This window comes from Mesocricetus auratus, unplaced genomic scaffold, assembly GCF_017639785.1.
Source record: "Mesocricetus auratus isolate SY011 unplaced genomic scaffold, BCM_Maur_2.0 Super-Scaffold_100013, whole genome shotgun sequence".
NCBI lineage: Eukaryota > Metazoa > Chordata > Mammalia > Rodentia > Cricetidae > Mesocricetus > Mesocricetus auratus.
Window position 1 is genome coordinate 74524158 of NW_024429196.1, and position 69044 is coordinate 74593201.

Here is a 69044-nt window from a genome sequence, read left to right on the forward strand (position 1 = left end):
AACGCGGGTTCTAGTGCCTTCTGCCACCCCACTGGCGTATGATTCTATGTGAATCGCTTCTCTTTGTTGTTCTGAGAGATAGCCAAGGGATATCGGCTTAGTTTTGAATGTAAAATTAGAACATTGTACTGCGGCGCGGCCTCAGCACCTCCTAAATCTGTGTTCCTTTCTCTGAAGTTCTGAGGGGGCTCAACAGACCCGCACAGCCTCGCGGCTCCCACGCTGGCCACGGGAGCGGAATACGCACCGCAGGCCGAGCCCACTAACCGAAACTTCAGACCATGCCCCCTAGCCGGAAGGCCCGCCCACCCGAGCCCCCCATCCCCGCCTCGAGGCGCACGCCGCCGTCGCGGGAAGCGGTGCATTGTGGGGCTTGTAGTGTGGCGGGGTCGCGCGGGTGGGCGCGGCCACAGCACCATCTTCCGCGGCTGGCTGGTCGGCTTTGCGCGGGCCTGAGCGACTCTCCCTGGCCAGATGGCGCCGCGGCCGCTGGGCCCATTGGTGCTGGCTCTGGGTGGCGCCGCGGCCGTGCTGGGCTCGGTGCTGTTTATCCTCTGGAAAGCGTACTTTGGCCGCGGCCGGGAGCGGCGCTGGGACCGAGGCGAGGCCTGGTGGGGCGCGGAGACCGCCCGCTTCCCTCAGTGGGACGAATGGGAGGTGAGTGTGGAAAGCGGCCGAGGGCTGGGCGGCCTACGCTTGCTGGCAGCGCCGAGTGCTCGTGCGGGGGCCTGGACCACGCAAGACGGTCCTCGGGGTTCGGGAGCCCTGAGGGCGCCGCAGGAGCCAGCCTGGCACCTGCGCGGTGAGCGAGCGCAGTGGCACCGCCCCGGGGGATGCCGGGTAGATCCCTCAGGCCGGGGGCGGCTGACCCTGAGGTCTTGGGAATGGCTCGGGGTTACAGTCTGATCTGCGATAGGGAAGAGTGTGTCCGAGACCACTGGGAGCGAAAACAGAAAAGTGAGGGCTGTTTTTCAGTTCAGGACTCGAAAGGCAACTCCTGCCCTGCTACTCCAGGGATGCGTGCGTGGGCACCGCCGTGCCTTCGTTGTCCCTAGGAAAGGAAGGGTCAGGAGGGATTGCAGACCAGCCCTCATCTCTGTCCCGCAGCCCGAGGACGAGGAGGACGAGCCGGCATTGGAGGAACTGGAGCAGCGCGAAGTGCTAGTGCTGGGCTTAGACGGCTCTGGGAAAAGCACGTTCCTGCGCATGCTGTCTGGGAAGCCACCGCTGGAAGGCCACGTCCCCACCTGGGGCTTCAACTCCGTGCGGCTGCCCACCAAGAATTTCGAGGTGGACCTGTTAGAGAGTGAGCAAGGGACCCCGCCTCCCCATCATCACTGCTGGCGGGGCTTAGATTCTTTGGAGGAGTCTGTAAAATGTGTGTCTAAGCAGGGGAGGTTCCTTACCACGTTGCTTTCTCTCTCAGACACATGGAACTTGTTCTGTGCTTTGAAATGCTTGCTTTTTCTTCGTTCATGGCTGGCTCCTCCTCAGCCTCTCTTCAGCTCACATCTAGCTGACATTCGAAGACACGCCCCCACCCCCTATCCAAGACCAACCACAACCTCTAGCCACATTCCTGTGTTCTGCTGCCTTGCTTTCTGTGTCTTATCTGATTGCCTGGCCCGTTCTGGTAAGGGAGGGAGTTCTCAGAGCAGAGCTCCAGGCTCCTCGTTTCTGTATCCCCAGCACCCAGATCAGTGCTTGGCACCTGGTAAGCACTCAGTAAATCCTTGATGAGTGCCTGCTACGTGCCTAGGCATTGTGTTGAGGCTCTGGGGGATTTAGAGTGGACAGGTAATAGACGCAGAACCAGAATGGGCTGCAGGGGAACCAAGGGAAACTGAGCAGAGGGCAAAAAGGAACAGAAAGGCCGCCCCAGGTGCAGACACTATCTCTGTAGATAACCTTGCTTAGTGTGACCCTGCACAGTGTTTCCAAGGGAAGAGAAAGGGATAAGAAGAATGAATGGGAATGAGTCATCAGTACACTGGCAAGGCAAGGGAGTCTGACTTTTCCAGGCATCCCGACCCCAGACTTTTGATCGTAGTTGTCACTGATCAGGAAGGAAGCTAGAAACTGGTAAGAGGCAAGGCAGCTGCAGACAGACAGCTGATGCTACCACTTGTAGCATACCATGTGCCAGTCCCAGGAAGGGACTGTCACAGAGGGTACCTTTGGGTCTGCTGGGACCTCTGCTCAGTAAGAGGAGACCGGCTCGCAAAGGCAGCTCGTAAGAGGGCTGACTGGCTCTGGCCCATGTGCTTTCTTTGTCCCTGGGTAGTAGAACCTTGGGAGCTGGAAGTGGGGTGGAGCCAGGTCACAGGGAGCCCTGGGCTCTGACCTGGCCCTCGGCCTCTCTTCAGTTGGAGGCAGCCAGAATCTGCGCTTCTACTGGAAGGAATTTGTCAATGAGGTAGATGTGCTGGTGTTCATGGTGGACTCGTCTGATCGGCGACGGTTGCCCCGGGCTCGGCAGGAGCTGCAGAAACTGCTGGACAAGGACCCTGATCTGCCTGTTGTTATAGTGGCCAACAAGCAGGTGAGACACGGGAGGTAGGCTGAGGGGAGCATGGGAGGGCTAGAGCTTGAGCTCTGTGTCCAGAGAGTGCCTGAAATACTGTCTCTACCCCTTCGCCTGTCATCTTTCCCGTACTAACTGTGTCTTTTCTCTTGTCTGCCTCTTCTGTAACCAGGGGAGATGCAAGAAGTAGCTACTAATTGCTTTCTATATGCCAGGTGTAGTTTTGGAATGCTTTGGTTTTCTGGAGTTTTGAGACAGGATCTCGAGCACTTATGTGCACTATGCAGCCCAGACAAGAAGTGGGGTACATTAATAATGAGTGAGTGCACAGTATTGAGGCGCAGTGTGAACACCTGAGAGCCATCACCCCACTTCAGTCTGACTACTCCCATGAAAGGCCTGCAGTCTCTAAATGCCTGAAGTTATTAGAGATCTTCCTCAGAGTTTCTGTTGTTGAGCTGGAGTAGAACTCAGTAGTAAGTTGCTTGTTTAATATGCGTGAGGCCCTAGGTTCTGAACTCCCAACCCCAACAACTCCCCTGCAAAGAAAGATATGTCCTCTCAGGACCAGAGACAGACTTCATGTGCAATCCTCAACTACAGTGGACCGCCACTGTCAAGAGTGCCTTGAGCCGGGCGTTGGTGGCGCACGCCTTTAATCCCAGCACTTGGGAGGCAGAGGCAGGCGGATCTCTGTGAGTTCGAGGCCAGCCTGGTCTACAGAGTGAGTTCCAGGACAGCCTCCAAAGCCACAGAGAAACCCTGTCTCGAAAAACCAAAAAAAAAAAGAGTGCCTTGAGGCTTGCACCAGCGTTTCTCACTTGTCTCTTTGATCTCAGATTTGCCCTGCCTGTCAGGGAACACTTGATAAGTATTTATAAATACAGCCACCATTTGTCTACCTGGAACAGTTCCCATTTATGCCTGTTCTGATTTAACTTTTTTTTTTTTTTTTTTTTTTGAGACAGCCCTGGCTGTCCTGGAGCTCAATATGTAGACCAGGTTGGTCTCAAATCTATGGAGATCCACCTGCCTCTGTCTCCCAAGTGCTGGGATTAAAGACGTGCCACTAAGCCCAGCCCTAGTGCCACTATTAATGGTGTCTTGGAGCCTTTTGTTGTCTTTAAAAAAAGTTTTATAGCATTTTAGTTACTTTTCTGTTTCTATGAAGAGACACCATGATCAAGGTGACTTGAGTATATTGGTGGCTTGCTTACAGTCACTGTTGAAACCTTGAAGACTCCCACCACCATACTTCCTCCTACAAAGCCACAATCCCTAACCCATTTTAAACAGTTCTACTAACCTTGAGCCAAGCATTCAAATACATGAGCCTGAGAGAGTCATTTTCATTCAAACCACCACAGTAGGCAACAAGCGAGGGCCTGCCATGTACGAATTGCTTCAAGAATCTTGAGGCAGTGATAAAACTTGAAGGTATCATTGCCAACTACAGTATCTAGTAGCCTTTTCCCTCACCCCCATCCAAGCTAGATTGTCTGGAAGTTACCTCACTATATGATCTTACATAGTAGGTATAAGAAATGGGTACTGAGCCTGGTGTTGGTGGTGCACGCCTTTAATCCCAGCCCTCAGGAGGCATAGGCAGGGGTATCTCTGTGAGTTCGAGGCCAGCCTGGTCTACAGAGTGAGTTCCAGGACAGCCTCCAAAGCCACAGAGAAACCTTGTCTCGAAAAACCAAAAAAAAAAAAAAAAAAAAAAAAGAAAGAATTGGGTACTGGTGATACACGCTTTTAGTTCCCACACTCAGGAGGCAGAGGCAGGCAGATCATTGAGTTCAAGGCTAGCCTGGTCTACAGCGTGAGTTCCAGGACACTCAGAGCTATACAGAGAACCTGTCTCAAAAAAAGGAAAAAAAAAATGGAGTAGGGATTCCAAAAGGTTCAAAAGACAAGTTTGGTTATCAATATTAATTGGGAACCTAGCTCTGCCATCTATCACTGTTACTGGAGCTAAATGACTTCATTGAACCAACTTTGTCATCACTTACATGGGCTGAGAATCAGAGACTTGGAAGGCAGATGCCCATCGTGGTGCCTGACAGTAGGAAGGGCAGAAGAAATGTTTCTTACCACACTGGTGAGTGTTCCATGAAAAGAGGGTGCCACAAAGGAGAGTCAGGATGGAGGAGGACACGGTTTATTCAGTAAGATCTACAGGTACCTCCTGCCATGTAGGGTTCTGCTTTTCCCAGAGTACTAGCTGAACACTTATGTCCCTCATGGATGACAAGGGTGGGGTCACACTGCTAGCATTGTCTGACAGCCATGCTTGTGTTCCTTGCAGGACCTGAGTGGAGCCATGAGTATGGTGGAGCTGCAGCGGGAGCTGGGCTTGCTTGCTAGTCACAACCAGAGGGAGGTTTTCCTCCTGGGGGCCAGCATTGCCCCTGAAGGATCTAACTTCGAGGAACCTGGCACCGTGCGCATCTGGAAACTGCTCTTGGAGCTTCTCTCCTAACTGGGGCCACCCGCTTGCTGCCCAGCCTTGGAGGCCACAATTCTGCTTCCTCCTGCATCTTCATTGCCAGCCTAGGCCTTGGGCAGGAGCACTGTAGCAACACCTCCTTTGTCCGCTCAGGAGCATGGCCAGAATCATGTAGAAGCCTTCCTGATGAGCGGACTTGGGGCAGGTGTCAGGCAGAGGAGATGGTGACTGCTTCACATAGTGTAGCTCCAGCTCCGCTCGCCTTTCCACACAGGTAATGCTCAGCGGGCTTAGTGCTCCTTCCCCGCAGGCCCTACTGGCTGACCAACCAGTGTGGGTGTCATAGGTACTCCTGAGCCCCCCTTTTCACTGTTCCCTCCTGGTGACATCAGACACTGTCCATGTGGGAAGGTTCTGGGTGGAGCACAGTAAATCCTTGCTCCCAGGCCCTCATCACCCTCTAGCCCCTGCTTTGTCTGTGGCCTTGTGTTTCTGCCTTTCTGGCCCCACGGCCATCATTTTTAAAAGGAGGTGATTTCCTAGGTTTTTTTCTAAATGCCAGTCCTGGCAATGCCAAATAAGGACCAACTTGAAGACTTTAGCAGAGAATACTCTGAACACCTCCCTGCTGTTAAGGCCTGGCCTGCCAGCCTTTATTGACCACAAAGTGCAGTTCACCACACAGGGTGAAGGAGATGACCTGATGCTTTTGTACTAACTTTGCCAATGCCCATGTTTACACAAGTGTAGAGAAAGAAGGAACCTGAGTACTGGAACGAGACTGGATTGGGGGGGGGAGGGGGCATCTTATTTATTTATTTATCAAAGGAATAGGCCAAAGTTCAAGGTTGTGTTTATAGGTGCTGTAATCAAAACCCTAGATTGTCACAGAAAACTTGAAGCTTTGAGAATTGTCTGGAATCATGATGGACACTGAGGTAACCTACAGGTATCAATGGAGACAGAACTATAGCTCCCTCTCCCCGCCCCAGCCTTGAGACCATAACTGGAGACAAGCACTTCAAGGGAACTTAGTACATTGATTCTACTATACGGCCCAGGACATAGGACAGGACTAGTAGAAGAGCCATCAGTGTGGCTTTGGGTACATCATCCAGCCTTCTGGGATCATTTATTTGCCAGAAAACAACGAAATTCTGTGTTCTCTGCAATGAACATTCCGTGACTGTGGCAATCAATGCAAAAACGGTCTTTGTGCTGACACTGATGCAAGCAAAGAAACTTTGGTCTGCCAAGGCTGCTGAATGAGAGAACACCTACGGACTGCTTTTCTTTAAGGCTTTACTCCCTCCCCCCTTTTTTTGAGACAAGCTGTTACTCTAGCCCAGGCTGGCCTTGAGTTCATGGAAGTCGTCCTTCCTCAACCTCCCATGTGCTGATTTCAGGAAGCATTGAGCCATCATGCCTGGCTTTGTTTGCATTTTGAGAATACGTTGTTTACCAATTGCCCAACATATAGCCTGGGAAGTGGAAAGCTTACAAGTTGAAGTGAGCAGAGTTATCAGAAGAGGGACCCACTGTGCCCTTAGACTCCTGCCCATAAGAATGGAATTATCACAAGACAAATCAGTCTCACTAGAAGTGATTTTTCTGCTTTTGTATTAAATATTTAAGGAATGACTTGGATTTTAGAGTATTTGCAGTTTTGTTGGCTACTTCTCATCTTGCCATTAGGAAGTTTGTATCATTGTTCTCAGGATTCCACCTTATTCTCCAGTGCTTAAAGCTTACCTTGGAACCAGACTTGTTGAGAAGAACCCTTTTTTATGGTTTAAAGTCCCTTGTCTAATGAGTATCATTGTGTATAACTGTCATAGTCCCCCAGGTGGAGGGATGAATTTCAGAATAAAGAGTTTCACTGTGTCTACTGAAGCAGCTTTACCAGAGGCCAGGCCTAGTGGTCTGTGATCCTAGCTACCTGGGAGAAGGCACAGTTGAGGTCTGCCTGGTTTACAGAGTGAGTTCGAGGACTGTCTGGACAATTAATTAGGTGAGACCTTGACTCAGTAAAAAGCCAGGCAGGCTTGTGAGGTGACTCAGCAGGCAGCTTGCCACGAAAGCCTGGTGATCTGAGTTTGGTGGAGTGCTTGCCCAGCATGTGCTAGGTTCAAATCCCAAGCACTAGGAAAAAAGCAACAAACCCAGTAACCACTTTCTGGGCACTCTGCACTTAATTGTCTGGGAGGAACTGCCAACATTACAAGCTGGCTTTGGACTGTCTATGGCATCACCTGTCATGGGTCCAGACCTCAGACCAAATTGAGGCTGAGCAGACACTTTTACCTCCCAGCCTCAGAGGGCAGTCCTTTCTAGTTGCTATACCTGGAAGATGAGCATCAGAGGGCCAGGGGTAGAGTTCCTCAATGTGTGGAAAGTGTCTTTCTGTCCACTACATGTGCCCAGATGCATAGGGCCACCAAGGACAACTGTGTGAGCTGGACTGTCAGCAGGTTCTGAGGCACACAATGCCAAAATGGGTATGTCTAGTGAATCTTCATCCTGAGGGAGGAGTGTGCCTTGTGTTTATAGGTCCTGTCAGGGCAGCTCTGGAAAGTGAGTTATCAGACAGCAAGTTCCAGTCCTTAACCCCCTTGACCTTCGAGACAGTGACCTAACACTTTCTAACTCCTGGAAAGGGATCTACTGGATAGTACCAGAGTGAGGGGAACAGAAACCAGCTCAGAAGTCTTCTGCCAACTGGGCATAATGGCGCACACCATTAAAGGCAACACTAGGGAGGCAGAGGCCGATGGATCCCTATGAGCTGGATGCCAGCCTGGTCTATATAGAGTTTCAAGACAGCCAAAGCTAAAAAACACTTCTCCCTCCACACTCAGGGCCAGAAGGCCACACGCATGTCCTGAGTACATGCCTTGGGCAGACACTAGAGCCCAGGCAGAGTCCTTGCGAGCAGCTCAGTTTGGCAAGGGGCATCAGGCAAGGTTAAGGGCAACATGAGTGAGAGTGCAGCTCACACCGCTTGCACAGTGGCCTCGTCTTCAGTTAAAAGGACACAGAAAACTTACATGCTCGAGGGCTGGAGAGATGGCTCAGAGGTTAAGAGCACTGACTGCTCTTCCAGAGGTCTTGAGTTCAATTCCCAGCAACCACATGGTACCTCAAAGCCATCTATAATGATATCTGATGCCGTCTTCTGGCATGCAGATCACTCATACATAAAATATAAATATAACTTTTAAAATGTACATTTTTAACAGGGCGTTGGTGGCACACGCCTTTAATCCTAACTCTTGGGAGGCAGAGGCAGGCGGATCTCTGTGAGTTCAAGGTAAGCCTGGTCTACAGAGTGAGTTCCAGGACAACCTCCAAAACAATACAAAGAAACCCTGTCTCGAAAACACAAAAAGTACATCTTTCCAAATGACACAGGCAATGTATAAAGACGTGCTTTTCAAGTATACTGGAGACTATAGGTGCTCCCAAGAGGAATTTCTGGCAATTCAAGAGGCTTTTACATGATTCATAGTTGGGGACAGTTAGGTCTTAAAATGCCCACCTCACCCCTTGCCTATGATCCTGTTGCAAAACAGACATCACCTTTTCATGCTAATGCACGCAGCAGGCCTTGCCCCAGACATGGCCACATCATGGAGCACAGTGGGCGACACACAGTGGAGCAGTACCTAGTGGTCTGCCAGTCTCAGAGGGCAGTTTTAGGTCCCTGATGTTTTGTCTTTTGCGTTTTTGTGGTGTTTTTCAAGACAGGGTTTCTCTGTATTGTTTTGGAGGCTGTCCTGGAACTCACTCTGTAGACCAGGCTGGCTTCGAACTCAGAGATCCACCTGCCTCTGCCTCCCGAGTGCTGGGATTAAAGGCGTACGCCACCAACGCCCAGCTCCCTGATGTTTTCTTTACGCCATGGCCAACAAAAGTAATCAAAAGTGAGCAAATAGGGCCTGAGTCCTTACCCTCCCACAGGCAGCCCAGGCTTCCTGGCAAGGTTCCGGAGGAAACCGAGGCTGAGAGCACTCGAGGAAGAAGGTGGTACCTACAAATGCCCATGACTGCAGTACTTGTCAAGCTTGATGATCCGTCTGCCCTAATAAAGTTAGTTTTCCCTGGGAAAGAGCTTAGCTGGGCATAGTAAACACAAAACCCTTACACAACTGGTGGCACATGACTTTAATCCCAGTCAGGGCTACAGAGAAACCCTGTCTCAAAATAGCAGAAACCCCATTACACAGGTAAAATGCTCTTTACATGTACAGATCACAATCAAAGCATCACCTCTGGACACTGAGCAGCAAGCCCTGGCCTTTCTGAGCCCAAGAGAGCATAAGCCATGGCCCCTAAAGAGTTCCTTCTCCAGCTAGGTGTAGGGGCACAACTTTCCCCTTAATCCCAGCACTAGGAGCAAATGCAGGTTGATCTCTGGGTTTGAGGCCAGCCCAGCCTACAAAGTTGAGTTCCAGGTCATCTACAGCTATTAGAAAGACCCTCTTTCTCTCAAAAAGAAAAAAAGAAAAAAGAAAAAAAGTTTCTTCTCACGAGTGTATATATGTGTGTGTGTATATAAAGCCTGATTCTATAGGACTTTGCCAGCATCGTCTGAAACAATATACTCCTTGCCATAAAACCTGGCTTTGGTTTCTTTGGTCCAGTAGACCTAAGTATGGGGGTGCCCACCACTCAGTCAACCTCCATCTTCTTATTTTGCAAAGAATCGATGAAGGTTTGCCACTCTGTTGGATAAAAGCGCTTATAAACATTGATCTTATTCCGAATCTGCTTTGGTGTATCTTGATAGTAATTCTTCTCATCCCGGGCCATAGCCTATATTACGAAAGAAAGACAACATGAAGAAAGTCAAATCTAAATCCTAGCTTTGCCTAAATTAAGCATGCCACTTCCTACCCTGGAGGTCCAGATTTCCCACCTCAGAAGTCATTAGAGGGCTGGAGAGCTGGTTCAGAGATTACGAGCACTGGCTGTTCTTAGAGGACCCAGCATGGCTCACAACTCCAGTCCTAAGGTGTCTGATGCCCTCTTCTGACCTCAGGCACCAGACACACACGTGATGTACATACATACATGCAGGCACTACACACAAAATAATAAAGGAAAAAAAAAAGAAGGGAGACAGGCAGACGGATCTCTGAGTTTGAGGTCAGCCTGGTCTACAGAGTGAGTTCCAGACAGAAAGGGCTACAACCAAACAAAAAATGTGTGCCAGCAGATCTTTATAAAAAGCCAGGGAAATACCTAACACTGCCTTTGTACAGGAGGCTGGAATTCAATGAGGTGAATTTGCAAAATGAAGCAACAGTTAACATTAAAGAAATCAACAGGGAAACCGCTTGCAGGATAAAGCACTTGCTACAGTGTCTTGGTTATGGTTTCTGTGGCTGTAACAAAACATCATGACCAAAAGCAACTTAGGAAGGAAAGAGTTCACTTGGCTCATATATCCTGAGTCATGGTCCTTGGAAGCAGGAACTGATGCTTTCCTGTAGAACCCAGGGCCACAGTGGGCTGGGCCCTCCCCCATCCCAATCACTAACAAAATTCGAGCTGGGCATGGTGGCACATTACCTTAAGCCTAGCACTTGGGAGTCAGTGGCAGGTAGATCTCTGTGAGTTCAAGGCCAGTCTGGTCTGTTCCAGGACAGCTAGAGCTACACAGAAAAACCCTGTCTCGAAAAACCGAAGGGGAAAAAAAAAGAAGAAAATGCCCCATCCTGGTGCCTGGTGTGGTGGCACATGGCTTTAATCCCAGCACTCAGGAGACAGAAGCAGGTGGAGCTCTGTGAGTTCAAGGCTAGCCTAGTCTACATAGCAAGTTTTAGGACAGCCAGGGCTACACAGAGAAACCCTGCCTAAAACAAACAAACAAACAAACAAAAAAAAAAAAACAAGGAGAGAGAGAGAGAGAGAGAGATGCCCTAAAGGCTTGCCTACAGCCTAATCATATGGAGACATTTTCTCAATTGAGGCTCCCTCTCCAATGACTCCAGCTAGCCAGCACATTATATAAGCCTGATGTTCTGAGTTCACTCCCCAGAACCTATATAAGAAGTTAAATGCAGCGGTGTGCATCTTTAATCCCAGTACGTTCTTAGTGTGATGGGAGGCTAACAGAGAAGAACCCACTACAAGACCAGCTAAACTGGGTTACGGAGCACAGCAGCAAAAAAGGAAACCTGCCTCAATAAGGCGGATGTCAAGAATTACCCTGAAAACTGTCTCTTCTCTCTCTCCTTCCCCCCACCTCTCCCTCCCTCCCTCCCTCCCTCCCTCCCTCACACACACACACACACACACACACACACACACACACACACACACACACACACATACACACTTCAAAGAAAGCCCAAAGGGCTGGAGAGATAGCTCAGCAGTTAGAGTTCTCATTCACATGGCATCTCATGTTTATAACTGTAGTTACCACCACCACCCCTTCCCAGGAATACACATACAGGCAGGGAAAGCAATTATGAACTTAAGAATCTTGAAACAATGGGATGCTTTCTTAGACCTCTTTCATTCTATTCAGTCGAAGATCAGGCTGAAACAGTGCAGTGTATTTTCCCAATAAGCCCAAGTGGCTCCTCACAGTAGGCCTCACCTTATAGTCCTCCCCATGATTCTCCACCATGTAATGAACATATTCAATGAGGTCCCGAGATAAGGTATTTCCTTTCTTCTCTGGGAGGCTGGCCTCTGCTTCCAGGTCTGGAGTAAAAGAAGCCAGAAATGGAATAAGGCATCACCTTCTGCATTATTTGAGCTGCCCAAACACCCCTCCATCCAATCCCATGACACAAGAATTCTTGTACTAACAGCACATCCCCATATTCAAAGTCAGAACTCTCTTTTTCAGGTTCTAGAATCCCAAAGTCTGCCTCCCTGAAAAGCAATTCTCAAGCTGTGGTTTAAAGTGAAACACACTAAGCTTACCAGGCTTAATCACTACCAGCCCCAGGGCAGAAAGATGCAAAGCTGGGCTCCCTTTGAGCTCCACTACCACCAGAACAGCTCTTCTTGGGTACTATTGCAGTATTTGACATGGGAAGGTCTGAATTGCTCAACATTAGAGCTGCAGGGCTAGACCCAGATTCTTACTGCTCCATATGAAGGGGGCTATATAACAAGACTCTGTCCAAACAAACAAAACCCACAAATAAAAGCCAGACACACTGTCAGCAGACAGTAGCAAAGCATGCTTTCCCAGCAAGAACAAGACCATGAAATCAATCTCATCTTAGCCAGGTAAGAAAAGCTAGGTAAATGGGGCAAAATATAGAAATGATGTAGTCAACTCAGATCCAAGTGTGAGGCACTAAAATCTCTTACAGTGAAAATTGTCTACGACCTGGTTGTCAAAGGCAGCCTCAGCTTTGCAAAACCAAAGTTCAGGAGAGCTGGTATACAGCAGTATGAATATATTCAACATGACTGAACTGTACATTTTATTTGTTTGGTTTTTGAAGACAGGGTTTCCTGTGTAGCTCTGGCTGTCCTGGAACTCACTCTGTAAATCAGGCTGGCTTCAAACTCAGAGATCTGCCTGCTTCTGCCTCCCAAGTACAGGGATTTAAAGCATTCATCACCACTGCCTGGCTGAACTGCACATTTTTAAAAGGCCAAGAAGGTAAGTTATATGTAAATTTTTAGCTACAGTTTATAAAAACTTAAAAAAATTCTTACAGGACATAATGGCATACACCTTTAATTCCAGAACTTAGGAAACAGAGGCAGGTGGATCCCTGTGAGTTCAAGGCCAGCCAGAGTAACACAGACACTGTCTAGAGAAAAAAACCAAAAAAAAATTATATGACTACAGTAAGTATATGTATTTTTGTATATACAATCAGCTGTAATAATTCTTTCCCCCCACACTGAACTCTGTAAATTTTTTAATGAACTATTTTTTTTAAGATTTATTATTTATATATGTGTTTTATCTGCATGTATGCCTGCAGGCCAGAAGAGGCCACCAGATCTTATTATAGAAGGTTATGAACCACCATATAGTTGTTGGGAATTGAACTCAGGACCTCTGGAAGAGCAGTCAGTGCTCTTAACCTCTAAGCCATCTCTCCAGCCCCTAAATTGTAAGATAAGCTAAAGACAGGACTCAAGTAATTTCGTATCAAACAGGTGTCTATGTGCCTGATAGTAGTGGTTCACACCTTTAATCCTGGCACTCGAGAAAACAACAACAACAAAAAGAAAAGAAAAGCAAAAAACACCGAATGAAGGTGTAACTTTAGCATTCATGAGGCCCTGGGTTCAATTCCCAGCTCACAAATACAGAAATAACAATAAACCTACAGTAGGCTAGGAAAGGGTAGGTGAGAATTCCAGAATATTCTCTTCCTTTCCTGAAAGTCACTGGAAAGATTAATGACAGCAGAATCTCTACAAAGCAGTTCACCTTTAAGTACATGAGAAACTGGAATAAACCTGAGACTTAATGCTCTTTTTCACCCTTGCAGACACCTGATTTTATCTTCTGTGAATGTCTCTGTCTTACCTTAGTTCATACATTTAAATCTCATCAATTTTAGCCGGAAATTGTTTCAGCTATGACACAGTACTACTTCTGAGCCTTAGATCAGATTGCTTCTCCTCTGAATCTTGGTCTCTCCCGCTGTAGTGAAGAGACTGGGTGCCTTTCCTGCCTTGTCAGGGCAGGCTGGTGGCCTAGAGCTCAGCCCACACTCACCATTCAGCACATAGGGCTTCCGCACAAGGTCCTTGGGTCTCCCCTCCGTGTCTACCTCCATGGCCTTTACCTGTAAAGAAAGAACGAAGCCTATGAGACCAGCAGACAAGCTCCTTTGATCACAGATATTACACCCATATTATGTTTTTCAACAAGCAATTCATCTTCTTGTGACTACCTACACCTCTCCTAATCTGCTGTGTGGTAACACAGTGAAACACTGTACATGAAAAGTGATGTCAGATATCTTCTCCATGTCAGTTACCTAACAGTGCTTAGTTAGAGCGTTACATTAAAAAAAAAAAATGTTGCTGGGCGATGGTGCACACCTGTAATCCCAGCAGTGCTCAGGAGTCAGAAGCAGGTGGATCTCTGTGAGTTCAAGGTCAGCCTGGTCTACAGAGCAAGTTCCAGGACAGTCAGAACTGTTACACAGAGAAACCTTGTCTCAAAAAACCAAAAACACCTTCATTCCTTGCATGAAGGAATAGAGAGAGAAACTTGCCTAGAGTCAACGGGCAAATTCACCCAGCAAGCCCATTTGTTGGGTTAATTAACCTGTCACATCTTACACTTCCTGGGAATTTAGTAGAGAACAAAACACAAGATATGCTAAGGGATTAAGAGGCACATTCAATATACAGATGTGCAAACAAATAATATGCCATCATGTACTTAAAATTGCTATGAATTGCCGGGCGTTGGTGGCACACGCCTTTAATCCCAGTACTCGGGAGGCAGAGGCAGGTGGATCTCTGTGAGTTCGAGGCCAGCCTGGTCTACAGAGGGAGTTCCAGGACAGGCTCCAAAACAATACAGAGAAACCCTGTCTCGAAAAACCTAAATAAATAAATAAATAAATAAATTGCTATGAATTAAAATAAAGCAGGAGGGGCTAGAGAGATGGCTCAGTGGTTAAGAGCACTGGCTGCTCTTCCAGGGGTCCTGAGTTCAATTCCCAGCAACCACATGGTGGCTCACAACCATCCACAATTCAATCTGGTGTCCTCTTCTGGCAGAATACTGTATATGTAATAAATAAAACCTTTAAAAAAATAAATAAAATAAAATAAAGCAGGAAACAGGTTAGTGGGTGATGTGGGGTGCTACTTTTGAAAGGTTCAAAGGGTGGTCCATATAGAATTGCTGGGAAGTAACTAGATGTCTCAGGTTAAGCATAACCAAAGGAAGTTTAGGAAGCAAAGATCTCAGGGTCTGGACAGTTAAGGACAGAAAAAAAGATACATTCTGGAAATTCCCCTGAGCTCCAAAACAGGCCCGAGAAGAAATGTTTTTGGTTTTTTGTTTGTTTGTTTGTTTTTTCGAGACAGGGTTTCTCTGTATTGTTTCGGAGGCTATCCGTCCAGCCCGGCCTCGAACTCACAGAGATCCGCCTGCCTCTGCCTCCCGAGTGCTGGGATTAAAGGCGTGCGCCACCAACGCCCGGCCAGAGAAGAAATGTTAAGTGGAGGAGGAACGACACCACAAACCAAGTCCATGTGTGTGTTGACGGGGAGTGTGAGTCGTTAGGGGGCTTTGACCAGAATTGGTGCAAGCAAAATGACTTTGTGGAAGATACGGGAAGGCTTCTGAAACTCAGCTCAATGAAGGAAGGTGGTAGAGAAGGAAAATAAGGGATGGCTAGGCTGGAGATGAGCCAAGTGCCTGAAACTTGCTTCATCAGTACCTTCCTCTTACGGAGGGGAACCGCCTTGTTGGGGTCCACGGCCAACCCCATCTCCGCCAGGTTCTGCCGCACGGATTTGGTGTGGTCCCAGGCATGTCGGATGTGGGAGCTAACCGCAAAGAAAGAGAGATCGAGATTCTGTCACCTCGCCGCCGACCCCAGCCGAGGCCCCCTGCCTCCTAACTGGCCCCTCACCACTCGATCCGTGGCGCAGCCTTCCGACGAGCATTCCGGTTCAGACGCTTTCGGTTGACATTGTAACCGAACTTCTGCCTCCGAGTCTTTCCCTTGGCCTTGGGCATCGCGTAGACTGCCGCACCAGCAGCTCAAACTCGGAAGCAGCAGCTCAAACTCCGGATCACACTCTCAGCACCGCGTGTTAACGGGCTCGGTGACCCAGCGCGCGCAGGGATTCTCGGGAAATGTAGTCTTCTTAGTAGCGCCACCACACTGACTTAATACAACTCCCAGAATGCAACTGGCAATGACGCCTGCGTACTACCCTCAGCAGGCTATTCCCCCGCCCTCGTAGTGACCTCGTCACCACAAGGCGGGGTTCGGCGACCGAATTTTTGTCCTACCTGTTTCTGTGCCGGTGGGTATGGCGGCTCCGCGTCCTGTGAGTTCAGAGGCGCCTTTCGATCCGTCCCAGACCCCAGTCATCGAGGGCTTCACCCCCACGGTCTACAGCAACCCAGAGAGCTTCAAGGACAAGTTTATTCGCAAGACTCGTGAGAACCCGATGGTCCCCATAGGTAAGTGTGTGCTTTAGGAACCGCAGACCGAGGCGACAGTGGTTTCGGGGGGGAATGAAATAGGGGAAGACCAGGCACGCCTTGAGAAGGGGAGAGGGAGTGGACCGAAGACACGACGAAAAGGACAGGGCGGGGAGGACTGGAACGGATCGGAACGTGTTGCGGGGCCTGATGAAGCGGGAGGAGGACGACCCACTGCCGCCCTCCTGTGTCGTCTACAAATCGTGCCTCTGGGAAAGCGGGGGCGGGCTGCATCCTCCAGGCATCTGCAGGACCCAACCTGTTGCCCCCTGTGTTGTCCTCTCCCCAGGCTGTCTGGGTACGGCGGCTGCCCTCTCCTATGGCCTTTACTGCTTCCACCGCGGCCAGAGCCACCGCTCCCAGATAATGATGCGCACCCGGATCGCTGCCCAGGGTTTCACGGTCGTTGCCATCTTGCTGGGGTTAGCGGCATCTGCTATGAAGTCTCGATCTTGAGTGTATGGCCGGGCCTTGAAAGCTCCATGGAAATCATTATAAAACCCAGGAGCAACAAACAGCCCTGTCAGACTTATTCCCTCCTTTTCTGACAGTACCCTGTTGTCATTTGGGTGAGGAAGTGGCCGATTTTGTGACTGATTTACACCCCCCCACCCGATATCCCAGGTTGACTTTAATTGGGTTGCACACTAAAAATTCGTGATGTGTCCCCTTAACTACTTTGCTTAATAAAACCTTAATATGTTTGCAATGTGATGAATTCTTTCTTAGTTTCATTCCCATGGTCAAAACCATGATTTCTGGTCTATGTTTTTAGGAAGGAGCAGGCTTTTGATAGGATTGGCCGTTAGAAAAATCAGCGGGCCTGATAGTGCCTATAGCCTCAACAATTTTGAAGGTTGGGAGAGAAGAATCTTGCCTGTGAGTAAGTTCAAGAGTTTAAGGTCAGCTAGTAGAGCAACTTAGTGAGACCCTATATCAAAAATTTAAATGGCCTGGGGATACAGCATGTGTTCCTTGTAAGGCCCTAGGCTCAGTCTCCAGTCATGAGCCTAGTGCCACCCAAACGTTCCTAGTAACAGTCAAGTCATTTGGCCACTAGTTAAAAGTAGAGATCCCCAAATGTTCCTCCATGGGATTCTAGTTCAGTGGGTCAAAATTGGTTTTGTTTGGTGAGAGAGGGGATCTTTGCCAGCAATTTTAAAGTTTCTGTAGCCTTTATTTATTTGTTTGTTTGTTTGTTTGTTTGTTTTTGGAGGCTGTCCTGGAACTAGCTCTTGTAGACCAGGCTGTTCTCAAACTCATAGAGATCCACCTGCCTCTGCCTCCCAAGTGCTGGGATTAAAGGTGTGCGCCACCACTGTCCGTTGTTTCTGTAGCCTTTAGATGGGCTGTCAGAGTCCTGTTGGAACCAGGATGTTCAACACCCACACCGCCATCATTTTTTGTCTCCTCCTTACTCCAGCTCTCCCTCCTCTGGGGCCCTTGGGCTCTGCTGATCTGAACCATCTAGCTTTTGACACAAAAGTCCCAACAGGCATTTGTGGTCTGTGGACAGCACTGTGTTGACTTCAGGAACTGAGCCCCTCCCATGTGTGACTCTGGCCCTCTCAACACCCATTTCAAACCGGGAAAAGCAAAGAAAGTGAAGACCCATTTCCTGTGGCTGGCGTGTCTGAAGGATCTCGAGTGGAAGGTCCATGGCTAGAGCCAGGTGTTTGCACCTCCATCATGATCTGAGCTGTGAGGCAGAATGCCCGCGTCAGATACTGCATTGTGAAGCCCACAAGACGTAAGGACGGGCCTTAAAGAGCTGAAGAGCCACTGCCAAAGGTCATGTCCACTGTTTGTGTTAGTGTTAGACAGCTACCCCTTAAAATACATTTGAGAGTTGGGTTCCGACTCTCAATTCTTTAGGTATTATATTGGCAATAGGGACTTTATAACCATTAGTAGTTTTAAAAGTCTTTAAGGTGGGCTTTAATCCAGTAAGACTAGCATCCATATTTTTTAAAAAGTCGGACATACAAGACATGTGTGGAAGGAAGATGAAGACAGCCATGTGCGGATGTAGGCAGAACTAGGGGGCAGCATCTGCAAGCCAAGGAATGCCAGAGCTACTGGAAGCTAGAAAAGACACAGATCTTGCCTTAGCATCTATAGAGGGTGTGGCTTGAGTGGGTCCCTGATTTGGGAATTTAGCCTCCAGAACTGTGAGACAACAAATTTCTGATGCTCTAAGACACACAGTTGTTGGTTCTTTGTTATGGCACTCTCAGAGAACTAATACTGTTGGCAGTTACTCAAATCTTTCTGAACATATGTAGATCATAATGCTCAGCTGTCCTGTTTTACAGCCTCTGCTGAAGGGAAAGAAGGTGTGGTCACTGTTGTTTACCCAAGTCCACAGGAGGGAAGGGCTGACGAGGGGAGGCAGTGCAGCATCTTAGAGGGTCCCTGTCACTCCCAAGAAAGAAGGTCTGACAGATGATGTCCTCAGTCTTAGACACCACCGCAGAGGCCACTGGTCTCACCTGCTTCCTACACTGCAAGCTGATTCTGTCCTGGGAGCCTTAGTTTTCTTAGCGGAGACCCTACCTTCAGGCTTGTTAAAGAATCACAAAGAGCAAGGTTGCAGAAGTGTTCTGTGAGAGCCTGTCTTTCCTCTTCCTGGAGGAGACAACAGACACAGACAGTCTGGGGTTCCTGCTTCCAGCGGGGAGCCCCTGAGTTCCCAAGAGCACATCCTCACCTCCTAAGGGCATGAAGCTGGGAAAGTTCCAAGCACAAAATGAAGCCCTGACACCAGCTGCAGCTTCCAGAGAAATGAGGATAATAATAAATAAGTGTAAAAAGAGTTAACATACCCTTTAAGCCAAGAAAAAATACATCAGGAGGGACAGTCACAATTGAGTGGACTGAGAGGAGTCATGAGGGCTGGGACATGGGGCCAGGAGGGAGTGGGGGTTGAAAGGGGTGAGGGTCCCACTTCCCAGCTCCCAGAGGTGCAGAGGAACAGAACAGGCTGTGTGTGGCAGCTGTCTGAGGAAGTTCCCCGCTGGCTGAAGCAGCCGCTCCTCTGCCTCAGCAAGGCCCATGCTTTGTGGCCGTCCTTGGAGCAGGCACCTAGCGGGACAGTGGTGTCTGCTTCAGTGACATGAGCACCGAGCGCAGGCGGGACACGTCTTTGCACTGCTTGCTGCTCTTGGGGTTGAAGTCACACAGCTGGGCCACCTTCTCCCACTCCGTGCCTGGGGTCTCCTCCTTGGATTCCTTCACAAAAGCCTCTTCAGATGCCCTGCAGGTGGAGAAAGGACAAAGGCTTTCATGGCTGTCTTCTCCTGGGTCACTAATGTCCTGCTCCCATCACTTTGCTGTGCAGCCTACTCTGGGGCATTACCCAGTCTTCCCAGCCCTGTGCCCTGTGACTTCAGCCACCAGGAACAGTCTTGACATAAGAAGTGTAGGCCTAAGTGTGGAAGCCTAAGTCATCTAGACTCAGGGCTTTTGAGCTTACTCTCACCTCTTCCTGAGAGGGTTTTTCACTGGCTCGTGGCCTGATGCTTTTTGTTGAACCTGTGGTTCACTGTGTAGGCCAAGCTGCTACTGAACTCTTGAGCTCAAGAGAGCCTCTTGCCTCAGCCTCTCTGGTCCTGAGATGACAGGTGTGTACCACTGCACCTGGCTAGCTTACTGCTTGTCATTTGATTCCCAGAGTGGGCTTTATCTCTTCAGAAAGGCATTCCCAGTCTGGGTATTCTGTGTTCATTCTGTCCCTTCCTACCTTTCCCTCTGTTTTTGTTGGTTTGTTTATATTTGTTTAAATGGGGTCTCGCATAGGCCAGGCTAAGTGCATAGCATCTTGCTGAGATTACAGGTGTGTAATCTCACTTGTATCTTTCCATCTTTTTTCCTTTCTTTCCTTTTTCAGTACTAGGGATTGAACCTGGGCCTCAGACATTCTGGTAGTTAGTCTACCACTGGGCTATGTCTCAACTATTTTCAACACCTTCAAGACCTGACCAAAAGAGGACACTGACTAACCACCTAACCAACTATGGAATGGATGTAGAATCTCTACAAGCATGTCTGACTCCAGAAGCCTGCGCTCAAAACAGTCCTGTCTGGATGGAGCCACAGCCCGGGGAAGGCTCCATTGGAGGCGCCGCTTCAGTTGCAGTCGTGTTAGGATAAAAACTGGGGTGGTCTCTGCTTCAGGGTCTACTTGTTTTGATGATACTGGGTTGAATGTCTGTCTGTCTGTATGACAGGCAAAAACTCTACCACACTTCACAATTGTGTTGACAGTTTTGAAAGTCACTGATTTCTAGTGCTCAGCCAAATGGAACACGTATAACACACACCAGGATTCAGTACCATAGAGGAAAAGGGGCAGAAAGATTTTAGTCAGAGTTCAGGAATAATGGAGAGAAAAGTATCTCCTGAACATTACAGGACCCTAGCAGTCATGAACTCAAGTAGCTGTGGTTACCTGTACAAGATCAAACCACTCAACATTGTAGCATGGAGTAGGAGGGGTTCAGGGCCCCCTCCCTGTAGCTAAGGGGCTGTATAGACAGCCCATGGCTTCTGGGGGAGGGAAAGTCAGTTTTGTTTAAGGGTGTGGCTCCGGGTCAGTTCACACTGAGGAGTTTAGGAGCAGCACAAATTGGACTCAGTTATTTGGAAGGGGAAAAGGATACAAAGTTGCGGCCAAGTTGGGAGGTGGGCCTGGGTGATGGGAGAGAGCGCTCCACTGGGCCGCCCTACCAGAAGAGCTGATCCAAGCTCAATGACATGACCCCTGTCATGATCTTGCCTTTCTTCTGTGTGCTCACCTAATCTGTGAGGAGAGAAACATGGCTTCCACTCTTCTGATCTGTTCTCTGAGCTGAGCAGCCAGTGTGGTGACAGGTCTATGGGGCTGGACAGTGGGTGTGTGAAGGCTCTTTACCCTTGGAGCTGCCTGTCAGGGTCAAGAGGTTCCTCTGTCTTTATTACTGATCTGTGTACCATGCCTGGCAGTGTGGCATCACCATGAAGCTTGTTAGAAACAGGCTGAAGCCGGCAGTGGTGGCGCACGCCTTTAATCCCAGCACTCGGGAGGCAGAGGCAGGCGGATCTCTGTGAGTTTGAGGCTGGGCTGGACCGACAGCCTCCAAAACAATACAGAGAAACCCTGTCTCGTAAAAACAAAACAAAACAAAACAAAAAAGAAAGAAACAGGCTGAGCCTCACTTCAGTCCTGCGGAGCCAGAGTCTGCCTTGCTCAAGCTCCCTTGGAAATGCTTGGGCAGGTGAAAGGCTGGGAAGTCTCAATTCCAATTCTGTCTCCTTCAGAGCCTTTTTGGGTTCTCTGGACCAGTTCCTTGGGTCCAGTAGGAGCACTGAACCCAGTAGTGTTCTATAGCACCCACACCTGCCAGATTCCCTGTCACCTATTGGCAGCCCCCATGGCTCCCCACTGCCTGGAGGACCAAATCTAAGTTAGCCTAGTACAATAGAGTCCAGATGGGACCTCCCAGCCTCAGTTTCCATCCGTCCCCACGAACCTGGCCTCTCAGTCGTCTCCAGGCCTCTGCCCTGGCTGCTTCTCCCATCTAGAGTGTCCTTCCTTACTACCCAGCCATTCATTTTTAAATCTTAAGGTGCAGCCGAGGGTTGTAAGTCCGAAGCATGCACTGGGTCCCCAGCAGAGAGGGTGGCTTCCAGAGCTAGTGGTGTAATGTATTCCAACCCATGAGCAATTTGCAGGGGAGGGCTATGTGTCTCTTCTCTCTGTTTGGCCGGTGACTGGCACAGGATTAGTACCAGCAGGTAGGGGCCAGCCGGGAGAAGGGAGGGCAGGCTGCTGCCTGCTGTGCCCTGTGCTGTGTGCACGAGGGCCAGTGCAGGTGGCAGTAGAGGTTGCAGTGGCATGTGGCCCAGCTCCATCAGGGACAGTAAGGAAATGTGTGAAATGAGTCAACAACACTCAGACATCACTGTCTTCCTGTGGCTTCCCCACCACTGCTGTCCAGAACATGCTACCTGTCACCTGGGGCTGGCGTAAGGGGACCCTGCCGTTCTACATCCAGAGCAGCACAGGTCCAGCCACACTCCAAACCCAGATACACAGGAGAAGAGCTGCTGTGCAGTGGGCAAGGGCTCTTGGTCAAGTCCGTGTACTTAGGGGTGGGCAGGGGTAGACATATAAAGACATCTCTTATGCTTATGCCTTCAGCACTCTATGCTTGGTGTTTGTCCAGTGAAAGTCCGCTTCTCACCTACCCGTTCCCAAGAAGAGTCTCAGAGAGGAGCTAGGCCTCTGTGTCCTTCCCCCTCCCCTGTGGGACTGGGTAGTGCATTCCCTCCCCCACCCCACTCGGGACCTGTAATGGGCAAAGCTGCCTCCAGCTCACTGGAGGGAAAGATGGAAGGCAAGGGCTGCACCGGTCCCGGAGCTCCCCCTGTTCTGGTCATTGCTCTGAGCCCAGCCACATTCATTTATACCACACAGACAAGAGACTGAAAACCATGGGGCTGCCCTCCACAGCTGCCCCTGCAGAGAGCAAAGGAGACACGTACACATAGCCAATGATATCAGCATCTGGCTGCTGGTAGAAGGCTTTGTCAGCAATCCTTGAGGAAAAAGTTAGGAGAAGGAGTTAGGTGGGGGAGGACAGACAGCAAGACAGGCAGGCACAGGGTTAAAGAGAAAGAGAAACAGTGTTAGTACCTCCGCAGGAGACATGTTAGGAAGTACAGTTTAAAAGCTAACAGTTACCCATAAGAGAGTGGGGAGTCCTGCACCTTTGATGGCTTCCTACTGTTCAAGGAGATCTCTTCCCAAGACCCTTCCAATGTCACTCCCATATGCCACCTACTTCCCAAACCTTTCCCTCTACATGTAGACTCCCTGCAGACCAACACACTACATGCTCGCAGGTCTGCAATGTGCTCCTAATGCTGCGATCCTCACAGTCAACCCTCAGACACAAGTCTCTAGGCCAGCGATTTTCAACCTTCCTAATCCTGTGACCCTGTAACACAGTTCCTCATGTTGTGGTGACTTTCAACCACAACAGACAATTATTTTGTTGCTACATCATAACGGTAATTTCGCTACTGTTATGAATCATAATGTGAGTATCAGGATATCGTGACCCACAGACTGAGAACCACTCACTGTTCTAGACACTGCTTCTTCTCTGGCATGCTAACTGCTTCTTTGCTTTTATGGTCTTCTCACACAGGGCCCTTAGTGCGTCCAAGTTTGGCTGTACCTGTGTGGTGCTCTCCTCTGAACTCTCAGAGGACACAGAAGGGTCCTCGTCTGGCACCCATTGTCCAGGTGGCGTGCAGTATGTTGACTGTCTTTCCCTCCTGGGAAGATACTGTATCTTGAAGGGTACAGCATCCCAAGCGGGAGAACATCCATCTCCATAAATGTTCCCTGGTTTGCAGCCACGCCCACTCCCGGCTTGTGCTTTGCAGGGTCAGCTGCTCCCACTGCAGTCCCTGTAGTTTAGATGGCACTGGCCCCCTTGTGCAGCCCAATGAGTGAGACTTCCACCCTGCCTGGGTCCCATTGGAGCATCCCTCCTCCTGTCCACGGTCAGGGGCCTGGCATGGGCACATAGCCCAAGCCAACTCTGGCAGGAGCTACTAGATACTTGGCTATTTTCACTGAGCTTGACCACACGGCAGAGCAGAACCCTGAAGCAGCTGTTTCCATACAGGGGTGTATGTCCAATAGTAAACCCAGAACGGAAGGAAGCAGAGCTGAGTGGCAGGGAGAGTGACTGCTGATTGACCTCGCTTATGTCCCAATTCTGGGCCTCTCAAGTGTGCCGGCCACCGTTGTCCTTTCACCCCTCAGTCACACTGGGGTGAAGTACTGTCATTTCCCTAAGAAATCCTCAGGCTGGCCCTGCCCTCCCTAAGTTACCTACAGAGGGCTCAGGGTCCTGGAGAATCTCGTCACACTCCAGTCCTTGGCACCCATCCTGCCTCCCCTCAGTCATGGAGAGGGGTAAGGGCTTAGGAGAGGCATGCCATGAGGAACCCGAGGCTTCCAGCAGCTCTTATCCCCGTGTCCTTACTACATCGTTCATCTCAAGACAGCACCACTCCCCCCGCAGCTCCCATGGCTCCTTGATGTTCTCACAGCTCCTTCAGGGTTCCTTAGCTCCCTCATCTTCTCACAGCCACTCCCCGTGTTCTCCTCAGCTCCCCTCAGGTCCCCAGGTTCACTCGCCTGTTGTTGATCTTGTTCTTCTCAACTTGCTCGCTTTGGCGCTGGTTCCACTCCTCCAGGTCCTTTTTGGCCTTCTCCCGCCACTCCTGTTCAGTCACCTTGGAGGCAGCATCTGTGAGCCCAGCAGAATGAGTACAGCAACTTTGCTGTGGAGAGCAGCCACCCTGGAAGCTCCACCCCTGGCCCCCAGCCAGCAGCCCAAGGCCCCACCCTCCGCTAAGTGGGCCTGCACAGACTCCAAGTCTGCCTCACTCTGCCCCACCCACTGTGTCCCAGAAGCCATCCCTGTAGGAATCAGCCCTCCCCAGCATGCACTCACCCAGCTCCTGCAGCCTTTTTTTCTGTTCCTCTCTCCACTTCCGGATGCTCTCAGGCTCCTGAGTCAGCCTGTCCACCTGGGCAATTGCAGCATAGCCATCGGCAGGCCCATTGGCCTCCTACAACATAAGCACAGTGTTCCCCGCCCATCATGTCTGCCCTGCTGTTTGTGCTGCTCTTACTGCAACCAAGACAGCCCTCAAATCAGGCAGCCCAGCCCACTCTACCACCCAGCGACTATACCTTCCCACTCTGTGTTCCCTCTGCCGGTAACACTGCTCCCATGAGGCCTCAGGCAGGTCACTCAACCTCCCAGTGCCTGATCATTGTCTCAAGCCCAGCCATCTCATTTATATTCATGTTCATCATAAAACAAGGTTAATCATCCCATAGAGTTGATACAAGAATGAAATGAGTTTTAAAACTAAATTTGGGGCTGAAGAGATGGCTCCATGGTTAAGAGCACTTGCTGTTCTTGCAGAGGACCCTAGTTCAGTTCCCAGCCCCAACATGGTGCTGCACAACTGTCTGTAACTCCAGTTCCAGGGGACCAGATGCCCCCTTCTGGCCTCTAAAGGATATGCATGCTGGTGGTATGCCTACATACATGTAAGCAAAACACTCATACATCTGTTTTTTTTGTTTGTTTGTTTGTTTTAGGTTTTTTTAAGACAGGGTTTCTCTGTAATGTCTTGGAGGCTGTCCTGGAACTCACTTTGTAGACCAAGCTGGCCTCAAACTCACAGAGATCCACCTGCCTCTGCCTCCCGAGTGCTGGGATTAAAGGCGTGCGCCACCAACGCCCGGCTACATACATCTGTTTTAAAGCCGTAGATGCCACCATCATTAAAATCTGTTACAGTTGTATTCCATGATAAAACTCACACAGTCTAACACGACCTCATTACTAATGTGTTCATCTGTCCATCAGAGTGTTACCTCTGTGACAGCAGGGACCGTGTCTGTTGTGTTCCATTGTTTTGTGTACAGAGCTAACCACAGTGCCTGACACATGGGAGACAGCAGACATTTGCTGAGTGAATGTGCAGCCCAGAGACAGGCAGAACGACCGTGACTAAAACTTGGCCATGGCTGTGGGGAGGGAACACCTGGAGAGATGACTCAGCAGTTAAATGTTGTGGGATATTTGTACCCTGTATGAGGATGTATTTGTTGTGATTGGTGTAATAAGAAGCTGAACAGCCAATAGTAATACAGGAGGCTTAGGCGGGACTTCCAGGGAGAGAGAGGAAGAGGAGGAGGAATTGAGGCACGCAGAAGCCAGGAGACACAGAGAGACAAGAGGTACAAGATGGAAGAGAGGTGACAAATACCATGTGATAGATTAAGAAAAATGGGTTAATTTAAGTTATAAGAGCTGGTTAGGAACAAGCCTAAGCTGTAGGCCGAGCTTTCGTAATTAATAAGAAGTCTCCATGTCCTTATTTGGGAGCTGACAGGCAGGACAAAAAAAGACTCCTTACAGTTAAGAGCATGACTGCTTTTTCAGGGGACCTCGGTTTGGCTCCCAGCACCCTCTTAGCAGCTCACAACTGTCTGTCACTAGAGCTCCAGAGGATCTGACACCTCTTGTTGTCCCCGTAGACTCCAGGCATAGACATACATAGAGGTGGTTTGAATAAGAACAGCCCCCATATTATCATATATTTACATAGAGGTGGTTTGAATAAGAACAGCCCCCATATTATCACATATTTACATGCTTGGTCCCCAGTCGGTAGAACTGTTTAGGAAGGGTTAGGAGGTGTGGCCTTGCTGGAGGAGCTGTGTCCCTGGGGACACACCTCCAAGCCCACCCCATTGCTACTTACTCTCTGTCTTGTGCTAGTGGCTCAAGATGTGAGCTCTCTGCTACTGCTCCGGCACCATGACTGCCTGTCTACTGCCACGCCATTACTGTGACGGCCATGGACTCTGACCCTCTGAAGCTGCAAACCCTAAATAAGCTCTTCTCTAAGTTGCCTTGGCCTTGATATCTTATTACAGCAATAGAAAAGTAACGAGACACAGGCAAACATCCATACATATAAAATAATAAAACCTTGCTGTGGTAAACTTGGACTCTAAAGCCATACAGTTGCATTGCTGAGAGGTGGAAGATGTGTGTTTGGCTGGGTGAGTTCCTGAACATATCCAGCCTGTCTGAAAATGGGACTCATAGTAAGATGGCCTCCCAGACCTGATGCTGGGATTTGATGCAACAGTGTTTGTAAAGAGACAGGAATGGGCCGGGCATTGGTGGCACACACCTTTAATCCCAGCACTCGGAGGCACAGGTAGGCAGATCTCTGTGAGTTCTAGGCCAGCCTGGTTTACAGAGTGAGTGCCAGGATAGGCTCCAAAGCTACACAGAGAAACCCTGAAACCCTGTATCAAAAAACCAAGAGAGGGGGAGAGCGAGAGAGAGAGAGAGAGAGAGAGAGAGAGAGAGAGAGAGAGAGAGAGAGAGAGAGAGAGAGAGAGAGAGAGGAATGGCCTAGAACTTGTTCTACCTGAAAATAACCTTGAACTTCTGAGTGTAGGAATCAAGTGTATGCCATTACACTAGGTTTACTCAGTGTTGTGGATGAAACTCAAAGCTCTGTGCAGACTAAGCAAACACTCTCCCAGCTGAGTTACATCCTCAACCTTTGCAAAACAGAGAGTCCCTGCTACAGAGTGATGGCTCAGTGGATGGTATTAGGATCGTTCTATTTATTCACTTGTATGTGCCAGAGATGACATGAGTGTGGAGGTCAGAGGGCAGCCTGAAGGAGCTGGTCCTCTCCTTCCACTGTGTGAGTTCTTGGGATTGAACTCGGGTCCCCAGGCTTGGCAACAAATGCCCTTGCTGTTTTGCAACCTCACCAGCCATCACTGCCATTTTTCATTCCCATTTTACAGAAGAGAATACCAAGGCCAAGAGAGGTGGGTAGATGTAGTGGGGTTCAGATCTGGTGACAGAATTGCTAGAGCTTGGGACAGAAGTGTTAGAGGCACTTCGAGTCAGTGTGGAAGGAACATCTCTAGTCTGAGAGACCCTTTCTTCCTGGAAGGTGAGAGTGTGGGTCCTGCCACCAGGCGTGGCTGGTGCTCTGTCCTCCAGTTTTCCTGTGGGCACTGACCCCGCAGGGCTCCGAATGCAGTGTGCCCCGCCTCCCTGCCCCGCCTCCCTGCCCCACCCTCCCAGCACGTCCCCTCCTCACTCCACCGTGGGCATTTCCACCTTGGGATCCACTTCCTCCCAGCATGTTCCAGGCTCCTCCATCCCAGCACCCCCTGGCATAGTCTTCTCTACCTCTACTATCTACCCAAAGCTCCCAGTGGGCAGGGGCATGGCAGGACCTACTCACATTACAGCCCTCATATCCCCCAGTTCGTGTCTCCCTGTCCTCCAAGCATTTGCCCAACGGTCAGTGTTGCTGATGTTTAATGCCTTTCCCCACAGGACAGCGTCTGGGATCCCTCTGTCCCACATTGTCCTGAGCATACGGTAGGTGCTCACCCCAGAGCTAGCAGCCTGGCTGTGAGGAGGAGCTTGGAGAGCAGTCCCTCGAAGCAGCAGGGCTCCATGGCAGGTGTCTGAGCAGTGAGGGCAGGGCCAGTCCTGGGCCAGGGCCCGGTCCCGGTCCAAACACGCCCAGCCCTTGCATCTGGGCGTCACTGATGCCTCTTTCCCACACAGAACCACAATCAACAGACGCTGCTGTTGAAGCCTGAACCTTGTGTGTGTCGTTGACTCTTCCCTTATTGGCCCCACATTCAGTCTAATGGGAGGCTCTGCTGGTACTCTCTAAGGCATGTCTGAAAGGTTCAGGCATTACGCTGGCCTGCCCTGTTACCTGGCAGGATGCACTCAGGCAACACTCTGGCCAGCCCAGAGTTCTGTGAGAACCACGCAGGTGCAAAGGACCCCTTTAAAGGACTGACCCCTGCCTGCTTACACTCTGTTTTACTCTTGTCTTCATCTCCATCTCCTCTCCATCTCCTCTCCATCTCCTCTCCTCTTCTCTCTCTCTCTCTCTCTCTCTCTCTCTCTCTCTCTCTCTCTCTCTCTCTCTCTCTCTCTCTCTCTCTCTCTCTCTCTCTCTCTCTCTCTCTCTCTCTCTCTCTCTCTCTCTCTCTCTCTCTCTCTCTCTCTCTCTCATCTTATCCCTCAGCTCTGCACGGGTTGGTTACCTCTCACCCCCCTTTCCCTCCCTGTCTACCAATAAACTCCACGTGGGATGGTTGAGTCACGGTTTGTATCTCATTACTGGATAAACCTAAACATTTTAACAACAATGTCCCCAATCAGATTACATTTCCTTCCTTTCAGCCACCGATGACTTTGTCCTAGATTCAATCCCCAGATACAAAATAACATGACCCATGCAAAGCCTAACTAAAATAATGTCCTGTCCCCTGTCCAGTTTTGTTGTTGTTCGAGACAGGGTCTATCTGTAGCTTTGGAGACGGCCCTGGAACTCACTTTGTAGACCAGACTGGCCTCGAACTCACAGAGATCTGCCTGCCTCTGCCTCTCCAACAATAACAACAACAACACAAACCCAAAGTCTTTCCACTATAATTTGAATAAAAATCCAAAGTCTCTGCTCTCTCCTGCTCCCTGATCTGTTTTGGTCAGTGCACCCTTGACACACTGTCCGTGAACAAGTCCTGTGGTCCTCCCCACCCCCAAGGGTCCTCCTAGTCTGGAGCCCTCTCCCCTAGACCCAGCACTCCCTCCCTCCCTCCTTCCCTCCCTTCTTCCTATTTTGAGACAGGGTCATGTTAGGTTACCCAATTGGGCCTTGAAATTTTGATCCTTCTGCCTCAGTCTCCAAGTAGCTGAGACTACAGGCATTTGCCACCACACTGGGCTATAGCGCTTTAAGCAATTTCTCTACAGTTAGCATTCCTCAAATATTCTCTGATCCTGAACTTTGAAGTTTTTTTTTCTACAATGGTGGTCTCTGTATTGAAAATACGCAGTTTTGTTGCTTGTCACTATTTCCTAAATACTATTTATTATGTAACAACTATTTACAAAGCAATTACATTGTATTAGGGTTATACATAATCCAGAGAAGATTTAAAGTACACAGAAGATGTGTGTAGGTTACATACAAATATTATGCCATTTCCCTCACACACACTGCTGGAATTGGAAGTGTTCTACTAAGCCATACCACAACCCCAATACTTTACCATTTTATTACAATAACTTGAATTTTTAGATTTTTATATCTCCAGGGTTCTGGATCAATCCCATTTGGATCCCAAAGGACAACTGTATTTTATTGTCCTCAGAGCACTTGTTGCTGTCTGAAATGGCTGCCCTGTTTACATGGTCACTTTTTGCCCTTCCTCCAGCCCTCTAGCCATCCTAGGAAAGTATGCTCCAAGGAGCTGGAGAGATGGCCCAGCTGTTAAGATGACTGTTTACCTTTCCAGAGGACCCAGGTTGAGTCCCTGCACTCACAGCTGCCTGTAACTACTGCTCTGGGGGATTTGACATCCTCACACAGACATACATACAGGCAAAATACCAATGCACATAAAATAAATAAATCATGTAAAAAGAAAAGGAAGGAAGGAAAAAAGGAAGGAAACTCCCAGAGTGGCACACTCCTTTAGTCCTGCACTCGGGAGGCAGAGACAGGCAGATTGATTTCTGTGAGTTTGAGGCCAGCTACACAGAGAAACCGTGTCTAAAAAAAAAAAATCAAAAAAATGGGAGGGGGAGGGAGAGGAAGCTGGGATTGTTTTATTTGTTTCAAATAAAAACAAAAACAAAAACAAAGAAAAAGAAAAGAAAGTATGCGCCCTAAATCCAGAGACTGACGGCCTTCATAACATCATCCAGAGCAGGAGGGCCTGGAAGGGGAGGATTTATTGAGTCTAGGGACATAGCTCAACAGCAGAGCACATCCCTGACAGCCACAGGACCCTGGGTTCAAGTTCAATCCCCAGTTCAACCAAAAGAACAAGAAGAAGGAAGAGAAGGAGTAGAAGGAAGAGATAACTTATTAAATCCATATATGTGTAGGTACTTATGGACAGGAATGAACAAAATAACCTGTCTTCTGGTAGCTTGAGATGGGGAGTCCCTCAAAGATGGTGCACTGTGGTACAGGACAGGTAAGATATCAGACAAAAAATGGCATGGCCATTCTTGTCTCGGGGCAGAGAACATGGACACATAGGGGAAAGACATTACAGGGCAGGTGCCTTTGGGAAACTCAGATGTAGGAAGAGGAGTGAGAAGGCAGGAGAAGCTCCGCTGGGCAGACATCTCCTCCCATTTGTATCATTACTTCATCATCTCCAGAAACCTCACCTAAAGTTAGGATTCCAGGGCACCTGCGACCAAGCAGGTGACTTTGATCTTTACAGTTCCACTTAGAAGGTTTTATTGCCTTTATTTTATAGGTAAGGGGACTTTAGTTCCAAAGTGCCACGGTTGGCAAGTAAGTGACAGAGCCAGGTTCGAATTGAATAACTGGGTGTGAACATCCTTGTCACAAAAACAGCTGGCAGGAACGCTGCTGCTTCTGTCCCATGACCCCTGTCCTGCCATTCGTCTCCTTGATTTCCCTGTGCTGGGGACTGAATCCAGGGCATATGCATACTACACGAACACTCCGCCACCCAGCCACACACCAGGTCCCAGCCTGGCTGCTGCTAAGTGACCTTTTTAAGATCAGAGGCTTTGTCCCCTTGTGGTCCCTGCCTGTGCTCATGTGTGCGCGCACACACACACACACACACACACACACACACACACACACACACACCACACCACTACTCCAGGCCACTCCTCGGCTCATTTAGTGGACACGTCAGTAATTTATAAGGAGCTGTCCTGTTTACAGAGTACTTTTCCCAATAACCCTGTGGGGACAGCAGGCCAGGGCCTTGACTCCCCATTTTACAAAGGAGAAACCAGGCTCAGAAAGGTTGAGTTACTAACTCAAGGTCCCCCAGCTGGGAAAAGCCAGAAAATGAATTGTAGGCTTCCACTGCTGTCTGTGGTCTGGGTATGAAGCCTGGGCAGCCCTTGAAGCAGCTCTACTTGGCACTGAGGTACATGAGGCTCAGTGCTGTACAGCACCTCCCATCCCTGGAGGCTGGTGTGCCAAGGCCAGGACATGAAGTCTGCCCAAGCTGGGGCTGCCTCCCCAGAGGACACTGATGCGCTGTGGTGGGGAGTTAGTGCGACTCTCTTTAAGCAACCAATCGTCCCTGTACCTGTGGCCTCTTGGGGCTTTCCTGACACATCCCTCTATGTAGCAGAGTCCACAGGCTCTGTGGAAGAGCCCTGAGCCAAATGTCTTCCCTTCTGTTCCTTCCCACGTGCTGCTCCCTCCCCCTAGGCAGCCTTGAAAGCCACTGAAGTTACTGAAGCTATGTCACTACAACAGCTATTAAATCTCCCTGAGCAGAACCGGGGATAATAAGAGCGGCCGCATAAGAGGACTGGGAGGATTAAGTGGGCTAAGCCCTATACCGCCTTCAGTTGGTTTTGGAAACAAAAACACTCAAGCTGTTAGATTTTTTTCTTTTAAGGCCCTCGAAATGTGCCCCAAGCTAGCCTTGAACTTATGGCCTCCTGTCTCATCATTACCCTCAAATCCTAGCTCCTAGGCTGTCGTGACTTCTTCCTGGGTTTCTGTACTCCACTGGAAGTGAACTCTGGGGACAGATACTCCATTGGCTTTGTCTTCTCATCCACCGCCGCAGCACGGGGCTGGTCCACAGAGAATGTGAGTTGAGAGGTGAATGGACAAATGGCTGATTATAAAGACGGGGAGAGCCCAGGAGAGGCGCTGGACATTGTATCAGAGGCCTGGCCTACAGTGCCTGTTCAGCCACTCACTGGGTGGTGACTGTTGAGAAAAATCCCTTCCCCGGGCAACTTTGATTTCAAACCTGTGACATGAGAGTGACAGTGTCTCACTCAAGGAACCTAGTGAGGCTCATATAAAGCAACAGCCATGGAATCAGCCACCACATGGCCCACTCACATAAAGAAAATATGACCACTGAGGCTCACTGTCACCACGTGGCTAAGGCCTTCACTAGCGGACAGTGAGCATAGCAGGGCTGCCGGCAGGCAGGGCCTGAGAAATACTTCACCGGCTTCTCCACTGGTTGCTTTGGGTTTATTTTCCCGTCCATGCAGTAAACAGCAGAGGCCAACTGAGGCTCACCCATGTTCGTTTGAGCTCCTAGTTGAGACATGGGGTCACTTCCAGAAGGTGAAGCAGCTCAGGGCTTTAGTGGCCACACTAGTGGCTGGAGAAGTACTCTGAAGCCCTCCAAAGCTCCCTTGACGAAGAGACTGGTTATGGCTGGGAGCAGAAAGCAAGAGGCCAGACAGGCCAGATGATCTGCCCCTTCCCCCTTCTGAGGGGCTTCTTGCTGGGCAAGCACATGCTAAAACTCCAGGGACAGCCAGGGTGATGAGGCATATCCGCCTTGGATTGAGCAGCTCAGGGTAAGCTGGGCTGAGCTGTTGATTCCTCTAAGTAGCTCAGGGAGAGTCGAGGAGGAGAAGCAGGGGGGGGGGGAGGGGACTGATACTGGAGGGTGGGAAGGAAAGGAGTCCTGCAAGGCTCCCTGTCCCTGTCCCTGTCCCCCATGGGGCCAGAGGGGCTGGAATAGGCGCTGGTAGGCTTACCCTCAGACTGTGCTGGGGTGAGGTTTGCAGCTGGTCACCCACATAGTCTACCAGGGAAGACTGAGGTACAAAGGCTCTTGGATGTGCTGGGTTTGCACAGGCCAAGGCTTCCGGCCCCCCCTCCCCCCGAAAGCGCATGGCAAATACTGCCGTGCTCGTCCTAAAGTTAGTCCTCTGGGCCCAGCAGCAGAGCGCAGCACAGCCCAGAGTGTATGCCCATGCAAGCAGGAAGGAGCTCTGCTACTAAACCAAGTGACTCTTCCCTCCCATGACCCTCCCTTGCCCAGGGGGACTCGAGGGCAGCGCAGACGTGATGTGATTCACAAAGCAACGTCCCTCCTGAGAGCGGAGAATAAGAATCATTGCCGAGACCGTGCGCTTCAGGTCCCCGAGTGGAAAGTGATATGGTGGGTAGTGGGAGGGTGAGTGAGGAAAACTCCAGCAATGGCTGGTGTCACTCTGTGTCTTCATAAAGTCTCTTCAATATCTGTGAGTCTCAAGCTTCTGTCAACTGAAGTGAAAGCGTGCTGCTCAGAATGTTCTAGATACCCTTACGGTCCCACATGCTGCCCCTGCATGTCTACTTTAGAACAGAGGCCCTTTGAGCCATTAAAATCCTCGTGAGTGTTCTTGGAGCCCAGAACTGGCCTGCCAAACATTCTAACAGTACAAGGATAACACTCATCCTTATCTCTGCTGTACCCAACTGGGCACGAAGCTGAGGAGTCCTAGGGATACACTTTCCTAACTCCCTGACGTTGAGTCATTTTCCAGAAATGGAGCAAGGCCAGTTTTCCTGTGTCAGGACCAGCCCATCCCACTTATATAAGAAAGTATTGTTTATTCTCCCAGGATCCAAAAGGGCAACTCCTCCACAGGGTGTGACTCAGGAGATCAGGAAGCTGCAGGCCCCGACACTGACACAGTGGAGGCTAGGTCCTGCCTAGACATCTGGGGCTCTACACACCTATGTGGGGTCCTGGGGTGCTTTAGCATCTGCCCTCTCTTGGTCTGTGTGCTTTCGTTTTGTTGCGTTGGCTTTTAGTGGTGCTGAGGATCTAACTTGGAGCTTCTCCACTGAGCTCCATGCCCATCTTTATAGAACACCCTCGACCCTCATCCACCCACTACTGTGGTGGAAACAGGGAGCCTGGCCTCTCGCTCTCAGGGCTACCATCGTTAACAACTGGAATGCCTTTTCCAAATATTTTGTGCAAACCCCTAAAAATATGAACGTGACATGCTGTGATGGCACATCGTTCACCCTGTAAGTTGCTTTAACAAGAACATGTATGCCCATAAGGACAGGAAGCTCTCACAGCCCTTTGTAGCAAGAGATTATTTCCAGTCTACTTAGGCCCCTGATTCTCGACATTTAGGCTATTTCTAGTTTGTCTGGGCTAGAAGTCATCCTGCAGAGACCCGGGTATCCTTTTCCAATTATCCACTTAGGAGAAATTCCAACTTTAATCTCCCAGTCAGTTAAAGTACTCATGGTGTGGAGATGGCCAGTCAGGCCAGCCTTCCACCAGAAGTACCGTTTTGGACAGAACTCTAATTTCCTTCATCCCATGCCAATCCTTCCTGAAGCTAGATACCCTTGAGGACAACCCGAGCAACTCCTCAGTCCCTGTCTCCAGTGGTTCCCTTTCCAACACGACAAGAAAACAGTCAACACAGCAAACAGTAAGCCCTAAATGACCTCCAGTGGAAACAGTGGTGCCCCTGAGCCTAAGGCAGTCAGTCTCGCCTCTGCTTACCTGAAACACATCTCCGTTGACTGTAGTCCCCATGTCCTCAGAGCCAGCTGAAAAGAGCAAGGAGACAGCGTCACTCACAGTCCAGCTGACAGGCATAGGGTGGTCCTACGGTGGCCTCTGGTGCCAGCCTGTACATACATACACCCTAGGCATACTGACACCTCCCCCACAGACATATGGGTATATAAACAGCTGAGGCCCCGGCCCTGACTGTTTCCTGTGCCCCCACTGTCATACTTAATATTTGCCATAGCCCCGTGAGAAAACTTAGTGACCCATTCTCGAGTAGGAACCCAGAAAGGCTACAGTCACTGCTCAAGATCACCTAGCCAGTGTACTGTCCCTTTCCTGCCGGAAGTTAACTGTGCAGCTGGGACCTGGTAAGTAGGTAGGGGTACTGCAGCTTAGGGAGGGGCCACCAGGGATGAGGAAGAGAGGGGTCTGTGTCCCTGCATGTCCTGGTGGAACCTTGAGCAACCGCTCTGCCTGGGAGAGCAGGACTCACGGCTCCCCCTGGGCAACACTTGGCCTAGTTTCCTGTCTGTGCCCCTCCCAGGCTTTCGTTTCTCCTTCCATGACTCCTCCCAATCCCCTTGTCTAACGTCGAGTCACACGTTACCTGTAGCTCCTGCTGCAACAGGGACCCTCAAAGTTTTCTTCCCTCACTCCTCTGCCAGCCCAGCCTGCCCCTTCACCGTCTCACGCCCACACACCTGCTGTGGTTGGTCTGTCCTGCCGGTGGCAAACCCCATGGCTGCCCTCTTCAAAGCCATGCTTATGCATGGGACCTGGGCATTTGTACAAGGTCTCACTAGATGCTGAATAAACAAGTGAATTCTTTTGTTGTTGTTCTGTTTTGTTTTGGATTTTTGTTTGTTTTGCTGTTTTTGTTTTTGTTTTTTTGAGACAGGTTTTCTCCATGTAGCTTTGGAGCCTGTCCTGGAACTTGCTCTGTTGGCCTCAAACTCAGAGATCCAGCTGCCTCTGCCTCCCAAGTGTTGGGATTAAAGGCGTGCGCCACCACTGTCCTGCTCTTTTTTGTTTTTTTAATGGTGTGCAAGTCACCTCCTACAGGGGGCCTTAGACTGCTTCCTCTGCTTCCCCTGTGGCGCTAAAAGAAGGTCTCATCTCTGGGGTACTCCAGAGTACTGCATAGGAGGCTCCACTCCCAGGCAATGACTTGGCATACATAGGGCCATGTACTTCTTACCAGGCTCTGCAAGCGGGTTTTTCCCCAGCTAAGGGGCCCTGCATAGAAGGGGTGAACAGAGACGGCTGGCCAAATAAGAGCTGAATTGCTCCTTGGGGGTCACTGTAATGGGCAAGGCTTCTCTGGAGCTGTCATGCCTCCTTGCTGTGAGCCGTAGCAGGCCTTATGCAGTCACCACAGAAGGACAGTTAGCCCTGTACAAGCTAGACAGGGCTGCAGAACAACACAGTACATCTGGCCTGGGCCCGAGAGGACCAAGGGGGGACACACCCCCATGTCAGTCATCTGCCACTGATATAAATCATGACTTATTCACAGAGTCAAGCAGGGATTGTTCTTGTGTGCTGTGACAGCTCTTACCCCACCCACTCAGATAGGGTTTCTACTGCACAGGAAGCCAGCTCTCTAAATGAGGGTGAGCCCAGCGGGGTATGAGTGGCAGCACACTTCAGAGGTGCTCCTGGGCAGCTTCCCTCTCTAGCCTCACCTTGCCAGGGTCCATCCCTGATGCTGTGCCTGTGGGAACAGCCTTCGGAGAGTCTCACTACCTCTCCTGGCAAGGCCACACAAGTTTCCTGGTGCCCACCTCAACCTCCAGAGAGATGGAGCCTGGTCAGCCTCCTGGGGGCCATATACACACCCACTCACAGAATCACCAGTGTCTGTTCCACAGTGTTCTCTGGCTCTTACACATTTATGATCCTGAGTCCACAACAGCACCCACAGAACAAATACAGCAAGGCAAACACAAGCCCTAAGGATAAGCTGTTCCGTGCAGGGCCTCCTCGGGTGCCTGACCCGTTTGGGAATCCAGAACATTCCTGTGAGCTTACTGAGGCCCAGCAGGGGCAACAGGATTACACAGAGCTGGCCCATAAGTCAATCAGGCTTCGAGCCCGGAACACTGGGTGTGAAAGTGTAGCCCATTTGGGCCCTACCCAAGGCTGATGAATGGAAACAAAGTGTCCATGCCCCAAGCCTGCAGCAGATCTGTTCCCAGAGCAGGCTCAGTGGGGCTCCGGGCTCAGGCCTATACCATACTGGGCTTTCCCCAGGGCCTCCTGAGAGCCACCGTTAGTCAGAAGACCCCATTGTCTAAGGGGAGGTAACTCGGGTTGCATTGGTGGCTGCTGTTGGAGCCTGCTTCTTCCCAGCTCCCAGAAGACCCAGGCCATTTCCCTCAGACCACCTAGGCTCCTGCTACTCCCTGCTGCTCAGAAAAGGATGGCTGCCTAGTGCTGCCCAGGCTTAAGAGTATCGGGTTCATTCTGTTTGTGCCTCCATACCCACTGAGCTCCGCTCCTGAAGTACCTCCTTGTTCCCCAAACTGCCACTCAGGAGGGCAGCTGGGCACCTGCAATATCACATGTAGGAGTCTGGAAGACTCTCCGAGGGCTGTGTCTCTAGCAGCTTCCCCAAGGATTATCACTCACTGTCTCTCTCCCTGTCATCTCATATCAAGTCTAGGGTCAGTCAGTGCCCTCCCTGTCCAGTTGTAAGTCCCTGAAAAGACCACAGCTTGCTAAGTCCTAGGCCCTATGGCTATCCTCAGCCTGAGTTTCTAAAGACCCAGGACCTCCTGAAAAGGGGAGTAGGAGAGTCTGTTCTCAAGGGGTAACTAATGGGTCAAGTAAGTTCCATAGGAACCTGGGCAGGTTCCCTGGGAACACAAGGGCCCATGCTGAGGAACAGAGCCTGTATGGCTGGCTTCGTCAGGCCCCTGCTTCTCCTTGCCACATTCAGTCATCTAGGAAGATCTACACAGTTGGTCTTTGGAATAACACAGTACGGAGCTAGGAGGCCTGAAATCAAGTTTCCAGAGCTACAACTCATGGCTGTGTGACCTTAGGCAAGACACTCAAACCCCAGTCTCTTCTTCCTTTAATTATTATTACCGACACTTTATTTACTTCTGTGTGTGTGTGTGTTTGTGGTGCACACATGTATGTGAGAACTGAAGACAAAGTATGACAGTGAGTTCTTTCTTACATGTGGGTTCCAAACTCAGGTGTCATCGGACCCCTTTACCAACTGAGCTATCATGATAACCCTCAAACTCCAGTTTCTTGTGTGTCACAAAAGGGTTACTACATTTCTCCTGGCAGAGTTGATTCAACCCCTCAGCCATAGATCTGGTTCCTTCATTCTGTGTCCCCAGTGGGGATGGCAACACAGCAAAATGTTGAGTGAAAGAAATCTGACTGTTAAAGAGCCTTGTGAACATATACATGTAATATTTGTTTGCAAGAAGCCCACTGAACCTCCCTAAAATTACAACAACAAAAAAAATAAGAAACAAGGTCTATTAGGCGTGTACCCAGGAAGGCCCATTTTTTTTTTACTAAATATAGCAAATTGTTTCTTGAGGCAGTAGTATAAATGATAAACAGGTTGTAGGAAACAGGTCCTGAGCCCTTATGTCTGAAGCCATCCACAAATGTCCTGGATCACCTTGGTAAATCCACCAAATACGATTACAAACAGGAAGGGTTAGGACTTCCTTGGTGTCCCTGTCCAGACTTATAGCCAGACACACAGAAGACTGTGTGGTCAGGATACGCAGGACTCAGAATGGGACAGAAGGGGTTCAATCCCTGATCGATACTTCCTAGTTGTTTTACTAGCGTACCTTTTGAGGCTTCCTGTGGCCAGTTCTGAAATGGATTCAGTAACTGCGTGTGTGTGTGTGTGTGTGTGTGTGTGTGTGTGTGTGTGTGTGTGTGTGTGTGTGTGTGTGAAATTACTAAATGTAATTAACATGTCTCCTCCAGCGCTGCAGGACGGCAGGTGGTCCCCAAGGAAGAGCTGTAGCTCCTGGAGTGCCCCCTGCCGCCCAGAGAATGAAAGCTAAGCCCTGGGTCAGGAGGACTGCCTTCGTCCACACCTGTACCACTTAGCTAGGACACTGGGACAGAGAATGACTCTCAGAACTGAGCAGGGGGAGGATTCCAGAGCCACACAGTGGGGGAGCTGGCCTGGGGATAAAATGTCACGACGAAATAAATTCCTGTCCCCAGAGTCAGCGGATCCAGCCTCAGCCCGGACTCCAGCTCATTTCCCGGCTCCTCCCTGCTTTCCCAGGCCCCACAGACACACACAGCCCCCGGGGTGCCCCTGGTCAGCCCAGACAGCCGGGCTCCAGACTACAGCGGGGACCCAGGCCGGGTGTGACCGAACCTGGGCCTCCTGCCCCCGATGCTGGCCGCAGCCCCCGGCTGCAGGCCGCCGCGCTGACTCACCCCCGCTCGCGAGTCCCAGCTGCGCAGAGGCCACCTGGCTGCCGGCAGGTGCCCCGAAACCCGGGTCATTCTCGATGCCAGCAATCTCGCTCTCCTGCTGGGCCAGAAAGGCGGCCGCCGGGTCCTCCTCGGCGGCCTCGGGGGCCCCGCTCTCCGACGACGAGAAGAAGCCGAAGTCCTCAGCCATCTTCCCCGCGTGGCTGCTGTCACCTCCCGCCCGCGCCCGCGGCCCGCACTTCCCGTCACCCGCCCGGCTCGCCTGTCACTGCGGCTGCAGCGGCGGCGGGAGGAGCCGCGGCGGGAATGTGGTGACGTCAGCGGCCGGGGGCGGGGCCCGCGAGGCTCGGTGGTCGCCCCCCCCCACCTCCCCGAGCCCCCGCGGTGCGAGCCCCCGCGGCCCGCGACCCGCCTGGTCAGCTCCCGAGCACGGGGGCTGCGCGGCCGGCTCCGGGGCCGTCCACCGAAAGTTTCTTCTGGAGCCCATTTTCTGAGCGGCGTGACACGACCGTCCTTTTCCTGCGTGGGAGGAGGGAGCGGAGGCTGGGAAGGACTTGCGTGCCCGGTCGATGCAGCAGAGCCTTGATCACTTGGCCCAGGATATCTATCGGGTGTAGCATCCCGCCGCCCTATCTGTGGGCTGAGTCCCTGAAATCGGGAGGATTCCTCTTTCTCTGTGTCTGGTGGCATTGGTGTTCATGAAGGCAGCTGGCCAGTTGTTTTGGTTTGTTTGGTTGGTTGGTTTTGGTTTGGTTTGGTTTTTCGAGACAGGATTTCTCTGTGTAGCTTTGGAGGCTGTCCTGGAACTCGCTCTGTACACCAGGCTGGCCTCGAACTCACAGAGATCCGCCTGCGTGCGCTACCAATGCCCGACTACTTTTTTTTGTTTTTTAATTATAGCCGTAGGCTGACCTGGGACTCATATAGTCTTACATAGCTGATGCTGGTTTCAAACCAGTGACCTCCTGCCTCATCCTCCCAGGTGCAGGGCTCATAGGCACACACGCATCATGCCTGACTTTCTTTTTTTCTTCTTTTTTTTTCTTGAGTATTTTTTTTCTTTGACAATTCCATACATGCAAGTAATGCATCCTGATCATTTCCACCCCCTCTAATGTATCTTCCTCCTCCCGGGTATCCCCAACACACCTCCCTCCCCCTTATATCCTCTCCTTTTTGTGTTAGTAACCCGCTGAGTTCAATTAATGCCACCTGGTGGAGAGTTAACTGATCTGATTGATCTCAGGCAGGTAATCTGCAGTGAGTTCGAGGCTGATGTCAGCCCCCAAACAGCTTCATTCCCATCCCCTCGTTCTGGCATTCTTTCTGCCTCCTCTGCTGCAATGCTTCCTGGCCCTTGCTGGGTGGTGTTGATACAGATGTCCCGTGCAGGGCCGTGCAGGGCTGGGCATTCGACAGTCACTTCTTCTCTGTGCATTGACTAGTTATGAGTCTGCATCAGCTGCTGGCCACTGCAGAGAGCAGGTCATCCGGCCAAAATCGAGAGCAATGCTAATTTATAGATATTAACGTAGATATTTAGAAGGCAGTCGGGCAACAGTAGCAGGGTCCCTCGAGAGCCTGGGACCTCTTGTACCATGGGGCTTTTAACTAGTTCACACTCATAGGTATGAATTGTGTCCTGTGGAGCACTGCTTAAATCCAACCCAAAAGTAACTGGTTACCCCATAGCCTTCATGCCACGATTGTGCCAGTGAGACCATTCGTTTTCTTTTCCCTCCCCCCCTCCCCCAGTCAGGGTCTCATTATGTGGCCCTGGCTGGACTTGAGCCTGCTATGTAAACCAGGCTGCCTCAAACTCACAGAGATCCACCTGCTTCTGCCTCCTGAGTGCTTTTTTAAAAATATTTTTTAAGTTGTGTGTGTGTGTGAGAGAGAGAGTGTGTGTGTGTGTGTGTGTGTGAGAGAGAGAGAGAGAGAGAGAGAGAGAGAGAGAGAGAGAGAGAGAGAGAGAGAGAGAGCAGGTGCCAGCAGAGGCCGGAGTTGTGAGACCCAGGTGCATAGGAGCTGAAGTTTCAGGAGGATGTGCACTGTCAGATGTGGGTGCTGAGAACTGAACTCAGGTCTCCTGCAAGAGCAGCGCATGCTCTTCAGCCTCCTAGCAGGTTGATGTTGTAGCATGAAAAACGCCTACAGGGATACTGTTGATGTCTTTTCCACCCCAGAAGCCTCAGCAGCACCTTGTAGCACATGAAAGCTCGATGCCACTAGTGTGACTCCTAGCGAATGAGGAAGTGAAGCGTCTATCAGCCAGAAGGTTCTGTGTCCTTTCTCAGTCTGCTTCAGTCTACCTCAGCCCAATCCCAGGACACTAGTGGTCTGCTTTCTGTTGCTAGAGATGCTTTTGTTGTTGTGTTTGTTTGTTTGTTTTTTCAAGCCCTAGCTGTCCTGGAACTCACACTGCAGACCAGGCTGGCCTCAAACTCACAGAGATCCACTTGGCTTCTGCCTCCCGAGTGCTGCGATTACAGGCACCACCATCTGGCTAAACAACTCTTTAAAAATAAAAATAACAGCCTGGCGGTGGTGGCACACGCCTTTAATCCCAGCACTCGGGAGGCAGAGGCAGGTGGATCTCTGTGAGTTGGAGACCAAGCCTGGTCTACAGAGTGAGTTCCAGGACAGGCTCCAAAACAATACAGAGAAACTCTGCCTCTAAAAAAAAATAACACAGATGAGTTGAATAAAAAAGCATCTCTAAGTCGGGCAGTGTTGGCGCACGCCTTTGATCCCAGCACTCGGGAGGCAGAGCAGGTGGATCTCTGTGAATTAAAGGCCAGCCTGGTCTACAGGGTGAGTTCCAGCATAATAGGGCTAAACAGAGAAACCCTGCCTTGAGAAAACAACAACAAAAAATAGCTGTTTATTTGGGCTGGAGGGATGGTTCAGAGGTTGGGAGCACTCACTGCTTTCTCAGATGACCCAGGGTCAACCCACGTCAGGTGTCTCACGGCTGCCTGTAACTCTAGTTTCGGGAGATCCAATGCCCTTGTCTCCACATGCACATGGTACACATACAGACATGCACACACATGAAATAAATGAATAAAAAGGGCTTTTTGGGGGGGAGCATTTTCAAGGCAGGGTTTCTTTGTGGCTTTGGAGGCTGTCCTGGAACTAGCTCTTGTAGACCAGGCTGGTCTCTCTCTCTCTCTCTCTCTCTCTCTCTCTCTCTCTTTTTTTTTTTTTTTTTTTTTTTTGGTTTTTCAAGACAGGTTTTCTCTGTATTGTTTTGGAGGCTGTCCTAGAACTTGCTCTGTAGACCAGGCTGGCCTCGAACTGACAAAGATCCGCCTGCCTCTGCCTAAGAGTGCTGGGATTAAAGGCGTGCGCCACCCGGTGAAAAAAGCTTTTAAGGATTTATTATTTTTTTTAAATTTATGAGCATTGGTGTTTTGTCTGCATGTATGTGTGAGTGTCAGATCCCCTGGAACTGGAAGTATAGACAGTTGTGAACTCCATGTGCTTGCTGGGAATTGAACCCTGGTGTTCTGGAAGAGCAGTTAGTGCTCTTAACTACTGAGCCATCTCTCCACCCCTTAAATATTTTTTTAAAGATCTATTTATTCATTATGTATAGTGTTCTGCCTGCATGCCAGAAGAGGGCACCAGATATCATTATAGATGGTTGTGATTCCCAGTATCACCAAAATACTAACTAGTGTAATAGAGTAATAATATGCTAGCCTTCTGTGTAGCTTCTTTCACTTGCCATAGTGTTTTCAAGGTTCAACTGTGTTGAAGCACATATCACAGTTTTATGACTGAATAGTATTGTACTATATGGTGGGATCACAGTTTTCAGCCATTGATCAGCTAATAGACATTTGAATGATTTTGATATTGGGGTTAGTTTGTCGTGTTTTGTTTTCTTCTTCTCTGAGATAGGGTCTTTATTGTTATAACAACCTATCTTAAACTCCTGATCCTGCTGCCTCAGACCCCCCAAGTGCTGGCTGTGTAGGTGCATGTCACCATGCCTTGCTCTCTGTTGACTGTCATTAGTAACCCTGCTGTGGATATTTAACATTTTTTTTTTCAGAAGAGGGCACCAGATCTCATTACGGATGGTTGTGAGCCACCATGTGGTTGCTGGGAATTGAACTCAGGAACTCTGGAAGAGCAGTCAGTGCTCTTAACCTCTGAGCCATCGCTCCAGCCCTAACTTCTTTTTTAATAGTTGTTTTGATTCTTGTGCATATATACCCAGGATTGAAGTTGCTGGGTCATCTGGTCATTCTATTTTTAACTTTTTGAAGAAACACCAGCTACATTTTTACATTCTACAGTCTGTAGTGGATCCAGGTTTTGGTGTCCTTGTTAACACTTTTCCCTTTTGGAAAGAAAAAAAGTATGTGCTATCCAAAAAGTGTGAAGTGGCATCTAATTGAGCTTGATTTGCATTTCTGTAATGACTAATAATGCTGTGTTTCTCTTCATGTGACTGCTGGCCATTTGTACATTTTCTTTGTTTTGTTTTAAAGACAAGGTCATGCCATGTAGTTCAGGCTGATCTTCAGTTTGATCTCATACTGCTTTTGTTCCTGATGCCGAGATTATAGCTATATATTTTCTATGTCCACCTCATTTGTATACATCTCTTGGGAGAAGAAGTGATAGGCAAATTCATAGAGACAAAGTGTATGTCAATGTTTCCTAGTGTCAGGGCTGGAGAGACGGCTCAGAGGTTAAGAGCACAGGCCACTCTTCAGAGGCCCTGAGTTCAATTCCCAGTGACCACATGGTGGCTCACAACCACCTGTAATGAGATCTGGCGCCCTCTTCTGACCTGCAGGCAGACATGCAAGCAGAACAGTATGCGGCTGGAAATGGAAACTTGCAGGTAAAGGGTTTTCATCAAGGATGTCTAGGCAGTAGGGCTCCTGTTTGCTTGGGCAAGAACTCCAAGAGAGATCTTGAAGGAGGAACAGTTTGTTGCTGGCTGGCTTTCATGTATAGTTCAGGAGCACCCACAGTGTGCTGGGCTCTCCTTAATGAACTGCTACAGAGACAGTTTCCCCTGGACATACCCACAGGCCAATCTGATCTCCACGCTGTGTCAAACTGACAACTGAAACTAAGTAGGTCAGTAGAGACAGTTGGATATCAGTTTGCTAAATGTCACTGAATGGTGGAGGACACGTGGGCAAAGGGCCTGAAACTTGAGGCTCTCTTCTCACCATGGTCTCCCTGGGGCACATCAAACAGCCCAGACTTCCCAGAGCTATGGCAGAGCAACAGACGCCGTCAAGGGGTCAGAGAAGTCGGAGCTCGTTCCCATAGCCCAAACTCAGACAGCATCCGTGGATTACAGAGATCTAAGTAAGTAGTGTCATGTGTACCCTCTCCTCCCAGTGGCGCCACCCCACCCACCCAGCGTTGCTCATCTGACAACTCATGTGACAGGGATCTTTCTAAGCTGGAGTAGACCTCCCTGGGGCATTTTATTATTATTATTATTATTATTAATCATCATCATCATCATTAGTTTTTTTGAGACAGGGTTTCTCTGTGTAGCACTGGCTGTTCTGGAACTAGCTCTGTAGATCAGGCTGGCCTCAGATTCAGAGATCTGCCTACATCTGGCTCCTGGGAGCTGGGATTAAAGGCATGTGCCACCACTGTCTGGGATTTTTTTGTTTGTTTGTTTGTTTTTACGAGACAGGGTTTCTCTGCATTGTTTTGGAGGCTGTCGGTCCAGCCCGGCCTCAAACTCACAGAGATCCGCCTGCCTCTGCCTCCCAAGTGCTGGGATTAAAGGCGTGCGCCACCACCACCGGCTCTGGGATTTTTTTTTAAATTTTAATATTTTATTTATTTATTTATTTTTGATTTTTTTTTGAGACAGGGTTTCTCTGTATAACAGTCCTGGCTGTCCTGGAACTCACTTTGTAGACCAAACTGGCCTTGAACTCACAGAGATCCGTCTGACTCTATCTCCCAAGCCCAGCCTATTTATTAGTTTTTTTAACTTTTCAGATATATGGACATTTGCCTGCAAGTATATATGTGCCCCACATGTGTGTCTGCTGTCCATAGGGATCCCAAGAGGATGCTGAATCCACCCCGCGAGTGGAATTCCAGACGACCATGAGCCACCCTGTGATGTATCTTTAAATGATGGTAAACATTTAGAGGTATAGAGGTCTATTTCAAATTAACAAAACAACCTAAATTTAGCTGGTTATGTATGTTTAAATGATGGTAAAGATTTAAAGTTATAAGGCTCTATTTCAAATTTACAGAATATGTATAGCGCCCACTCCTTCCTGTAAGCTGTTTACCAAGGGTAAAGCTTCTGTTACACACGGGGCGGAGGGGGGGGTTCTTCAGCCACCTGTGTGCCTAAGGCAAGTCACTAAAGACAAATCTTTTTTTTTTTTTTAATGTATACTGTCTTCTGCTTGTGTGCCAGCAGGGGCACCAGATCTCACTCAAGGTGGTTGTGAGCCACCATATGGTTGCTGGGACTTGAACTCAGGACCTCTGGAAGAACAACAGTCAGTGCTCTTAACCGCTGAGCCATCTTCCAGCCCCTAAAGACAAATCTTATTTGCTGAGATATACCAAACAGACAGCGCTCAAATGCTCAAAGATCTAGCACGATGCAGGTGCCAGGAACGAAAGTCCATTCTCTGCAATTGCGGTAAGGGCTTGTAGCCACCAGGTGGTGCTTTTAGCTATGGGGCCGCTTTGCGTTTGCTCCGATCCCAGGACCAGTTTGCATCCATTAGGGACCTGAGTGCTCCTTTAAGATTACCTTCACAGCTCCTCTGCCTGCCGTGGATGGTGGCTCAGGACCATGTTTTCCTACCCTGTTCTCTTCTATAAAGAGACGTCTTTATGTAGATGACAATGTGAACGTCCGTTTCACAGGTTTAAACAAAGGTTTCTAAAAGGCACTGGTGCACCGCAAGGGATGTGGGAAAGGGGCAAGGCACAGGCGTGCGATTCCTGAGAGTATCATGGTCTATGAGACGTGTATGGTACCCAACCATGTTGGTATCATAATTGAAAACATTGGACGAAAGTCTGTGCCTGTCAATGTAAAGGAGCACCAGTGTTCTTGGGTGTTGGGTCCCAGACCTCTGTGCATTGCTTGTCAGCTGATAGCCACAGGTGCCATCCTGTTCTCTAGTCCTGTCTTACAGCCCCAGCCTTGCCCACCTGACATCAATATCTAGCACGAGGAAAACATGGACTCTCACACCCGGGGCTTCTCCGCTGTGCTGTAAGCCTGTATATAAGGCTGCTCACTCCTTACGGCACACACACACAGACGCAGCACAGATACACACGCATTCTCCTTGCAAGAGCGGCAGTCGCTTCTCTTAGCACAAACAGCCAGACGTCTTGTCTTTCATTTCCTGATATCTCGGATTTGTTCGAGGCACAGACTCCGCACTTGGGATCCCTGGATAGAGGATTCTTATACCCTACCTAGCCCAAGCTGCCCATCTTCCACAGAACTTGTAAAGACTATCGTGTGGAATTCAGACAAAAAGGCTAAAGGGCTTTTCTTTTTTGTAAATAAAGCTAAATAGCTGTTGCCCTGTCACCCCAGTTGTTCCCTTTAGGTTAGAAGTTACCTGGCCGGGCCGTGGTGGCGCATGCCTTCAATCCCAGCCCTCAAGAGGCAGAGGCAGGAGGATCTTTGTGAGTTCAAGGTCAAACTGGTCTACAGAGCGAATTCCAGGACAGCCTCCAAAAGCTACACAGAAAAACTGTGTCTGGGAAAATAAATAAAACACACAAAAAATCACCTGAAGCTCAAAAGGCAGCTGGCACTGCAGCAGAAATAATCTGAGCAAATGGTTCCGGTAGGATTTTGCACTAAGGCTGGGGTGGGGCAAACACTAGGAGAGTAGTTCCTTCCTGTAAGTGAAGCATTACTAAGGTGGACTCCATCATCTGCCCCACCTTAGGAACCGTGAAAAACAGCTTATGCAATGGAGGGCTGGAATGAAGAAGACCTTTTGACAAAGCCTCTTCATGGTGTGGCCTAGGACCAGCCCCTACAAAGGTGGCATATGTGGTTACAGCAACAGTGTGGCATCTGCCGGCCCACTCCCTAGTGCCATTTCAGATGCCTTCCAATTTAAGCCTCGTCACAGTCCTGTGTGACAGGTATCATGTCAGTATGCTTTCAGGTGAAGGCGAGCAAACAGGTTTAGAGGAATTGCTTAACTGGCTGTAGTCACACAATCAATCAATGACACCAGTACTCTCTCTCTCTCTCTCTCTCTCTCTCTCTCTCTCTCTCTCTCTCTCTCTCTCTCTCTCTCTGTGTGTGTGTGTGTGTGTGTGTGTGTGTGTGTGTTTGAGACAGAGTATCATAGCCCTGACTCTCCTGGAACTCACTATACAGATTGGGCTGCCTCCGAAGTCTTGGGATTAAAGGCATGTGCCACCACACCTTGGTGACATCAGTATTTGTACCCAGATCTTCCTGAAGAACATGAGATATGTCTTGTGACTCACATAAAGTCTAACTTGTTCTATCAGTCCTGATAGCCTTCTCAGAACCCTGAGGGTCTTCAGCATACGGCCAATAAAAACTACTGCTGACATGGTGTCTTAGCTAGGGTTACTATTGCTGTGAAGAGACACCATGACCACAGCAACTCTCACAACAGAAAACATTTAATTGGGACTGGCTTACAGCTCAGAGGTTTAGTCCATTGTCACCGTGGCGGGAACCCTGGCACCCTGCAGGCAGACCTGGTGCAGGAGAAGGAGCTGAGAGTTCTGCATCTTGATCTCAAGAAGTAGGGAAAAGACGGATCTGAGCTTCTGAGACCTCAAAGCCCGCACCCAGTGACACACTTCCTCCAGCTACACCTACTCCTAATAGCGCTGTCCTCTAAGATCCTCTGGTGACCATTGCTATCCAAACACCATACATTTCACCGCGTGCTGCATCCAGCAATCAAAGTGCCGTGCTCTCAACTGATAGGAAACATCATATGTTCTAGCTACTCAGAAATGAGGACTTGCCCTAGGGTTTCCATGTCTCTATGGGACAGAATTTGTTCTTCATCAGAAACCAAATAGTAGAGGTAGGAGAGGTGGCTCAGCAGGTCATGGCAGGTGGTCTCAGTGAGTTCAAGGTCAGCCTGGGGTAAAAGCAAGACCCAGGACTGTTCAGCAATTCCAGAAACCCTGTCTTGAAAACCAAAAACTAAAACAAAGCAAGCAAACAAACAAAAAAAAACCCATATTGCTCCTGCAGAGGATCTAGCTTCAATTCTCAGCACGCCTATGGTGGCTTACAACCATCTAGAACTCCAGTTCCAGAGAATCCAATGCCCTCGTCTGACCTTCAAAGAGCACCAGGAACAAATATGGTGCAATACATTCAGTCAGGCAAAACACCCAGATGATAAAATAAATAAGTAAAAAATCAATAGGACAAATTTAAGGAATAAAAAAAGGGGGGCAGAGAGATGACTCAGCAGTTAAGAGAACTAGCTGATCTTCCAGAGGACCTGGGTTTGATTCCCAGCACCCAAGTATGGGCACACATCCTTCTGCAACTCAATTCCAGAGTATCTAATACCTTTTCCTGGCCTCTGAAGTCACCAGACATGAAAGTGATGCACTCACATACATGTAGGCAAAACGCCCATACACATAAACAACATAAACAAAAAAACACCCATACACATAAACAACATAAACAAAAAAACACCCATACACATAAACAAAATAAACTAAAAAAACACCCATACACATAAACAAAATAAACTAAAAAATAATACCCATACACATAAACAAAATAAACTAAAAAAAGAAACAAAATTGCAAGGCATTGGCAAACCTTATTACTAGAGAAACAAATATAAAGTAAATTCTCTGAGATAATTGTTCAGTCACAAGACTTGGTATGGTATAGGCATAAGACTAGAACCCAGTAAATAATAACACCTCTCTGTCTCTGTCTCTCTCTGTCTCTCTGTCTCTCTCTCTGTCTCTCTCATCCCTCTGACACACACACACACATTTCCAGAGAGTTGATGAAATCCATTTAATTTTCTATTTATTTGTGTGTTTTCAGAAGGCAATAGCTATGCACCATTTACCTTTGATGACATCTGTCCTCAAAGCAAACATTGAATAAAGATTTCTTTGATGACTTCCTAATATCTATAGAACATAATTAAGAATGTATGTTGATTACTTCTTCCTTTCTGTGGTGAAACGCCCAAAGCAACTTATTGAAGGAAGAGTGTATTTTGACTTAGGATTCTGGAGGGATAAGAGTCCGTCAAGGCAGGGAGGTGTAGTCCCAAGCAGCAGCCCAGAGGACTTCAGATCCCCTGAGAGTTGAGTTAGGAGATGTATGAGTTGTGAGATGTGGGTGCTGGGAGCTGAGCACAGGTCTTCTACGGGAGTAGCAAGTTCTCTTAACCACCGAGCCACCTTTCCAGCCTTTCTACCTTACTTTTTTGGGACAGGCTGGCTGGGCTGTGTCCCAAATTTGGGACAATTTGGCTAGGCTGGATGGACAGTGAGTTCCAGGGATCTGCCTGTCTCTGCCCTTCAGCATTGGTATTACAGATCAGCACTGTGGGGCCTGACTTTTATGTGAATGCTAGGAATCTGAACTCAGGGCAGACACTTAACCAATTAGCTCATCTGCCTAGTCCTTCCCTTGGAGCTTTTTTTTTTTATTTAGGTTAGAAACAATCTTGTTTCACATGTCAATCCCAGCTCCTTCTCCCTCCCCTCCTCTTCTGCCCTCCCCACCAGGTCCCCCAGTCCTCCACCCAATATCCACTCCGATCACCAAGGAGGGTGAGGCCCTCCATGGTGGATCTCCAGTAACTGTCATTTCATCCAGGGCAGGGCCTAGGTCCTCCCACAAGAGTCCCGGCTGAGAGAGCCCTTGGGGCGTTTATTAGTATTACATTAATTATACAAAGTAAAGGATATTTCCACATATATATGTAAGTATACTTTGATCATTTCATTCTTTCTTAACCCCCCAGCACCACATTTTCCCCTTCGTCCTTCCCTGCTAATCCTCTTCCTTTCATCTTTGGATTCTACATATGTCAGAAAACGTACTACACTGTGAAAATGGCTTACTTCACTTAACATGGGGGTCTCCATTCCCACCCGCCTCCCCGCAAACAACATAAGTGCATTCTTCTTTATAGCTGAATAAAATCCCATTACATATATGCAGAGTTTTAAATTTTTATTTCTATTTTTTATGAATGAGTGCTCTGCATGTATACCTGCATGCCAGAAGAGGGTTGTGAGCCACCATATGGGTGCTGGGAACTGAAATCAGGACCTCTGGAAGAGCAGCCGGTGCTCTCAACCGCTGAGCCATCTCTCCAGCCCCTTACTTTTTTTTTTTTTTTTCTTTTTTAAGACAGGGTTTCTCTGTATAGCCCTGACTGTCCTGAAACTTGCTCTGTAGATCAGGTCGGCCTGGAACTCAGGTTTCCACCTGACTCTGCCAACAGAGTACCGGAATTAAAGGTGTTCACCACCATGCCCAGTTATATACAGAATTTTCCTTATCGATTCATTTATTGGTAGACACTTAGGCTGATTCTATAATTTATTGTGCATCAGTAAATATGTGATTATGGGTATTTGTTTTTTTTTAAAGATTTTATTTATTTATTATGTATACAATCTTCTGGCTACATGCCAGCAGAGGGAACCAGATTTTATTCAAGGTGCTGTGAGCTACCATGTGGTTTCTGGGACTTGAACTCAGGACCTCTGGAAGAGCAGTCAGTGCTCTTAACTGCTGAGCCATCTCTCCAGCCCGAATATGGGTATTTCTATAGTAAACTAATTTGATTTTTGCAGGCATATACCAGAACTGGTGTGGCTGGATTATGTAGTAGTTCTGATTTTAATTTTGAGGAGCATCTTTATACTGATTTCCATAGTGAATGGAATTCCCATCAGCACAAGTTCACTTGTCCCTAGAGTGACTACTATTTTAAATTGTATGTGTGGTCCACATATTTTTATTGGACAGTATTGCTCTAGAATGTTCTAAAGTTTAGAAAAAAATGGGAGCCGAGAGGGGTGTTGTCCTTGGTTGTGGTTTTGATACAGGGTCTGATTATGCAGCCCAGGTTGGCCTTGAATTCAAGATCCTCCTGCCTTAGCCTCTCAAGGCTGGAGGTTTTTGGAGTGTGCCTCGTTGGCCCTGGAAAAGGTAGGGGAGGCATAATGAGGCTGTAAATTAACCGCATTCAACAAAAAGTAACAGTTCAGGTAGTTGGTCGTTTGCAAGGTGTCAAATACACTTAAAGTCAAGTCGCCTGGACCTAGTCCAAGTATCTATCCTTGCTTGGTCTGTCAAAGGGATGAAGTGGCATAGGACCTGGGCTTGAGACCAGACGAGGCTCCCACCCGGGTACAAAGCCCCGAGGGTCCGCAAGCACGGCTAACCCTAGGACAAGCACTCCGAGCAAGCCTCCAAGGCAGCCCGCACTTTAGGAAAGACTTGAGAATCAAACTGGCGCTGTTTCGTTAAAGCAATAGTTTCCTGAGTCATCGTCAAGAATATCGGAAATGGCTGGAAAATGTTTAAGAAGCAGCCAGACTGCGGGACTTTTCGGAGCTACTGCAGGTGCACTGGGACCCTTTGGACTCTGTCTGACACCTTCTGAGCTATCCCAGCTCTCGGACAGACTCCCCACTTCGGCGGGTTTCCGGAATTGGTCGGCATAGACTCGAGAACGTCGCCCTCTGGCGGCGGGATTCGGACGGGGCCGTGCGAGCTGGCGCGCGCAGACGCAGTTGAGGACCGGCGGCGGTTCGGGCCGGATGTGGCTGCACCTGAGATCACTTCCGGCGGGTGACGGTGCGGACGGGTCAGGAGCGTAGAGGCGGCGGCAAAATGGCGGCGCCTGAGGAGCAGGATCTAACTCAGGAGCAGACCGAGAAGCTGCTGCAGTTTCAGGTAGCAGCGAGTTCTCGGTGCAGCCAAGGCCGCCGCGGGATGGGGAGCGGGGCCCTAGAGGAGCGCAGAACCATCCTCAGGTTGGGGTTGGGCCCATTTTCAGACCGGCAGGCGGCCCCCTCCCCCCAGACGCCAACTGCCCGGATTTCCCCGGCCCCCGAGCTCTGTCGGTACCCAGCCTTCCAGCCTCCAGCTGCCGCCCAGGCTCGACCACACTGGGTCAGCTGCCTTGGTTTCCCTTAGCGGCGCGGGCCCGCAGTCCTTGCCAGCCTGGTTAATCCGCCAGACCCTCTCCGCCCCTCGACTGTTGATGCGCTAGTGAGCCTAAGTCCCCATCGCAGAGTTGGCGTCAGCTCGCGGGTCTGGACCGCCCACCACCACCCCGTGCCGTTCACAGACACTTCTGAGGGTCTCGTGGTTCCTAGGTCTTGCGATGAGGGCTGTAGTAGGGAAGGAAGCACCTACACGCAGACCTGGCCCCTGCCCTAGAGATGTAGACGCCACATACAGAAACAATGCAACGTTAAGTATCGCCGATGGCCTCTCACTGGATTTTGTTACCTTCGGCTTTCTCCTGAACTGCTGACTATGCTTGAGGAAGGTGGAAACTTGCAGGACTCGACCTCCTATTAGTGGATGTTACGTTAAAAAAAAAAAAGGCACTAAACACTTAACCGAGGTGGAGGGTCTGCTTGGAGGAGACCACCGTGGTGGTAACCGTGGCGTTATTAGCCAATTGCCTTAGTTCTTAAATGCATGACTTCAAAATGTCTATTCCCTTGAGGATGATTTGGAGGTAAACTGGAGTTTATGGATGCTACAAGGTATTAAAAGGACTTTGTAAACAGTAAAATGTGCCTAAACAGTTGCTGCTATCAATCAACATTTAACTTGAGATAGAACGAAAGTTACTAGAACTCGTTTTCTAACAGGAAATGTGCTAAATCTTCATGGTGAGCAGTTCTTAGTGCCAGACACTGCTAGTTAGAATACCGCCCACTAAACATGTTGGATGTTGTGAGACTGTCGCTAACATTTAGCATGTTACCTTGCTTAACACACAGCCCTATGGCGTTCTACTCTGATCTGACAGCCCCTGTCTCAAACATGGGTATGGATTGTAAGAAGTAACACCAGTGGGTGTGGCCCAGAACGGTAATCTCCAGGGACAGGAGATGGAAGCAGGAGGATTCCGATTTTGTAACCAGCCTTTTCCAAACAAAAGGAGGCAGCATGCTTAGGTCACATAAGCATAGACTGAGCCCTTGGTGGTAAATGGTGGTGTCACATAAGCATAGACTGAGCCCTTGGTGGGCTTTTGATATCTCTGCTGTACAGTCTGTGTAAGAGTGTGTATGTAGTTAAGAGTGGGCTGTAACTGCCCTGATGTTGATTTTGTGTGTGCGAGTGTGTTGTTTAAGCAATGTGTTGGGTGTGTGTAAATAGTAAAATACTATCATAGGCATAGCTGACATTTGCGTGGAGTTTATAATAGAGAAATTAATGACACCAGAGTAGAATTAAAGAATGAACAGACAGCCTTCACTTCTTTGTAGACTACTCCTTCAGGGTTTTATTTAACTTGGGCAGACTACACTTTACAGTTCTTAGGGATAAGCCGTGTGTGAAACAGATGTGAGTTATAAGTTGTGACGCACTTAGAAGTACATGAGTGTGAATGGCAGTGTCTGTGAGATAAAGAGCTTAAGACACTTTTTGTCTTCTTTAGTGGATGTCATCAGAAAAGGGGTGTCTAGCCGGTCGTTGGTGGCGCACTCCTTTAATCCCAGCACTCGGGAGGCAGAGGCAGGCGGATCTCTGTGAGTTCGAGGCCAGCATGGTCTACAGAGTGAGTTCCAGGACAGCCTCCAAAACAATACAGAGAAACCCTGTCTCGAAAAACCAAAAAAAAAAAAAAAAAAAAAAAAAAAAAAGAAAAGGGGTGTCTAGCACGTTAATAATATTGTAATATTATTGTTAATAATATTGTAATATTATTGTTAATAATATTATAATATTGTCAAGATTTATAAAGTTGAATTTATTAAATGCACTTTGTATTTTTGTGTTCTATAAGCAAGCCAGATCAGGTTTACCATCTCAGACTGCTCTTAAATATTGCTTGACATATACAGACGTCAAGCATTATAACCTTAAACTTCTTTAGAAGCCTGTAGAGTGTTAACTGCATTCTTTTATTACTGAAGAAGATAGATGTGAGAGGTCAGATAATTTGCACAAATAGTGCTTTGCATATATTTAGAAATCCACATTCATGAGTGTTGTGTTTGTATCCTAATGTTGGAGCCAAGGTGCATAGCCTGAATAATAGCAGCTCCCAGAAAGTTCTCTGGGGTGTTTGTCTGTGTGTCTGTGTCTTTATCTTGGAGTTTAGGGAAGAGTAAACCTACTGATGTTAAAGGGGGAAGGAAGGAAGGAAGACTGAGAGGTTAATATTTGTTATCTACTATGTTTTAAGATGATGTATAGCCATCATCTTGATACACAGCTACCTCATAAAGTACAAAGGGGGTTAAGACCCTCTGTCGTATCTGGTAATGAAATAGATTTGTTGATTTATGTGCTCAAGGTAGTGCAGCTGTCAGTGGAAATCAGTGGGTCTAGCCCTGGACTGGAAGGCTGAGCTCTTAGCACAGGACTTTGCAGTTTTGAAGGGGTTAGAATTTCAGCAGATGGTGGGCAGGAGAGTGTTTAGAGCTGAGAAAATGGGCTTCTCGCTTGGAGATGGGAAGTGTGGATATGCCTGTTGTCGTAAGTAGACCTGGGACTGAAAAGATAAACTCGAGCCAGATTTTGGAGACTTGTTAATACTGTGCTCAAGTGTGTAGACAGAGACAGTCATGAGAGCTTTTTTTTTTTTTTTTGGTTTTTCGAGACAGGGTTTCTCTGTAGCCTTGGAGGCTGTCCTGGAACTCACTTTGTAGACCAGGCTGGCCTCGAACTCACAGAGATCCGCCTGCCTCTTCCTCCCGAGTGCTGGGATTAAAGGTGTGCGCCACCAACGCCCGGCTGAGAGCTTTTCTTAACTAGGGAGTAACAACACCACCAGGTTTGGGGTTTGCTTCTCCAGCAATATGGGTCATGTGCTTGGAATTTCCATGGGTGTCAGAACAGAACTGGGTGGCACTGCTGACAGTGAGCTCTGTGTGTGTGTCACATTTCACGTGTTACAGCCGCACCAGGCATGTTGGTTCACTCTGTAATCCCAGTGCCAGCACTTGAGAGGTTAAGAGGATTGCTATGGGCTGGGCAGTGGTGGCACACATCTTTAGTCCAACACTGGTGAGGCAGAGGCAGGTGGATCTCTGAATTCGAGGCCAGTCTGGTCTACAGAGCGAGAAACCCTATCTTGAAAAAACCAAAAAGAAAAGAGAGAATTGATGTAAGTTCAGGCCCACTCTGGGCTACATATTGAGTTTCAGGTTATCCTGCAAGGTGAGGTCTCCAAAAGCTTAAATAAATAAATTAGTGAAAATAAAACATTTCAGGAAAGCTGAAATTTCTTATGTTTCTTTTTGTGATGTGATTAGGTTAGAATTTTCTAAGGTATATGTATCTTAGTCCATTTGATATTTCTAAGTTTGTTTTTGTTTTGTCTTATGTGTGTATAATTCTCATAGGTCTGGTTTATTTTAGAGCCAACTGAGTAGAATAATGTAGACATTATGTTTTGAGCTATTTCCACTGGAAAACAGTAGGTATTTAAATTTAAAGAAGAGCTACGCACGCCTTTAATCCCAGCACTCGGGAAGCAGAAGCGGGCAGATCTCTGTGAGTTCGAGGCCCGGCTGGACTGACAGCCTCCAAAACAATACAGAGAAACCCTGTCTCGTAAAACCAAAAAAAGAAAAAGAAAAAAAAGAAGAGCTAATGTAGGTGTGTGGATAATTACCAAATATGTAGACTTCTCCAGTGCTTTAGTTTACTGCCTCTGGGCTGGTGTTTTAACACCAAGGCAGGGATGGCATGGTCAGAAAGAAGGGAGTAAATGTACCATTCCTGTAGGAGGAAGTGACGCTCTGCTTACACGGATCTGACATTTTGTTTATTTATGTAAATTTTGTGGGTGTGGGACCATACATGCCATGACACTGGAAATCAAGACATTTTGTGAGAGGCAGTTTGATCCTTCTGCCCTGTGGGTTCCAAGGATTGGCCTCAGGTCATCAGGCTTGTCAGAACGTGCCTTCAGTCACTGAGCCATCTCCAGCTCTGTTTGTTCATGAGAGAGGGCTTCCCTGGGTAGCCTGCCTAGCCCAGCCTTACCTTGGTTACCACTTGGGGATAGAGATGACAGGTGTATACCTCCATACCTGGCTGAAAAAAATTTGTAAGTGGATAGCAGGGCATGACTCATATTCTCTTTAAATTATGGAGAGATGGCTCGGTGCTTAAGAGCACTGGCTGTTCTTCCAGAGGTCCCAGGTTCAAGTCCCAGCACCCACATGGCAGCTCACATCTGTTTGTAACTCCAGTTCCAGGGGATCTGATACCTTCATGCAAATAAAGTTAATTTTTTTAAGTTATTTAAAGTAAAGCCTGAATTCTAGGCTGTTAGGAGCAAATTTATAAGTAATTTTTGGGAATTTCCATTTGGAAATTGGGAGTTGTACAAGTATATGATAATTTTCATTCATCCACCTAAAAAAAATCACAGTGATCTGTTTGGGTTTTGATTTCTCCCTTCATATAATCCTGGCCAAGGAAGCTACTAGTTAGTTTTACAGTTTTGGGTGAGTTCTCACATTGAATTGTTTTTTTGTCTTTGTTTTTTGTTTTTGTTTGTTTTTTCTTGTGAAATGGGAGCACTATATTATGTGATGGACAGTATCCATTTTCCTTTTTTGAAAAAAATTATCATGACTGGGTGTGGTGGTGCACGTCTTCAATCCTAGTACTGGGAGACCAGCAGGTAGATCTCTATGAGCTCAAGGCCAGCCTGGTCTACAGAGTGAGTTCCAGGACAATACAGAGAAATCCTGTATGGAAAAAACGTCTTTGACAGTTTCATACATGTATACAATGTATCTTTGTTTTGTTTTTGTTTTTGAGACAGGTTCTCTATGTAGCCCTGGCTGGCCTGGTACTATGTAGACCAGGCTGGCCTCAAACTCCGAGGTCCAGTGCCTCGGCCTCCTGAGTGCTGGCTTTAAAGGTGTAGGCCACCCTGCTTAGCCTATACAATGTATCGGTGGTGGCGCTCGCCTTTAATCCCAGTACTCAGAAGGCAGAGGCAGGCGGATCTCTGTGAGTTCAAGGCGGGGTTGGACTGACAGCCTCCAAAAAAAAAAAAAAACCAAAAACAAACAAACAAAAAAAAAACAATGTATCTTGAGTATTTTCTTCTTCTTCTTCTTCTTCTTTTTTTTTTTTTTTTTTTTTTTTTTTGGTTTTTCAAGACAGGGTTTCTCTGTGGTTTTGGAGGCTGTCCTGGAACTCACTTTGTAGACCAGCCTGGCCTCGAACTCACAGAGATCCGCCTGCCTCTGCCTCCCAAGTGCTGGGATTAAAGGCGTGCACCACCAACGCCCGGCTATCTTGAGTATTTTCATCCCCAGTTCTTTCCTCTCCTCAGCCAGACATCTCCCAACACATTCCCTTCTCGCCATGATGTCTTTTTTTTTCTTTGAGTAATCCACTAAATTCAGTTATTGCTGCCTGTTGTAATATTAACATAATCTGAGCTTGGTTTTGTGCAGGTAGTCTTAGCTGACGTGAGTTCATGATTGCGAGGGCCATGTCGCATCCAGAATGTACACTCTTCAGCTCTTAGCGTTGACTTTGCTCCTCCTTCCGCAGTGTTCCCTGAACCTTGTGGGAGAAGGGAGCTGATAGGAAAGTCCTGTTTAGAGCTGAGCCCGCAACAGTGCTTACTCTCAGCCCTTTGACAGTTAGGGGTCTCGTATTAACTGCTGCCCTTTTTGTTAACTCATAAACTAGTGGTTTCCATAAGGTTTTCATACATACTTGGTTTAGTTTAACCCACTTCTAGCCCATCCTCAGCTCCCCAGCTTCTCTCTTAGTGGGGCAGGTCTCACAATGTAGTCCAGACGTCTTTGAACTCTCCTGCCTCTGCCTTCAGGGAGCCCGGATATGGACTGCACACCGCATTTGACTTGTTTGTGTGGTTGGTTGTTTTGTTTTGTTTGTCACAACCATCTATAGTGGGATCTGGTGCTCTCTTCTGACCTGAAGGCATACATGCAGATAGAGCACTGTATACATAATAAACAAATAAATCTTAGAAAAGAAGCCCTCTTACCTTTATCTTCACCTCACCAAGTATAAGAGATAGCCTCTATTTCCTAAAGTCTAGTTGTTGTCTGTTTTTAAAACAATGGTTCTTAGACCATCTTAAGTTTTGCTTTATATGCATGAGTGTTTGCTCACATGCCTGTCTGAATGGTGTGTTTAGTCTGGAGTGGTAGGCATGATGTTTGCTCACACGCCTGTCTGAATGGTGTGTTTAGTCTGGAGTGATGGGCAATTGTGGGTGCTGCGAAGCAAACCCGGGTCCTCTGCAAGAACAAGTGCTCTAACAACAGAACCTCCAGCCTGGGTGTTTTCAGTTTTTTTCTCTCTGTGTGTGGGGTACACTTTTTCTTTTGCATGTGTGTGTGTATACACTATCTTTTGCATATGTGTGTGTGTGAGTATACGCCTTTTTGCATATATGCCTCTGTGTGTGTGTGTGTACACTTTCTTTTGCATATGTGTGTGTGAGTATACGCCTTTTTGCATATATGCCTCTGTGTGTAGGGGTGTACACTTTCTTTTGCATATGTGTGTGTATACACCTTTTTGCGTGTATGCCTGTATGTGTGTAGGGGTGTACACTATCTTTTGCATATGTGTGTGTGTGAGTATACGCCTTTTTGCATATATGCCTTTGTGTGTGTGTGTACACTTTCTTTTGCATATGTGTGTGAGTATACGCCTTTTTGCATATATGCCTCTGTGTGTGTGTGTGTACACTTTCTTTTGCATATGTGTGTGTGTGAGTATATGCCTTTTTGCATATATGCCTCTGTGTGTGTGTGTACACTTTCTTTTGCATATGTGTGTATACACCTTTTTGCGTGTATGCCTGTATGTGTGTAGGGGTGTACACTCTCTTTTGCATATGTGTGTGGGTGTGTGTATGTACACTTTTGCATATGTGTGTATACACTTTCTTTTGCATATGTGTGGGTGTGTATGGGGTGTACACTTTATTTTTGCATATGTGGGTATGGAGGTGTACACTTTTGCATATATGTGTACACTTTTGCATATGTGTGTGTACACTTTTGCATATGTGGGTGCGCATACGGAGGTCTAAGACTGATATTGGGCATTGCCATCGGTTGCTCTTTTGCCTTGCTCATTGTTGCAGGGTCTCTCATGAAACACCAAGCTCAGTGATGAGGCTGGCCTTGCAAGCCTGCTTGCTCTGGGAATCTCCATCTATGCTTTCCCTGCCTGGAATTACAAGTGGCCTCAGCATCCAAACGCCAGTCCTCACTTGCGTGGCAGTGCTTTAACTGTGGCATTATGTCCCCAGCTCAAGCGTAGTTTTAAAAATACGCTCACTTATTTCTCTCCTTTAGATGTTATTGACATTATTGTTTCTGCTGTAATACATATGGAGATCACAAGTTAATTTTTTCACCTTTACATGGGTTTCAGGGTTGAGCACCAAGCTTATGTATCAAGAACCTTAGTCCACTGAACAAACTATCAACTCATGGCCTTGCTTAAGGTTTTTGTTTTGTTTTCTGAGACAGGGTTTCTCTGTATTGCCTTGGAGTCTGTCCTGGAACTCGCTCTGTAGACCAGGCTGGCCTTGAACTCACAGAGATCCACCTGCCTCTGCCTCCCAAGTACTGGAATTAAAGACGTGCGCCACCAATGCGCAGCTATTGCTTAAGTATTTCTGCCCTTATCTTTTTAGTTGTATTTGGGCAAAAGCAGTAGTGAGGATAGAACATTGGCTGGGCCTCATGCAAGCTCTCTTTCACTGAATATATGCAGCCCATTCCTTTCACTGAATATATGCAGCCCATTCCTTTCACTGAATATATGCAGCCCATCCCTTTCACTGAATATATGCAGCCCATTCCTTTCACTGAATATATGCAGCCCATTCCTTGAATTGTACTGTTGACAAGAGTCGGTTATGTGTGCTCCTGAGCCATCGTGTACTGGTGTTTGTCAGACAGTTTTTGTTTTTTTTTTTTTTCTTTCAAAACAGTTTCTCTGTGTAACTTTAGAGTCTTCCTGGGATTCACGCTGTAGACCAGGCTGGCCTCGAACTCACATAGATCCACCTGCCTCTGCCTCTCTAGTGCTGGGATTAAAGGTATTTGACACTGCCACCATTAAATATTATATGAACAAGTAAAATTCCTACAAAGTTTGTTTGGCTTATATGAACTAAAATGGTTTGGAAAGGCTCTACGGAACCAGTTAACTGGGGAAAAATTGGTATTCAATTAATACTGGTACAAGACCCTAAGATACTTGAGGGAAGTGACTGAGATAAGGGTTATACACTTGTTTGGCAGGTGTTTAAGGTTGTATTCTCCTTAAAATAAGTACAGTATGCTTTTGCTAGGAAAATCCAAGCGTGCCGTGGTCCATCAGCAGACTGCTATCTGGGTATACACGCTTGTTAAGATGGATCACAATGATGCATTTGGTGTTGAACCATTCAGTGGGTGGGTGCTCGCTAACTAACTGGTTATAGTGCCCACTCTCGTTGGGCAAAAGGATGTCTTTCTCTTACAGGGTCATGTGTGTACTGTGAAAGTCAGCAGTGTGTGGATGCTTGTGAAGGCTCAGGATTCGAACTCTGCTTTTTTTTTTTTTTTTTTTGGTTTTTCGAGACAGGGTTTCTCTGTATTGTTTTGGAGGCTGTCCTGGAACTCACTCTGTAGACCAGGCTGGCCTCGAACTCACAGAGATCCGCCTGCCTCTGCCTCCCGAGTGCTGGGATTAAAGGCGTGCACCACCAACGGCCCGGCGAACTCTGCCTTTTATAGTTACTAACTTTCAGCTCTGGACAAGTTACCATTTAATTTGTCTCTGTGACATAGTTTCTTTGTGGACTAATAATATTATCCACCTCACAAGGTTGCTTTAAGTTTAAATGTTAATATAGCTGAAGTGTTGGCAAATATTAAATACCCGAATGTTAAGCATTATTTTTAATTAATTAATCAATTTGAGATAAGGTCTCCCCATGTTATAAGTAACTGGTTGACCTGGAACTTGCTGTGTATACCAGGCTGGCCTGGACTTACAGAGAGCCACCTGCCATTACCTCCTGGTGCTGCGTGAACCACCATAACACTTATGGGCAATCATGTTTTCTTTTCCTTCCTTCCTTCCTCCTTCGCTCTCTCCCTCCCCCCTCCTTCCCTCCATTTTTTCTTTGTTTTTGTTACCACAATCAATGCTGCCGTGTATATCCTTGTACATAGAGACTTATCCCATTCTCAGTAAACTCGGCTATGGTTGTAGGTACTGGATACGGTAGCAGTCAGCATAGCTCTTACCCTGGTGGAACCCACAGAGTGGGGACAGACAGGACCAGGTCAGCAAGTGAAGCATGGCGAACATTAGGTGTTTAGCATTGTGGGGAAACTTGGGAATTTAGAGGAAGGGCTTTCATTTAAGGAATTTCTCCTTCTCACTTGGGTAAAACTTTATAGATTGAAGGACTTTGGTTATTGTGTGATGAGAACCGTGATTTGACCCCAGAAGTGAATATCTGACCTCTCTCCAGAGGTCAGTGGAGGAGTTATAGACAGGTGTTCATTAGTACCTGAGGCAGATTGGTTTAGAGTTCCCACTGATAACCAGTTTAAAGCTGCTCAAGTTAAAATGATAGAAAGTTCGTATATAATCTAAACATCTTCCTATGCACTTTATAATATAATAAATGTTATAGAAATAGTCATATTGTTTAGGAAATAATAAGCTAAAAATGTTTACATGTACATGTTTGGTATTTTTTTTTTTTTAAGGAGGATGCAGTGTTGGGGGTCAGCCGAGTGCCTCACATTCCCAGCCCCTCACTGTAGTTGGAATTCTCTGGGCTGCCAATCAGCTCCCAAATAAAGACACATGGAGACATTAATTATGAATGCTGGGCCTTTGCTTCTGCATGTCCCACTAGCTCTTATAACTTAACCTGTTTCTGTTCATTTACATTTTTGCCTCAGGGCTTTTAAACCTTTTTTTCATTCTGTGTGTCCTGCTTCCTCCCTGTCTGTCTGTCCCTGATGTCTCTTCATACCTGAACTCCTCCTCCTCCTACTCTCCCTGCCCAGAAGTCCCTCCTATTCCTCCTCCCTTCCTATTGGCCATTCAACTTTTTATTAGACCATTCAGGTGCCTTAGGCAGGCAAGATAAAACAGCAACAGTCTTTACATAGTTAAACAAATACTCTGAAACATCTAAGCCCTTGAAACAAGGTCTTGCTATGTAGCCCAGGCTGGCTTCTAGCTGGCAAACTTGCTGCTTCTGCTTTCCAGGGTTAGATTGCTGGGATTATAGATATATGCTACTATACGTGGCTACTGAATGTTTTGATCTAATTGAATTTGTGGATATAGAATGCAGACTATACTAGAACAGTTATGCAAATAGTAGAATCCTATGACAGCAATAGAGTTGGAGATAGTGATAGCTAAAATTTTAGAGAATTAAGGACAGTGATTTGGAATAAATAACAATTACATTATGGAAGGGAATTGACAGATGTATTCTGATTACCCCTTGAGATTTAAAAGTATAATATGATGCTGCTTGAACATTATTGCATTAACTTTGACCAAGGTTCCAAATAAACAAATGAGGTAAGTTCTGCTGTTGATCAGTTGACTAGGATCGATAGGTAACTGAGGTTTGATCTGGAAGTCTAGCTCTGTGCCCATACTCTCCTGTCACTGGCATCACCTTTCTGGATCCTGTTAATTTGTTTTAAACTGCAGACAAGTAGGGCTGTTAGAAATGGCTGTGTGACAGGTTTGGGTTTTAGTGTTTGGTTCAGCAATGTAACCTTTGGATAACTTGGGTTTCTCATTGTTAAAAATGAGAAAGTACTTATTACCTTGTGTAGGTGCTTAGTAAGTGGGAATTGTTGCTGTTTAATCTGGGAGATAAGAATTAAATGTAAACAATAAAGATCTCTAAGAGCTTTAATTACAGCTCAAAGCCTAGTAGTCATCACTTTCTGAATGGACTTTAAATTCCATTTTTCTCCTGAGTAAGCAAACCTGTCCTGTGTGGTGGGAAGGAGAAAGCAAAGGTTACCTGACCTGTTTCTTTTTTTTTCCGAGACAGGGTTTCTCTGTATTGTTTTGGAGGCTGTCCTGGAACTCGTTCTGTAGACTAGGCTGGGCTCAAACTCACAGAGATCCGCCTGCTTCTGCCTCCCAAGTGTTGGGACTAAAGGCGTGCACCCAATGCCAGGCGGTTACCTGTTTTTGCTTTTGTTGTTGTTGTTTTGTGTGTTTGTTTTGTTTGCCAAATTTTACTCTGGGAATGACTTAAAAATATAAGCCTGAACAAGTCAATTGGAGCATAGAGCACTTAGATGTCTACTGAGTGTGTTATTACAAACATTTGAGATGTGGAAAGTGAAGCACTTAGGAAAGCCAGGCGAGTATACCCTGATTTCCCAATCCATATCCAAATAGTTCTTTAAGACACCTGGTTAAATTGTTACACACACAGCCTGTTGTGATTTCTTCCCTGACTTACACTCTCCTAAGGACTAGATCAGCAACCATAATAATTCAGTATCTACTTTTCAAGTGATCAGCATCCCTTTAACTTTTGACTAGATAGATGTTAGAACAGGTTGGGTAGAGGAAAGTAGTTCACACACTCTTCTAATATCCCTCTGCATAGTACTTGTGACTGATTGGAATTCAGGGATATTTTGGTCCCCAACAATAAATATCATCCATCCGTCTCTCTAATACTGTCATCAGTTATACTTTTATGTAAATTACTGCATCTGAATGCAGCTCCTAAACCATAGGGAGGTCAATTCATGGAAGGGGAGTATGTCTGAGAAGTTGGGGAGTAAGACATTCTCAGATGGGACTGCCTGAGCGGGTGTGTGACAACAATTGGGACATCTGCCTTGTGGCAAGAGATGAGTGGGAGAAGGAGCCGTCATGATGAAGTTAGCCTTTGTTTCAGTTGCAGCTGCTTCTCCCAGCTTTGTCTCGAGTGACAGCAAATGTCAGTGGGTCTGAATGCAGGCCAAGGTTACTCTGAGGAGCAAACAGTTAGGAACTTGCAGATTTGCTTCTGTTGTTCACTGACTTCATATGCAGATCTTTTTAACTTGTGGTGGGCATGGCATGATGCTAATTTCTCATGGATTTGGTCAGCATAGTGAAGATAGACAAAACGGTTTTTGATACTATGGAAACTAATAAGAGTGATGCGTAAGAAATGAGGAAGAAGCCTGCCAGTGGTGCCACATGCACCATTTCAAAAAACCAAAGCCATATAAACAAATAAATTGAGCGGCTCCTGAGGAAAATAGCCAGGGTCATCCTATGGCCCCCCACAAGCGTGCACGTGCATGCACATGATCGCACGTACACACTCACATGCACTCACACTTACACACTCACCTGCCTATATGAGAAAAGGAGAATGAGAGAAGAAAAAAAAGCTGTCAGGGTAGCATAATAATCATTAATTAATTAATTTATTTTGTCTGTTTTGTTTTTTGTTTTTGACACAGGGTTTCTCTTTATAATCCTGACTGTCCTGGAACTTGTTCTATAGACCAGGCTGGCCTTGAACTCACAGAGATCTACCTGCTTCTGCCTCTCCAGTGCTGGGATTAAAGGTGTGCACCACCATTGCCTTACTTTTCTGTTTTGTTTTTTCTTTTTGAGACAGGGTTTCTCTATGTAGCCCTGGCTGTCCTGGAACTCACTCTGTAGACCAGGCTGACCTTGACCTCAGAGACCTACCTACCTCTACCTTCTGAGTATTGAGATTAAAGGCATGAGCTGCCGCCACCTCAAATGCCACCACTACCACCACTGGGCTGAGTTATTCATTGTCTAATGTATGATAAGGTATTACACTGGCAAGCAGGGCTGGCGTGTACTGACCCTGTGTGAGGCCCTGGATTCAAACCCCAACTCACTAAAAAAGAAATCACTTGAAAAACAAAAATGATAGGCTTCTCTTCCAGAGGACCTGAATTTGGTTCCTAGCACTTATGTGGGGAAGCTCAACACCATTTTAACCCCTTTCCAGGGCAATCATCTGTCCTTTACACAAATGACATACATAGACACATGCACAAAAGCACAAATAAATCTTTTCTTAAAAGACAGGTTTATAATCTGTTGAGTTTTAAACAAATTTACTTGGAAAGGAACTGGAAATCTCTGAGGTTATTAAGTCTAACATTCCTTGTTTCTGTTCTACTTTGGTGATGGTTCATCTTGACTGTCAACCTGATGGAATTCAGAATCACCATGGAGACAGATGTCTGGGTGTGCCTGTGAGGGGTTATCTAGATTGGGCTAACTGGTGTGGGAAGACCCCCCAAGAGTGAGCAGCACAGTTTCATGGTCTGGGGTCCTGGGCTGGATAAAGGAGAAGAGAAGGTGGGCTCAGTGTTCATCCTCTCTGCTTCCTGGCAGTGCCTGCCACGTGCCTCGGACTGCCTTGTAGAACCGGAGCCACAACATAGCTCTCCTTCCTTAAGTTGCAGAATAGCTAAACATGTTTTTCCGTGACAGCACAGGTGGCTTCAAAGCCAATGGGGTCTGTTCTAGGAAAAACCCTCCCCTCCCCACTGGCTTTGGGAAATATGTTGGCACTAAATGGGAATAAGGTAACTTTTGACTTGCACTGGAAACCAGCTTTAGACAATGTAAAATGAAATAGTCTTTATGAAGATGACATACTGGCTTGGGCAGTGTCTTCAAGTTTTTTTTAAAGTTATTTATTTTTGCTTTGCACACACTGGTAATTTTCTAACATGTATGTCTGTGTGAGGGTGTCAGATCCCCTGGAACTGGATTTACAGACACTTGTGAGCTGCCATGTGGGTGCTGGGAATTGAACCCCGGGTCCCCTGGAAGAGCAGCCACTGCTCTTAACCACTGAACCATCTCTCCAGCCCCGTCTATCAAGTTTTTAAAATGTGTATATTCATAAGGTAGGGAAAAAAATTGAAAAGCCAATCAAGGATAGTGGTTTTCAACCTTCCTAAGGCTGCAACCCTTTGGTACAGTTCCTCATGTTGTGGTGACCCCCAACCATACAATTATTTCTGTTGATACTTCATAACTGTAATTTTGCTGCTGTTACAAATTGCCCTCTGTTTTCTGATGGTCTTAGGCAACTCTTGTGAAAGGATCATTCAACTCCCAAAAGGGTCCTCCCTACCCAGTGATCAAGGTATTTGTGGCCTGGTCTCACAGTTTAGTTAAAGTTGCCTGGAATTCACCCAAAAGCCTAGACTGGCCCTGAATTTGCAGAAGTCTGAGACAGACAGAATACTGGCTTTTGGTTTGGTTTGGGTCCCCCAGATAGGTTTCTCTATGTATAGCCTGGGCTGTCCTGGAACTTGATCTGTAGACCAGGCTGGCCTTGAACTCAGAGATCCACCTGCCTCAGCCTCTTCAGTGCTGGGATGAAAAGTGCTCACTATCATGTCGAGCTGTGCCACCTAGTTCTTATATGGTTGCATACTAGACAGACACTGCACACTATACTAACTCAGTTGCATGCCCAGAATAGCTTCAGACACAGTACTTAGGTTTCTTTGATGGTTTTGTTTTGCTTTGTTTTGTTTTTTTGAGACAGGGTTTCACTATGATGCCCTGGCATTTAGAATTTCAAGCTCTGGAGTTAGTGATTCTCAGTAGTAGTATGTATGCAGTAGAATCTAGTGGAAACTCCCTATGCAGAAAAACAAAAACCAGAGGTAGACAGATCTCTGTGAGTTCCACTTGCCTCTGCCTCCAGAGTGCTGGAACTAAGGGTGTGCACTACTATGCCTAGCTTATATATATCCTTTGTAAAGAGTATTTTTTTCTAAATTATGTGTTGATGCACATGAGTGTAGGTGTCCATGGAGGACAGAGGCCAGTATCTCCCTAAAGCTAGAGTTACTTACTAGTGTTTGCTACCTTTGTAGTGCTGGGAACTGACTGAACTGAGGTTCTCTGTAAGAGACATGTAAACTCTTTAACCATTGAGCCATTGCTTCTGCTCAAGGGGAAAATATGTATATTTTAAGACTTATTTTATTTGTGTGTGTGTGTGTGTGTGTGTGTGTGTGTGTGTGTGTGGCTCTTGTTAGATAGCCCAGGGTGTCCTGATAATGTGCGTTCTTCCCCGCCAGCCTGGTCCCAGGGCCTTGTCAACCCCAAATAACACAGGGAGACTATTAGTTACAATGTCCCAGGCCCTCTCATTGGCTAGTTCTGTCTTAAGTATTAACCCATGACTACTAATATATATTTCTATGAGGACTTATCTTTCTGAGCACACCAGACTTGTGCCCTTTCCTCCTGGGATCACATGGCAACTCTTCTCTTGACTGCATTTCCCGGAACCTTCCTGACTCCTAGTCCTACCTATGTTGCTTCCCTATTGGCCAACAGTGCTTTATTTATATGTTTAAGACAAACATATACACAGAAGACCATTCCCCATCATGTCCTCAGATACAACTTTGTAGGCCAGTGAAGCTAGGTGTTTTGGGGTATTTCTGACACTTGGTTATGGCGCTTGCTGCACAAGCTTGAGGACCCAGGTTCAGACCCCAGACATTCAGGCGCACTAGTGGGGCCTTGAAGTCTGTGCTTCAGGTTCATTGAGACGTGGCTTAAAAAGTAAAAGTGACGAAAAAGTCTGGAAAGGATATCTAGTCCAGATTAAACATTGTACATAAAGGAAACTAAATTCTAGAATTAAACACCTTGTCCTTGGATACAGAGTACACAGTAAAGATAAGAAACTTTGTTTTGACTTACCAGTCTGATTGAGATAGACCACTCTGCCTCTGTGGTTGCCAGTGGTTAGGACTTCTTGACAGTAAAGACTATTTTAACTTGCCTTTGTGTAAAGTCCTCAAGTAAGCACTTGCTGAATGAAAGGCCTATGAGTGGAGCAGCTTTTGTATTGTGTTGAAAGCCTAGCATGTGTTAGGCACATGAGCTGCTAGGTTTGCTGTGCATTGGACACCTGAAAGGAAATAGTGAGAAAGGGATCTAGAAAGCCACTTATGCTCACTTTCTGGTGCGCCATGGTTCCCGCGTGCTTAGTTTCTAGGGTTAACCTCGGGCCCTTGTATGTGCAAGGCAAGCACATTACTAAATGAGCTGTCTCTGCAGCACCTCTTGTGGCCAGCAATGACCCTTTCCCTACACCGCCGCTGACACATCGTATGCTGCCATATCTGACTTACGCAGTGTGGGAGATGGAACCCGGGGCTGTGTGTATGCTAAGCTAGACAGGTGCTCTACCCCCTTAGCCCAGCC

At 47.9% G+C, this 69044-nt stretch overlaps 5 protein-coding genes across 7 annotated transcripts in view; 3 read left to right on the top strand and 2 right to left on the bottom strand.

Annotated features, from left to right (window-relative positions):
* The first annotated feature begins 381 nt into the window (after positions 1–381).
* Positions 382–6857, top strand: Arl10 (ADP ribosylation factor like GTPase 10). The gene is made up of 4 exons (XM_005078337.4): positions 382–657; positions 1108–1306; positions 2367–2542; positions 4833–6857. Exons 1-4 carry the CDS (start codon positions 475–477, stop codon positions 5004–5006), a joined length of 732 nt encoding a protein of 243 aa, XP_005078394.1. The 5' UTR covers positions 382–474; the 3' UTR covers positions 5007–6857.
* A 2265-nt stretch (positions 6858–9122) lies between these two features.
* Nop16 (NOP16 nucleolar protein) lies at positions 9123–15792 on the bottom strand. Its single transcript, XM_040756000.1, has 5 exons — positions 15569–15792; positions 15374–15482; positions 13687–13756; positions 11584–11690; positions 9123–9788 (listed from the first exon to the last, which is right to left on the bottom strand). The coding sequence occupies exons 1-5, from the start codon at positions 15673–15675 to the stop codon at positions 9645–9647; spliced, it is 537 nt and encodes a 178-aa protein (XP_040611934.1). The 5' UTR covers positions 15676–15792; the 3' UTR covers positions 9123–9644.
* Positions 15793–15895: 103 nt separating this feature from the next.
* On the top strand, positions 15896–16863 carry Higd2a (HIG1 hypoxia inducible domain family member 2A). Its single transcript, XM_005088453.4, has 2 exons — positions 15896–16128; positions 16439–16863. The coding sequence occupies exons 1-2, from the start codon at positions 15975–15977 to the stop codon at positions 16603–16605; spliced, it is 321 nt and encodes a 106-aa protein (XP_005088510.1). The 5' UTR covers positions 15896–15974; the 3' UTR covers positions 16606–16863.
* Positions 16864–18960: 2097 nt separating this feature from the next.
* On the bottom strand, positions 18961–39816 carry Cltb (clathrin light chain B). Of its 2 annotated transcripts, XM_040755998.1 has the most exons (6): positions 39539–39816; positions 35090–35136; positions 24666–24783; positions 24347–24458; positions 22675–22728; positions 18961–19405 (listed from the first exon to the last, which is right to left on the bottom strand). In XM_040755998.1, exons 1-6 carry the CDS (start codon positions 39723–39725, stop codon positions 19234–19236), a joined length of 690 nt encoding a protein of 229 aa, XP_040611932.1. In that variant the 5' UTR covers positions 39726–39816; the 3' UTR covers positions 18961–19233. The 2 variants fall into 2 exon arrangements, with proteins under 2 accessions (XP_040611932.1, XP_040611933.1); XM_040755999.1 differs by lacking the exon at positions 22675–22728 and having other exon boundaries at positions 39539–39815.
* A 12538-nt stretch (positions 39817–52354) lies between these two features.
* Positions 52355–69044, top strand: part of Faf2 (Fas associated factor family member 2) — a 37865-nt gene continuing 21175 nt past the window's right edge. For both annotated transcript variants that reach the window (XM_005078338.4, XM_005078339.4), the window contains exon 1: positions 52355–52496. In XM_005078338.4, the coding sequence (XP_005078395.1) occupies positions 52434–52496 (63 nt within the window). In that variant the 5' untranslated portion in view covers positions 52355–52433. The remainder of the gene's footprint in view (positions 52497–69044) is intronic.

What these genes read in the sequence shown, in the direction of transcription:
- Nop16 (XM_040756000.1), bottom strand. Translation starts at nt 15,675, where the DNA reads ATGCCCAAGGCCAAGGGAAAGACTCGGAGGCAGAAGTTCGGTTACAAT. An exon ending in GAAGCCCTATGTGCTGAATG is followed by an intron (nt 11,691 to 13,686) that starts GTGAGTGTGGGC and finishes CTTTTACTCCAG; the next exon opens with ACCTGGAAGCAGAGGCCAGC. An exon ending in ATCATGGGGAGGACTATAAG is followed by an intron (nt 9,789 to 11,583) that starts GTGAGGCCTACT and finishes TTCGTAATATAG; the next exon opens with GCTATGGCCCGGGATGAGAA.
- Arl10 (XM_005078337.4), top strand. Translation starts at nt 475, where the DNA reads ATGGCGCCGCGGCCGCTGGGCCCATTGGTGCTGGCTCTGGGTGGCGCC. An exon ending in CTCAGTGGGACGAATGGGAG is followed by an intron (nt 658 to 1,107) that starts GTGAGTGTGGAA and finishes TCTGTCCCGCAG; the next exon opens with CCCGAGGACGAGGAGGACGA. An exon ending in TTATAGTGGCCAACAAGCAG is followed by an intron (nt 2,543 to 4,832) that starts GTGAGACACGGG and finishes TGTTCCTTGCAG; the next exon opens with GACCTGAGTGGAGCCATGAG.
- Cltb (XM_040755998.1), bottom strand. Translation starts at nt 39,725, where the DNA reads ATGGCTGAGGACTTCGGCTTCTTCTCGTCGTCGGAGAGCGGGGCCCCC. An exon ending in AAGAACAAGATCAACAACAG is followed by an intron (nt 22,729 to 24,346) that starts GCGAGTGAACCT and finishes TTTTTCCTCAAG; the next exon opens with GATTGCTGACAAAGCCTTCT. An exon ending in GCTGATATCATTGGCTATGT is followed by an intron (nt 19,406 to 22,674) that starts GTACGTGTCTCC and finishes CTCCACCTGCAG; the next exon opens with GGCATCTGAAGAGGCTTTTG.
- Higd2a (XM_005088453.4), top strand. Translation starts at nt 15,975, where the DNA reads ATGGCGGCTCCGCGTCCTGTGAGTTCAGAGGCGCCTTTCGATCCGTCC. An exon ending in GAACCCGATGGTCCCCATAG is followed by an intron (nt 16,129 to 16,438) that starts GTAAGTGTGTGC and finishes TCCTCTCCCCAG; the next exon opens with GCTGTCTGGGTACGGCGGCT.